We start from the raw sequence: 72089 nt of genomic DNA on the forward strand, positions 1-72089 counted from the left end.
TAAATGTTTATAATTTAACCCGTATACTTTAAATATACTCATGTTTAAGCTAACATTTAACACCTAGATTAATGGATAGGTCGATAGAATGATTTTATCAATATTTTATTAACTCAATTAAAATATTTTAAAATTAAAATTGGGGTTATATTATTTTTGGTGAAAAGAAAAATTACAAAACAAATGAACTAGACCCTCAAAGGAGGATCCTCAATCAATCTTAAATCTAGTCATTTACAATGAATTGACTTAGCCAGACTATCAACAATTGAGTTATCTTCCCAAGGTATCTTTTACTGCTTTACCATATCCAAAATTTTAAGAATTTTTCTCACTATAGCAGAAATAGAATTTCTTGAAGAACCATCTTAAATCATTTCAAAACGTCTATCCAAAATAAGATTTAAACCATTCAAAACCCCTCAAGCTCAGCCTCCAAAACCGCACAGTTATCCAAATATCTATAGAATCCGATGATCCATCCATCGTTATTTATATTTTATATCTATTATTGCATTATTTGATTACATCACCCTACTTAAACCAATACAATTCCTCCTTATCAATCTCCATATTCAATTCTAACTTTGTATTAATTAAATCATTCAAGGCATCATAGGTGGGGTTCATCTCCTTCAACCTTTCAATTCTCCTGTTTAATTGGGAACAACTACTGTTTAATTGGGAACAACTACGTTAACAGTCTGTCAATCCTTAAGGAAATGACGAACAATAGTAGCTTATAAAAGTTGAAGCGAAAATATATTCATTCATTTTCTTACCTATTTCTTTTTGGCGCAATTTGCAGAGGCGACTCTCCTTGGCCCCCAAAACATCAGTTCAGTCCTTTTAAAAATAATAAAGTTACAAATTAATCCATGGTAAAAAAAAATTTTGACCCCCTAAATTTGAAAAAAAAATCTACTTAATCCTTTAAAAAATAATGGAATTATAAATTAATACATAACAAAATTACATCTAGATCGTTCAAAAATTTTATAATTCAATTCTGGCATCTCTAAAAACTTTTTAATTTCGTTTCTACTAATTTGGTACCTAAAATATGTATTTGTTATGTTTTTTAATCCAGAATACTTCAAGGGCTATGTAGGTGAATCCCATTTTTGTTGAACCACATCGATAGCTTTCAAAGCTCTTCAAGTGCTTCAGCTATTGTTGGATTATGTGGCTACTTGGTTTTGGTTACTTCCCTTGGCAAAGCCCTTCAAGGTTGTATCTAAGCCGAATTGTATGCAGAATGCATGGTATAATTAAATGATTAAAAATTAATAACATTATTACTCGTCCCTTTCAACATAAGAAGGTGGCATCAAGAGTATTACGAGCTACTCATTCATTTGTACCACGCCAATACTAATTATATATTTCATTCTTTGGTTCTCTACCTCTTCTTCCTCCTTGTAATGAGTTTACTGTTCGTTGTTGTAATTATTGCTAATATTCTGTGAGTATTATGTAAAAATATTAATAAATTGATATGACATTACACTTTTAATAATATGTTTATAACATAAAATTTTAAAAATACAAAGATCTAACTTAATGAACTTAATGATTATTGTTTGATTAATATTAAAATTTAAAAATTTAAAAAATAAAAAGACTAAATTTGTAATTTATGCATAGTTAAAAACTAATAAAATTTTACCTTTATTTGGAGGGAAAAAGAACCTATCCAAGATAGATTGCCCAATTGTGGCCCTTAAAAGATAATTTAAAAAATAATAATAATTAATTTTAAGATAAAAGTTTTTTAATAATTAACTATGTAACTAATATTTAAGTAAATTCTGTTATTACTAAACTTAAGTAGGTAAATTTCCTCAAATCTATTGATATGAATTAAAATCAAAACCCTAAACTCAAGCTATTTTGCCCCTTGAATTTGGGTGCATACTGTAAATGACTGCTTGTTAGCTAATGTAGAATTAAGTATATTTCTGAATATGGATTTGAAATATCACCTTCCAAAAACTAAACATATCATTATCTGATCCTTGTACTCAAGTCTGGGTAAACATAGATGCACTTTGCATATGAGTGTTTGTTTTAAGAAGTAAAAAATAATTGCAGTTCCTGCATGTCTTCTGTTGATTGTCAGAAGTTCATTGATGCTTTTATTCGCTTGATTCTCTTTCAGACAAACAAGCAAAAATCAAGCTCGAAGACAAGCAGTCCGATTAAGAAGATTGAGTTTACTGATATAGATTCAGCAACGAAGCCTCTGTCACCCTTGCGATATAATAATACCCCCTGACTCCAGGATTGCTAACATTCTAACTTCTTTTTCAGCGATTATTCTTAGCATCAATGATGGTGTTAGAACTGGATTTACAGATAGCTTTTCTGAAGCAATAGTGCCCGTAGTTAGTGTACTGACTTGTGAGTAGCAATATCCTAGTTTCAAACAGCGAGTTGGATCCTATAATCAATTGGGCTAAACCATATGAACCACATAGGCTCAATCAACCGAACCCCATTAACCCAACCAGCGCCTAATCATACCAAATTTATTTGCGCTTTGGGTGATTTTGGCTGTTTTGTTGTTTTGGTAAATGATGAAATGACTCTTGTTTTGAGTTAAATCATGGCCATAGCCAAGTTAACTATAAATCATGCCCATGAAGACCATTAGTCTCAGGTTAGGTGGAATGTTTAGATCACTACATCTTTCTCTTAAGCCTTTTTTTTTAATCTTTTATCTCGTTTTTTCAAGAGTTATATGTATTTGATGAATCTTTGAAAAAATTATGTATATTGAATTCAAATATAAAATATACATATAAATATAAAATGAACAAATAAGAGCAAAATCCCATATCTTATTTTTAGACGAATGCAATAAAGATGGGGTTGTTGGATGATAGACTTAAAATTTCTGAAAGAGGGTTAGTCTCTTTTAAAATGGATGCCTAGGTTTTGTTTTGAGTAGGTTTCAAGTAAGACTTTAAATAATGTTTCTCCATTTTTTTTTTTTGCATTCCCTTGTTGCTTTCATGGTGATTGAAACCTTCCTTCATCTGTTTGACAATAACATCTTACAGAACACCCACAATATGATCACAACAACTGATGTCTTCACAAAAAGAATTAAAACAAAACATTCAAGCTTTTCTTCATTCACAATCTACCCTTTCAATTGGTCAAAACCTCACTTAAAATATACTAAAACATATATAAATAAATTGAGTTACTTTATATTGAATGAATAATTGATGACTTTTTGGACTACCTTTATTCTACAACTATCCGATTGGACACTATCTTTTGTAATCAGGACTAATTCAAAATATGAATTACTATTTGATAATAAAAATATAAAGGAAATGCAAAAAGAATTTGAGCGAAGGTTCGTCAGCATCTGGAGTTCATAAATTTCTAACGCATTTAAACGCGTGTTATCTTGTATTGACGATTTTGGAGATTAAGGATAATAGTAGAAATTGTATAAAAAATTAGTAGTTATAATTGTATTTTAATATCATATTTATTCTATTGTAGGGGCTTGATAACGGTATTTATTTTGAAGTTTTACAAGTACATATATATCTGAGTTATCAAACTATTACAGCACAAATAGATTAAGATCTCGCACAATCTAAATTAAAACCAACGAACTAAGTTAAAACTCACACATAACATGTATGACAGGCTTCAAAGTTAAATACTCAAGACCCAAAACCTTCGTATTAGCCAAGTAGTAGCAAGAAAAAGAATTGAATCCATAAAATAATGATTATAATCACTGCTATTTAAAATAAAAATTGCAGGAAAAAGAAAATCATAGTCACCATGAGGATTATGATTAGAGACCCACAATCCTTTGCATTAGGTATATGAACTGCCCTAAAGTCATATCCTTTGGGAATGAATTGCTTTTCCCAAATATTGGTCTTTATAGAAATTATTAGGTGGACCCAAGTTTACACCTTCCATTGGCATTATATAAAGGAACTCCATTTCAAAAAATTATTATCACAAAAAAAGCTTGTTTATTTTTTTTTATTTCTCTGTAATTTTTATAGTGAAATGGCAAGCTTAAGTGTGGGAGTGGCTTGTGTTTTGCTAGTTTTGTGCATGGTTGTGCCTAGTTTGGCCGCTGTTTACACTGTTGGTGACACCTCTGGGTGGACTACTGGTATTGATTATAGCACATGGACTCAAGGCAAGACCTTCAAAGTTGGTGATACCCTTGGTGAGGTTCTTAAATCCCCATCTCATGAATCTATTTTATCCATATAGATCTTTCTTCTTTTTTATTTATAAATGAGTTTGTAGTTCGAAAATAAGAAAGAAGTTGTAGATATCGAGATTTGATTATTAAAAATGTCAAATATCATATCTTAAAAGCTGATTGCATGAACCAACTGAACTAAACTCCGGTTCTATTTAAGTATTTTATATTCATGTTTGATTCATGAAACTTCAAATTTTCGGTTTTCAAAATCTAGTAGTTTCGTAAATTCTAATTTTATTAAGCCTATTTTATATATCTTTCTTTTTTTATATATAAAAAGATTGCAGATGTTAAAGTTCGAATAACAAATATGACAATTAAAATATTTTATGAATAACTACATGTAGTAATCTAATTAAACTCCGATTTCTATTAAAACCTTTCATGATATTTAAATTTTGATTCCATCAATTAACAAATTGGAAATTTTGGGTTGTGTAGTTTTCAAGTACCCAACATTTCATACAGTGGATGAAGTAAGTTCTAGTGATTACAGTACATGCACTGTGGGCAACGCAATAAGATCAGATAACAGTGGATCCACCACTGTCACTCTCAAAGCTGCCGGAACTCATTACTTCATTTGTGGTGTTGTCGGCCATTGCGGCAACGGCATGAAGCTCGCTGTCAAAGTCGTGTCCAGCAGCTCAACAACAGCAACAACAACAACGACAACAAATCCAGATTTTTCATATTCTTCATCGAATCGTTCCTCATTTGCTGCTTATTTCATAACTTGGGTTGCATTGATTGTGATTTTGGTCATAAATGTAAGCTTATGGCAAAAGTTCTAGCCATCGTTCAGGATAGAGGCAGTGCTGATTTTATTGAGGATCATATATATATATACACTTTGTTTTTATCGAGGATCATCATAATAGTTATCTTTATTATGAACGAGATGTTGCTTTTCTCATGGCTTTAAGTGCATTAAGTAAGTTACTTTGTTCGTTTTATCATGTTCAATGTGGACATCCATTGAAATTTTAATTACATGTATTAAGCAAGTTTGAAGCATCCGCAATCATACAAAAATAAATAGGTTTAAAAGTGTAAAAAGTCCTCAATTTTTTTCAAAAAAACCAATTAAGTCCATGTCTTTTTTTTCATTCAATTAGATACTTAAACTTTTAAAATGCATCAAAAAGGTTCTTAGATTTTTTCAAATAAAGCAATTAAGCCCTTTTTTTTTGCACCAAATTGGGTACTTGAACAAAGACCCTCCAACTTTTTCAAACAAAGTAATTAAATTGTTGCCTTTTTTTTGCACTCAATTGGGTACTTGAATTGACAAAATGCATCATGTAGCGACGTAAAATTTTTGCTTTGGTCGCTAGTTGAGGCGATTTATTGGAAATTTGAAAACTGACTTTCGATTTTGTTAAAAAAGGGAGTCGCCACCGATCCTTTTTCCTAGGTGTGATCGGACACCTAATAAATCCTCTTTTTTAAAAGAAAATTTATTTTTTTAAACAAAAAGAAGGCCGAATTTAGGTCTACGTCAAAAGCCAGAGAAAAAATAGAGTTCGGGAGTCGGTTACGCACGAGGAAGGTATTAGCACACTCACAACGCCCAAAATTGGTATCTCATTAAACATGTGTTGTCTTAATTTTCAAAAATGCGAGTTCAATTTAAATTTTAATCGTGATCCGATCAAAACACGAGAATTTTTAAAATTTCGGTTTCTTTTGAGAAGGGCGTTCCGTTTTTAACACGAGCCGATGATATTCACCCAACATAGCGATGAAATCGATAACTTAATGTTAAGTCAGTACGTTACCTTATTTATTGAAATTAAAAACATGAATGAAAATATTTTAAAATAAGAATAAAAAGAAAAGGAAAACTAATATCGATGTTGAAATAAGATGTGATCTAATATGCTAAATTCGGCACAGGCAAATAATAATGAAAAGTTAAGAATATACGAAGCAAATAATATATAAAACATTAACAATGTATATGTGATAATAATAGTCATAAAACAATAGTAGTGCATATGGTATTAAACATGATAATAATAGTAATAATGCAAATATGAAATAGTAGTGAACATATATATATATATATAAAAACATATAATACTAGATTAAAAATATATACAATATATATTGAAAAAAGTAATAATATAAAAAAAACTAATAATAACGATATATAAATATATACATATATGTATTAAAATATGTACGTAATAATAGGAATAAAAAGTATATACATAGTATTAAAAATATGTACATAATATAGTGTTCAAAATACATACATAATATAGTTATTAAAAAATATATACATGAGATAACATAAAAAGTATATGAATAGTATGATATTAAAAATATATACATAATATATATAAAAAACATATACATTATATATATATTAGAAATGATAATAATATGAAGAAAAGAAAAAAAAATATTAATACACTACATAAATACGTACATGTATATACATATATAAATATTAAGTGAAAATCAATACTAGTACTAATAATATTAATAATAAATATAATGATAATAATAATAATAATAATAATAATAATAATATATGCATATAATAATAGTTAGTAAAGTGACGGAAACATGATATTAAAAACACTAATAATGTTACCTATATACATACATATATATACTAAAATATAAATATAATAATAGTGTTAAAAATGTATACATATTATATACATATTAGAAATAATAATAATATTAAAAACAACTATTAATAATACTACATAAATATACACATATATATTAAAAATATATACATAAGATAATAAGATATATGAATAATATGATATAAAAAATATATATAATATATAAAAAATATTAAAAAAATAATATACGTAATATAATATTAATATATATATGCGTAATATGGAGTATAATATATATATTAAAAGAATACATATATGACATATGAATATATTAACAAAAACAATAATATTAAAAACTATTAATAATACTATATATATATAAAAGTATTAAGTAAAAATAATAATGAAATGCTAATAAATAAAAATATAATAATAACAGTAATAAAATATAATAGTATAAATAATATTAAAATTAAAATAAAATAATGAGAAAAAGTGAAAAAAAGGACGAAATTGAATTAAAAATAAAATTTTTGAGGCGAATTCGAAATAAAAACAAAAAAGGGCTTATTTGAACGCGCGCAAAATAGCAGAGGACCAAAAGCGCAATATTCCTTCATCCTAAAACGCAGCTCATGGCTGAGGACCAGATCACAAAGCGCAACAAATTTCGGGGCCAAATTAAAAAAATATTAAAAATTCAATTGCGAAGACATAAAAAGGCGGAAGGGCCATTTGTGCAATTAGACCCTTAAGTAAAAACACACGGATCCTTGGAGCGGGTCAGGTCAATATGCGGGTTAGCTCAAAACGACGTCGTTTTGGAGTTAAAAGGCAGCACCAAAACGACGTCGTTTTGGGAGGCTATAAAAGGGCCTTTTTTCAAAAAAAAAAAAACATTTGTGCTGCTGGAGAGAAAAAAAGAAGAGAGAGGGGAGGGGTGAGGCGATTTCCGACCACAGGGTCGGTCACCGTCCGGTCATAGGACCGTCGCCGGCCGCCGCCGCACGGTGGTCGGAAAAGGTAAAAATTTTCTTTTTTTTTTCTTTTTATTTTTTTTATTATTTTTTCTAGAAAAAAAACTTATATATATATGTGTATAGATTAGGATAAAAAAGAACAAAAATAAAAATGGATACTTGCTACCTTGATCGGATTTGCCTGCTGTTTTGCTTGTGTTTGGACTGATTTTTTAGTGTTTTGAATCTATTGTTTGTATTTAAAAAGTGACCCTCCTTTTACATTGGTTTTGATTCGGCTTTTATAGCCATTTTTATAAGCATTTTTCTATTACTATTTTATGTCTTTTCCTGTTTATTGTTTACATGTGCTGTGACAGTGTTTAGGCGGTGGATTTGACCCAAGTTGGTGGCCAGTGCTGCAGGGTCGTCAGAGGCAAGTGGGGAGGCTGATTCACCTAGGTGGTTAGGGTTAGGGTTTCGGGATTGGGCTAGCTTAGATGGGCTTTTGTTGGGTTTGTTGTTTGGGGTTAGTTTAGGTATTGGGCCTAAAGTATAAACGGGCCAAAATTGGCCTACAACACATCAAAAGACACTTTAAATGTTAAAATTAACCGCCCCTAATTTTTTTCAGTTAAAGCCACCATGTGTCACAATCACGATATGACATTAGGTAAAAAATGATAAAAAATAAAAATCAATAAAAGTTTCATTCAAACTCCTAACCGATCAGCAGCCTTATCCACCGCTTCATCATACTGCTAAGAAGAGTTTCGGTCTAACTCTACTACTCTCCTTTACGCATGCAGCAAAAAGAGAGTACTTCGCGCATACAGCAGCTTGAACTTGAGTCCTCCAGGCACACCCTCACGCTGCTGGCAAAGGGACGCAACCTTGTTTTTGATATAATACTGCCACAATAATTTATAACCCTTACTTGCTTCAGTTCTGGCCCGCTTTAAAAAAATTCGCCCGCGCAAAGACTCGAACCTGCGCCCTCTCCGCGTGCCCAACACGCTATTTCCACTGCGCCACAGGCACTCCTTGTGTTGGATTATGCTTGCAACTCCTTTTAACCCCTATTTTAACCGCAACCTGAATACTAAAAAAAAAAAACCATTTGCGAGCGCCATGCCTTGAACCCAAGCACCTCCCACGCCCTCCTAGCGTGCTTAACCACTGGGCCAGGTACTGTCAAGATTCCCTAAGGTAGCATAAAATTCAATTTTTTTTTGTTAGAGTCTTGAATCGAACCCAAGCCTTTTCCCACACTATAAATCTATCGTAATTCACTTAGATCCTACACAAAATAATTAATAACAATATTGATAATAATTTCCCGTAAAAAGTTAAAACATCAATAATTCTATCTCGGGCCATCTTCTACACGAACTCGGACTCCAAACCCAATATTTCTAGGCCCAATTTTTGGGGCGTTACAATAGAAAAGCAAATAAATTGTACCTAAGTCAAAAAGCGTACATTGAGAAAGTTCTTTGTAGGTTCAATATGCATAATCCTAAGCCTGTTAATACTCCTTTAGCAACCCATTTTAGACTTTCATCGTTTTTTGTCTCCACAATCAGATGATGAGAATGGGTACGTGTCACATGTTTCATATTCTAATGCAGCGGGATCCCTCATGTATGCTATGGTTTGTTCATGTCTAGATTTATGATATGTAGTCAGTACAGTTAGCAGATACATTGTAATAGCCTGAATTTTCAGTGGTGTCGGAATAGTGATTCGAGATCACTAAATCCGACAAATGAGTAGAAAATATTAATAATTTATTGAATATAAGTTAAGTGTGAAGTTAGAAAATTTTTTTGAAATAGCGAATAGTGTACTAGAAATAAAAAAATTAAATTAGAATCGGAAACGAGATATCGAGAGTTTGAAAATTCTTAAAACGAGCCATAAATATTTTTATAAATATTTATGGAGTGTTAATAAGTTAGTATTAAAGTTTCGTCAAGAAATTTTAAAGTTTCGATAGTTAATTGAATAAAAAGGAATAAATTGTAACAAATGTAAAATTATGGGAAATGATTACATAGCTTAAATGATAAAAGAAAGAGGGTTTAAAAGGCAAATAGACCCCAGGTCTATTTGGGCTGGACGGCAAGGTGCATGAAATCAGCAGGAAAATTGATGAATTAAGGGTAAAATTAGAATATTGCAAAAATTTACTTAATAAACTAGGACTAAAGTGGAATTATCTAGAATTCTCATTATTTTTCTGCATTCTCATCAGCAAAAACACCATAGAAGGGTTTTCTTAAGCTGGTTTTTCATATTTTTACTGCAAATCGAGAACCCGAAGCAAGTCGAGGAAAAGAAAAAGTAGCTGATTAGTCCCTAAATTTTCACAAATTTTACAAATCGACCCAGGTAAGTTCATATGGTTGAAGTTTAATGATTATATGTTAATTTTATGAATTATATAATGTATGATGAAATATATTTATTGATGAATAGAAAATAAAATAACAACCTGAAAATCGAATAAATGATCAAATTGAGTGGAATGTCGGATTTGAGTACTTCTGATCAGTGACAAGTGATAAGTGGTAGCCTCAGCTACACTTATCTGATCAGTGATAAGTGACAAATGATAAGTGGTAGCTTAGCTACTCTTATCTGATCAGTGACAAGTGATAAGTGATAAGTGGTAGCTTTAGCTACACTTATCTGATCAGTGACAAGTGATAAATGTGATCAGTGTAAGACCGTGGCAGGACTATGATTTTAAAAAGTGATAAGTGATCATATGCAAGACCATAGTTATACTATGGCAAAGTGAAAGTGAAGTACTCAATTTTCCTTTACCATTCCCTAATTTGGTTAAAGAATGATATATGACAAATGGGCCCAAAAGAATTAATGGAAATGGATAAGTGGTAGTGAGTTTGTATAGGGAACTCACTAATGACTGTGATTGACAGGTGAACTTAATAATTGTGTATATAGTATAAGTGTATAAATATTTGGTAAGATTTATGTTTTATGCCTATGAACTTACTAAGCTTTTATAAGCTTATTTGAGTGTATTCAATGTCTCTTGTAGATTGATGTGGAAGTATACGGAAGATCGGATCAACACAGAGGATCACACTATCCAGATTATCTCCGGTAGCTTTTGTAAATTTCCTTTTTGATTTATATGGCATGTATAAGGCTTGGTGATTATATAAATATTAAGACTTGTTTAATGAATATACATTAAAGTAAAGAATGATGAGTAAGTTAAATAGTATAATTATAATAGAAGTATAATTTTGTATTAAATTGATTGAAATGAATTGGTTGGTTGGATTGGTCTCGGTTTTAAAAATTGCAGGGAAAGTTAGATATTTATAAAGGGGTTATATTGAGCAAAAAAAAACACTTTGGGATTTTGCGAAAAATTCCCTATAGTTTCGATTTAATTCTAGTCTGGTCTCGAAGTATGTTTTGGGCTTTGGAGGCCTATCTAAAGGACACCATGACATGTTTTAGTAAATAAATAGTATTTAACTCGTATTAACAGAAAATTAATTCGGTAAACTCCGGTAATGCCTCCTACCCTATTCCGGCGATGAATACGGGTAAGGGGTGTTACATTTAGTGGTATCAGAGCTCGGTTTAGCCGGTTCTCGGAACATGTGTTATGTGTAAAGTGTTTAGAAATACATGCCATATAAATCTGTGATAGTGTGATGTGTATGATCCGATCTAATCTTTGTCATTTTTATAGATACTCTCCGATTATAAAGATGTCAGATAGACCTGAACGTACTGAACAGGAGGAAGCTAACAGTAGGGTGCAGACTCCAGAACAAGGAACAAGTTGTGATATTCCAATCTCTATGATGCGAGAGCGAGAACTTAAAAATATGATTTATGGAGTTATGAATCAGTGGTATAAGGAGATGATACAAGAAAGAAGTCAGTCTCAACCACCTCCTCCCCCTACTGCACCACCTATGGTACCTCCGGTTGCTCCTCCACCTCCTTCAATAATTGAAACTAGTAAACGTTCTCCGATCGAAAAGCTTAGGAAGTTTGGAGCTGAGGAATTTCGAGGGAGATCAGATGATGAACCTGTAAAAGCTGAGTATTGGCTACAAAGTTTGGTAAGAATTTTTAAACAGATGACTTGTTCTCCGGAAGATTATCTACGATGTGCCATTTCATTGTTAAAAGAAGAAGCATATAATTGGTGGGAAACTGTGGAAGTTGTAGTACCTGCAGAAAAGCTTACTTGGGAATTTTTCCAGAACGAGTTTAAAAAGAAATATGTGGGGAAAAGATATCTAGATAAGAAAAAGAGAGAATTTCTTGATCTACGGCAGGGAAATAAGTCAGTGGCCTAATACGAAAGAGAATTTGTCTACCTCAGCAAATATGCTCGAGACATTATACCTACCGAAGAAGAAATGTGTATCAGATTTGAAGAAGGGTTAAATGATGAGATTAGAATGATGATTGGGGCTAATGAAATACGAGAATTCGTTGTTCTGTCAGACCGTGCTCAAAAGCTTGAAGAAGTATATAACAGAAAAATGCAAAGAGATCGGAAAAATAAAGAGTCATTTAAAAGAGGTGCTTTTAAGTCATTTTCAGATTTGCCGGTGAAGAAATCTAAAGAAGAAATTAGTCGAACTACATCCGTGCTGGGAAGATTGGGTAGAGGTAGATCAAGACAATCTGATTTCAAGGTATTTGATAGACCTGCAGCAAGTGTGAACAGTGTTCAGAATACTCCCCGGCCTAAGTCTCAATATTGTGGAAGACATCATTTCGGTGAATGCAGGACTAAGATGGGGGCTTGTTATAAATGTGGGGCTACTGATCATCTTATTCGAGATTGCCCCCAGCTGCAAAAAGATGAAGTGGATCAGAAAGAGATACAGAGAACCACTCCCCAAAGAAGTAGACGTTCGGGCCAGAGCAGTGCTACAGGGGCTACCCGTTCGAGTATAAGAGAACCAATTAGTCAATCAGAGAATAGAGCACCAGCACGTACCTATGCCATTCGAGCAAGGGAAGAGGCTACGGCTCCTGATGTAATTGCTGGTATTTTCTATCTTTATGATGTTACTGTTTATGCATTAATAGACCCTGGGTCTACTCATTCATATATTTGCACTATGCTAGCATCTGAAAAGAAATTATCTGTTGAGTTCACTAATTATGATATACAAGTCACTAATCCATTAGGTCAAAATGTGATGGTTAATTTAATATGTCGTAATTGTTCACTGAAAGTGAAAGGCTGTGAATTCCCTGCTGATTTGATATTGTTACCCTTTCGAGAATTTGATATTATTCTGGGAATGGATTGGTTAACAAAACATGACGCTGTAGTGAACTGTCGAGAGAAACGGATTGATTTGAAAAATTAGACAGGAGAAATGATTTTGGCTGAGTTTGGAAATATGAAAGATAATGTCCGAATTATTTCAGCCTTTTCAGCTCAGAAGCTAATACGGAAGGGTAATGAAGCATATTTAGCTTATATTCTTGATATTCGGGATTCTGAATCAAAGTTGAAACAGTTGCCAGTTGTTAATGAATTTACTGATGTGTTTCCTGAGGAATTGCCGGGTTTACCACCAGATCGTGAAGTTGAGTTTGTGATTGATGTGATCCCGGGAACAGCTCCAATATCCGTAACACCATACAGAATGGCACCGACAGAATTAAAAGAGTTGAAGACTCAGTTACAAGAATTGTTAGATAAGGGGTTTATTAGACCGAGTACATCTCCTTGGGGTGCACCTGTTTTGTTTGTGAAAAAGAAAGATGGCTCATTGAGATTGTGTAACGCCCCAATTTTTGGGAATCCTGTGAATGTTGGCATAGGTTTAATTATGTTAGTGGGCCTCTAGAAAGCCCAAACTTAAGATAGAACCCAACAATTTTAGTTAATTTTTGTTTCATAACAAAAAGGGGATGAAATTATGAAATAGGACCTATGTGAAAATGTTTGAAAATGCTATAGGCTAAATTGAAGTGACCAAATAAATAGGAGTGCAAAATAGGAGGATTTGCATGACAAACCTCCCATTTTACATGAAGTGGCCAGCCATCATGTTGTTGTAGACAAAATGTACACTTGATATCCATAATTTATGGTACAAATTGATACAAATTGATAATAGGTTAGGTAAATATTCAATGATAATAGGGTAGGTAAATGTTCCATGATAATGGGTTAGGTAAATGTTTCATGATAATGGGTTAGGTAAATGTTTCATGATAAGAATTTCATGTCTTTTGTATTAAAGAATTAAATGGATGAAATATGAAGTTTTATTAAAAGAAAAAGGGGTGAAAAGAACAAAGTTTTGTCCATCTTTGTTCATCATAGCTGAAAGTCAGAGAAGAGAAAGGAGAGGAGAAAGCTCTTGAGTATTTGGTCATTAGGAGGAGGAAAATTGAAGGTAAGTTCTTGGTACCTTGCTTCTATTTTGAGGTTCATGAGTTCTTCTTGATTCTACCTTAACTCTTGAAGTATATTTTGATTTTTAGTTGTGTTGTGAGCATTTAGTCATGAATTAAAATGAAGGAAATGGTTGTTGTTTCATGTTCTTTTGATGAAAAATGGAAGATAGGTGAAGTTGAGCCAAACAAATGAACATGCATGTGCCTTAGATGCTAAAGGGAAAAATCGGCTAACATGTTGTGCTTTAAAATGATGAAATGGAGATTATACTTAAGTAAAATCATAGATATGTGATGATTGATTGGTGATATACATGTTTAAATAACATGCATGCAAGTTATGTGTGAAAGAGTGAATTTGGTAATAAATCTGCTTGGGACAGCAGCAGTAATGTGACTTTGGAAAATCACCATAAATTGTGGGAGATGAATTAGAAGCTGAATAAAAAAGCTTGTTGAGTCTAGTTTCAAATGAAATAAACGAGAACATATTTTGAATTCTGTACAATGAGAAATTTGATTCGTAATGAAGAGTGGTCAGATTAGTCAAACAGTGAAACATGCGAAACTTTGAGAAAAATCTGCTATTGATTGGCCAAACCAAAAATTCTGAAAATTTTATGGATAGAAGATATATGAGTATATTTTCAGGGAAAATTAACGGAACTTGATTTGGAGTTTCGTAGCTCCAGTTATAAATGATTTAGTGACTGTTGCTCAGGAAGACAGCTTGCAGTGAAATTATGATTATGTGGTAAACATTGACAAAAATTTGTTAATGAGTTGCTTATTGATTTCTTATAAGCTTACTATGATCTGTAGGTGTGGTTGGCCGAATATTGTAAGGGGTTAATACGTAGTTTGTATTTGAATAGTTAGAGTAACGTGTTAGTAATCCAATTGTAGGCGGTTCGTGTGTGGATCTCGTCAACATATCGTCGCAAACAGATGTGTAACTGACACCCTCTCATAGACTAGATTGGCAAAAGTCGAAAAGCCGAAATGCCGAAAAGTCAGAATTTTGGGAATTTGCGAGTGTGCGAATGCTCGTAAGATAGTTGGGTTTGTATATTTGGTAATCTAAAGTAATAAACTGCAGTATGCGCGATTTCGTACATTTTGATAATTTGGGCTTAATGGGCCAAAGATCGGGTTCATGGGCCAACGGGCCCAATTCAGTAAGTATGTGCGGTAAGTGTTCTGATAGTTCGTAAATAGTTAGGATATGCATGAAAACCCTAAAAGTAACTAAATTACTATAATACCCCTATGTATGAAAAATTACTGTTATACCCCTAGGTGTAAAATTACCGTTATACCTCTAGGGTTAATTTTGACTGAAAAGCATGACGATCTGATTCTGTATGATGTATGCCATGATTATATATCTGTTGCATGGGGACATGGGTTATATTATGGAGGAAGCGTTCTGGTGGCTATGCCACAAATATCTAATCTGGTGGCTCTGCCACAAATATCTGATCTGGTGGCTCTGCCACATATATCTGTTCTGGTGGCCCTGCCACGATTATCTGTATCTGGTGACTCTGTCACATTATCTGTTCTGGCAGCCATGCTGCAAATTCTGTGGTGTGTAGCGGTTGGGTGGGTCGAGTAGTCTCCCCACATGGTGTAACGCTGGTACGGGGGTGTTATGGATGAATCTGGGTTGGGTTTCTACATAAACATGTAATATTTGTTCTGTTCTGTTATGGGCCTATGGGCTTTATTCTGAATTCTATTCTGGGCTAAGGCCAACTTATTCTATTTTTGTGGTTTGAGCTGATATAGGCTATGGTTGGGTTATTTTACACACTGAGTTTCCCCAAACTCACCCCTTTTATTTTCATCCACGCAGGAAATCCCCAACCATAGTGGGCTTGGAGCTGTGAGGGAATTCGGAGTGGCCACCCGTTCTGAAAGTTTGATTTTCTTCTGGTGAACTGGACATCCTTTTATTTACGTTTGAAGTTTTAGGTTTTCAAATGTAATAAGGCCGCTTAATTATTTTTGATGGTTTTAATATGTATTACTAAGATAGGTATTACTTATTTTAACTATCGAAATTGGATAGCTTTAGGGCGCGTTTTCAAAAACAACAATTGATTTCAAAATAACACGACAACAAGCAAAGCTTCCACAATGAAAGTATTTTCTAAAATTAATCACTTTTCCTAAAAATGACTTAATCAAATCGGTTTCCTAGAAATATCCATGACGTTAAGGTGTGGCAATGGTGGTATGCATGTCTAGGATTGGATCTGAAGGGAGCTTGGTACTTAAGCAGTCCGATGGACCCACCACATCTTTTCCGGTTTCCTACCTGGTGCACAGCTTCCATTCACTTTAACCCTTAATGAATTAATCTTTTGAACATCAAGTACGATTTTCTGGACTTAGAATGGAAATTTTTTTTAACGTTTTTGATGTGGCATGCCGGATCCGGCCATAACTTCTGGGCCGGTTTGGGGTGCTACAGATTGTGTATAGATTACAGACAGTTAAATAAGGTTACAATCAAGAACAAATATCCTTTGCCCCGTATTGATGATTTGTTCGATCAGTTGAAAGGTACTGCTGTGTTTTCAAAAATAGATCTTCGATCTGGGTATTATCAGCTGAAAGTTAAAGAATGTGACGTGCCAAAAACTACCTTCAGAACTCGGTATGGTCATTACGAGTTTCTGGTAATGCCATTTGGTTTAACTAATACTCCTGCTGCATTTATGGACTTGATGAATCGAATTTTTCAACCTTATTTGGATAGATTCGTGGTTGTATTTATTGATGATATACTGATCTATTCGAAGACTGAGCCTGATCATGCACAACACTTGAGAAGTGTGTTGCAGACCTTGAGAGAGAAGCAGTTGTATGCAAAGTTCAGCAAGTGTGAATTTTGGCTACAGGAGGTTGGATTTCTGGGTCATATTGTTTCAGCTGAAGGAATTCGAGTAGATCCAAGTAAAGTGTCAGCAGTGGTGAATTGGAAAACACCAAAGAACGTAACAGAAGTGCAGAGTTTCTTGGGATTAGCGGGATACTACTGCCGATTTGTTAAAAATTTTTCAATGATTGCCTTGCCGATGACTCGACTACTTCAGAAGAATGTTGAATTTGTATGGTCCGAAAAGTGCCAACAAAGTTTTGACCAGTTGAAGAAAATGTTGACAGAAGCTCCCGTGTTAACTCAACCAGAATCAGGTATACCATATGTTGTGTATAGTGATGCATCTTTAAATGGTTTGGGTTGTGTTTTAATGCAGTCAGGGAAAGTAGTGGCATATGATTCTCAGCAATTAAAACCACACGAGAAAAATTACCCTACTCATGATTTGGAGTTGGCCGCGATTGTGTTTGCTTTAAAAATCTAGAGACATTATTTATATAGGGAAAAATGTTATGTGTATACCGATCACAAAAGTCTGAAATATTTGATGACACAGAAAGAGCTAAACTTGAGACAGAGACGGTGGCTCGAACTATTGAAAGATTATGATCTTGTTATTGATTATCACCCAGGGAAAGCTAATGTGGTCGCTGATGCACTTAGCCGAAAATCATCATTGTTTGCACTTCGAGCAATGAATGTTCATTTGTCTGTTAATGAAGATGGTTCAGTATTAGCAGAATTGATAGCAAAATCTACATTCCTTCAACAGATCCATGAATTACAGAGTGATGATCCGAAACTAGTGCTGAAATGACAAACGGTTCACGATAATTTGAGTTCAGAATATAGCATTGATGATGGTGGTATGTTGCGTTATCGTAATAGAATTTGTGTTCCGAATAATTCAGAATTGAAAAATGATATTCTTGCTGAAGCTCATAATAGTAAGTATTCTATTCATCCGGGTAGTACAAAAATGTATTGCGATTTAAAAAGAATATACTGGTGGCCTGGTATGAAACGAGAGATTTGTGAATTTGTTGCAAAATGTCTAATCTGTCAGCAAGTGAAAGCAGAGCATCAAGTACCAATGGGTTTATTACAACCTATTATGATTCCTGAATGGAAGTGAGAACACATTACGATGGATTTTGTATCAGGATTGCCTGTGACTCCGAAAAAGAAAGATTCAATCTGGGTTATCTTTGATAGATTGACAAAGTCGGCACATTTTATTCCAGTCAGATCAAATTTTTCATTGGAGAAGTTAGCAGAATTGTATATTTCTGAGATTGTGAGATTACATGGAGTTCCAGTATCTATTATTTCGAATCGGGATCCGAGATTTACTTCGAGATTTTGGAATAAATTACAGGAGGCTTTGGGCACTAAATTAAATTTCAGCACAGCTTTTCATCCTCAGACAGACGAGCAGTCAGAGCGAGTGATTCAGATTTTAGAAGATATGTTAAGGTGTTGTGTACTTGAGTTTGGCGGCAGCTGGGAAAGGTATTTACCTTTAGTCGAATTTGCTTATAGTAATAGTTATCAAACTAGTATTAAAATGGCACCATTTGAAGCTCTGTATGGAAGAAAGTGTAGAACTCCATTATATTGGTCTGAATTAAGTGAACGGAAACTAATGGGAGTGGACTTAATTCGGGAAACCGAAGAAAAAGTTCGTATTATTCGAGATTGTTTAAAAGCTGCTTCCGATCGACAAAAATCATATGCAGATTTAAAGAGAAGAGATATAGAGTTTAATGTGGGTGATCGTGTATTCTTGAAAGTGTCACCGTGGAAGAAAGTTTTGCGGTTCGGTAGAAAGGGAAAACTCAGCCCACGATTTATTGGGCCGTATGAAATCATTGAAATAATCAGTCCGGTAGCTTATAGATTGGTTTTGCCCCCGGAACTTGAAAAGATTCATAACGTGTTTCATGTATCTATGTTGAGACGGTACAGATCAGATCCATCACATGTAATTCCTCATACGGAAATAGAGGTCCAACCCGACATGACTTATTCAGAAGAACCGGTGAAAATTCTAGCTTGGGAAATTAAAGAGTTAAGGAACAAACAGGTACCGTTAGTAAAAGTGTTGTGGCATCGATATGGTGTGGAGGAGGCAACCTGGGAAACAGAGGAATCAATGAGATCACAATATCCGAACCTATTTTCAGGTAACAAATTTCGAGGATGAAATTTCTTAAGAGGGGGAGAATTGTAATAGCCTGAATTTTCAGTGGTGTCGGAATAGTGATTCGAGATCACTAAATCCGACAAATGAGTAGAAAATATTAATAATTTATTGAATATAAGTTAAGTGTGAAGTTAGGAAATTTTTTTGAAATAGCGAATAGTGTACTAGAAATAAAAAATTAAATTAGAATCGGAAACGAGATATCGAGAGTTTGAAAATTCTTAAAACGAGCCATAAATATTTTTATAAATATTTATGGAGTGTTAATAAGTTAGTATTAAAGTTTCGTCAAGAAATTTTAAAGTTTCGATAGTTAATTGAATAAAAAGGAATAAATTGTAACAAATGTAAAATTATGGGAAATGATTAAATAGCTTAAATGATAAAAGAAAGAGGGTTTAAAAGGCAAATAGACCCCAGGTCTATTTGGGCTGGACGGCAAGGTGCATGAAATCAGCAGGAAAATTGATGAATTAAGGGTAAAATTGGAATATTGCAAAAATTTACTTAATAAACTAGGATTAAAGTGGAATTATCTAGAATTCTCATTATTTTTCTACATTCTCATCAGCAAAAACACCATAGAAGGGTTTTCTTAAGCTGGTTTTTCATATTTTTACTGCAAATCGAGAACCCGAAGCAAGTCGAGGAAAAGAAAAAGTAGTTGATTAGTCCCTAAATTTTTACAAATTTTACAAATCGACCCAGGTAAGTTCATATGGTTGAAGTTTAATGATTATATGTTAATTTTATGAATTATATAATGTATGATGAAATATATTTATTGATGAATAGAAAATAAAATAACAACCTGAAAATCGAATAAATGATCAAATTGAGTGGAATGTCGGATTTGAGTACTTCTGATCAGTGACAAGTGATAAGTGGTAGCCTCAGCTACACTTATCTGATCAGTGATAAGTGACAAATGATAAGTGGTAGCTTAGCTACTCTTATCTGATCAGTGACAAGTGATAAGTGATAAGTGGTAGCTTTAGCTACACTTATCTGATCAGTGACAAGTGATAAATGTGATCAGTGTAAGACCGTGGCAGGACTATGATTTTAAAAAGTGATAAGTGATCATATGCAAGACCATAGTTATACTATGGCAAAGTAAAAGTGAAGTACTCAATTTTCCTTTATCATTCCCTAATTTGGTTAAAGAATGATATATGACAAATGGGCCCAAAAGAATTAATGGAAATGGATAAGTGGTAGTGAGTTTGTATAGGGAACTCACCAATGACTGTGATTGACAGGTGAACTTAATAATTGTGTATATAGTATAAGTGTATAAATATTTGGTAAGATTTATGTTTTATGCCTATGAACTTACTAAGCTTTTATAAGCTTATTTGAGTGTATTCAATGTCTCTTGTAGATTGACGTGGAAGTATACGGAGGATCGGATCAACACAGAGGATCACACTATCCAGATTATCTCCGGTAACTTTTGTAAATTTCCTTTTTGATTTATATGGCATGTATAAGGCTTGGTGATTATATAAATATTAAGACTTGTTTAATGAATATACATTAAAGTAAAGAATGATGAGTAAGTTAAATAGTATAATTATAATAGAAGTATAATTTTGTATTAAATTGATTGAAATGAATTGGTTGGTTGGATTGGTCTCGGTTTTAAAAATTGCAGGGAAGGTTAGATATTTATAAAGGGGTTATATTGAGCAAAAAAAAACACTTTGGGATTTTGCGAAAAATTCCCTATGGTTTCGATTTAATTCTAGTCTGGTCTCGAAGTATGTTTTGGGCTTTGGAGGCCCATCTAAAGGACACCATGACATGTTTTAGTAAATAAATAGTATTTAACTCGTATTAACGAAAAATTAATTCGGTAAACTCCGGTAATGCCTCCTACCCTATTCCGGCGATGAATACGGGTAAGGGGTGTTACATACATGGTGAATCCCGGTAAAGAACATTGGAAAACAGTTCAGTGGATTTTGAGATACTTACGAGGTATTACTGTTGTTTACTTATAATTTGGAAAAATTAGAGATGGAGTCATTGGGTATGTAGATGCTGATTTTTCTAAAGGCCTTGATAGAAGAAGATCTCTCATAGGTTATGTCTTTACAATTGGGGGTTGTGCAATTAGTTGAAAAGTCATTTTGCAAACTACTGTTGCTTTGTCTATCACTGAAGCTGAGCACATGGCGATTATTGAGGCTTGTAAAGAAGCTATTTGGTTAAAGGGGCTGTTTAGTAAACTTAATGAAGACCTTCAAATCAATACAATATTTTGTGACAGTCAGAGTGCCATCTTCCTTACAAAGGACCAAATGTATCATGAGAGAACAAAGCACATTGATGTTCAGTATAATTTTGTTCGTGATATTATTGCTCGTGGCGATATTGTTGTGAGCAAAATTAGTACCCATGATAATCCTGCAGATATGAATACTAAGTCACTTCCTATAATCAAGTTTGAGCATTACTTAGACTTGATTGGTGTTCATTGTTGAAGTTAAACTCTTAAGAGGTTTCATGGAAGAGGTGGAGAACTTGTTTGTTGAGAGTTCGTGATGAAGAACTTGTTCATTGAGAATTTGTGTCAAAGTGGAGATTGTTAGAATTGTGTGACCCAAATTCTTGTGAAAATAAAATATAAGTGGAAAGATAGGGGAATTTACAAGTGGCATCCGTTTAGAAGTATACTTTCTCTATTTGATGTTGATAAGAATACGATGTTTTAACCTTATTGTATTACTTCTATTTGACTTTGATTAGAATATTGTTTTACAAACCTATAAATAGACGTAGTCGTTTGAAAATTCTGTTTGATATTGTTCTATCAAGTTCGTTGCTAAACATCATATATGTGATAGTAAAAAAACTAAGCCTTTTTTTTTTCTATTTTGGCTATAGATTGAATGAGCTTTTGTTCAAGGAATTGGTTTCTTTATGCTTGAGGAATACACCACAAATTCAGATGTATTAGTGATTACAAGATCCTTAAAATGGACACCATTCCCAAACAATTGAATGTTGAAATCCTCAACAATGAGAATCATAAAAACCATCTTCTTTCTTCCAAAGGCAAGTTCCGATTCTTTTTCTCTATGTTCCAAAGTTAATCATAGTAAATATCCAACTGGACTGAATAGATTAATGATTATTTCTCTGAGAATGACCAAAAATGCATATCTAATTGCAAGACATCATGCTTAACTGTAATTCTGTACTGGTTTCCTTCTTTTCCCTTGCAGCTTCTACCAAAGCGCCATTAATGCTATCAATTTCATTTTTTTATTTACAAGCTTTGGCCCACTTCCCAACAGCAGGTGAAGAGATGGTATGGTGGCTAGAAGCAGGGAACCAAGAAAAAGAATGATGGAGGCAGCGGTGGTGTAGTGGGGAAGAAGATGATGAACAATAATGGTAGGGTAAAAAATGATTATATCGCATGAACGGTCAATTGCTTTAGAGATTTAATATTTTTCTGACTAAAATGAAAATAATTTTTTAACGATAATAATCGTATTTTTATTTAATGAACAAAATGAAAACATTTAAAAAAATGAGTAAATCCAATTAAGTGATCATACTGATTACAAATATCGAAAGTCAACACTAACTTATTTTTTAAAGTATTTAAAAAACCGATATAAAACCTTAAATATTTTATAAATTTGGGATATAAATGAAATTTACCCGAATAATAATAAATAGATAACTATAATAATAATCGAATCAACTCTCAGCCATCAAAATGACAACAAGTCATGAACACCATTAAAATATATGTGTATATATATATATATGAAAACCTGATAAAATTTCTACTAAAATTAATATTTTATTCAATTTAAAACACTTCTCTAAAGTCAAATCTCGGTCAACAAATGAAGAGCTGCCAAAATAACTGCAATGGCAAATCCAATGGTGACGTTCAAAAGAGGAGCTGCAGATAAATCTGGTGTCTGACTGATGGAGGAAGCGGGAGTAACAATGTTAGGAACAATAGTGGGAGCCAAAGGAGGAATTGAAAGAGAACTGGTAGGAGAGGAAGTCAGTGAAGATTCATGGGATGAAGGAGAAGGAGAAGGAGAATGAGTGGCAGTTGACGGCGAAGGAGCTGGTGGCGAAGCTGTGGGAGTGGTGGTTGGAGAGAGAAATGACGGTAACTTGGTTGGCGTATTGCTGTGAGCTTCGCCGAGAGCGCAGGTGGCTACTAGAGCCAAAAGAACGAAGCAAACGAAGGATTTCGACATTTTCAAGCTTAAAAAAAAAAATCAAAACAATCCAGAGGCAGACGAGAAGAGGAGATGAAAACTGATATATATGTAAGGTGGAATCTCTTTTGAACTAACTAAAATGGATTATTATCGTTTTAAATTTCAAAATCTAACCTTATTAAAAAACTTTGATTAAATAAATTTATTTATAAAATTATTTTGTCACATTTAAAAAATTTCATTAACTTAAAATTTATATTAATTAAATTTAAATTATGTATATAATAAATAATTATATATTCAAATGTATAAATTTTTTTATAATATACATTTTATTATATTATAATTAATAATTAGGAGGTTGAGGCGAGAAATGGCTTGATGAACTGTAGATTTATTTTACTTTGGTTTATGATTTTGTATCTAAATAAAATATTTAAGATAAATGTTTAGTAAGTTAATATTTGATACATTATCATAAAATATTTTAATTCCCTAAGCATACTTCAAATATTGTAGTATATTCATTTTTCTAATACTTTATTCTTTTTATAGTATTTTTTTACGAAGTGGTAAAAATTCTAAATTAAATAAGGGTAAACTATAAAAATAGTCACTTTTTGTCTCAGATTACGTTTTAGTCATTTATGTTTAAAATGTTACGTTTTATTCATTTATGTTATTGTTTTGTTACGAATTAGTCAATCTACCGTTAAGTTCCGTTACCTCCCTAACGGCAATCCTACGTGGCAGTCCAAATGGGTTTTAAATGCCAATTGGGATGCCCAACTGGGATGTGAATAGTTTTTTTTAGTCAAAATAGAAAAGAAAACTAAAAGAAAAAGGAGACGAATGATTTTTCTTTTCCAGTTCAAGGTATAATTAATCTAAAATTTTCAATTAATTAAATTTATTTAATTAAAAATCTATTCTCGTCCCAGTTGGTATTTAAAACTCATCTGGGCGGCCATGTAGGATTGTTGTTAGGGAGGTAACAGAACTTAACGACAGAGTGACCACTTCGTAACAAAACAACAATGTAAGTGACTAAAACGTAACATTTCAAACATAAATAACTAAAATGTAATCTAAGACAAACAAAAATAACTATTTTTATAGTTTACCCATTAAATAAATTTCTTTATTTGATAGATTGGTAGTATGATTTTTTAATTTTACAAACATTGTTAAAAACTACCACAACCTTAATTGTTGTTTAAAAAATAAGATATACGACAAATGATAGTTTTTTAACCTACTTATGGAGTTAATATGAGAAGGGTTTTATATAAAAATGATTTTATATGACAATAATCCCTATTATATTTTGTTTAAATTAATTATTATCTCATATTATTTTTTATTAAAATGGGTCTGAAAGTTACTACCTCATATTATCAAACATCAGCAAGAAATTATCATATTTTATATATAATATAAAGGGTCATATTTTTAATTTTTAATTTTTAATTTTTACAGTTTCAGTGAAATTATCATCTTTTCAGTTAAAATAGTAGTCATTGAAGGGAAAAAAAAAAGCAAACTCTTTAAATCAACTTGGATAGTTATTTTCCATCTTTAAATAAAATTGTTACTAATGCATAAAAAAAACCAAATTAATTCCCATGAAACCTTAAATTAATTAAAATTACATGTCCAAAATTAAAAAAAGTATCAAATTACAAAATCACCACATATATATTTTTTTGGTGAAAATAAAATACAACTATTACAAAATATTAGAAAATCTCAAGAGGAGAAGTTTCATATAACTGTAGACCCTCCTCCCTGCCAAAGGCCATCTTGGTAATACTATTAGCTTCTTTGTTCTTGTTTCTAGGAACATATTTGATCAACCAATTTTCCTCATTTTGTAAAAGCTATAAGATACTCATAAATGCAGAATTTGATCCCTTCAACAAGGACTCCTTAATAGTTCTAATAACTTCCAGATAGAGAATCTGTATCACAGTTCTATCATGTATTCTGCCTTGTATCAGTTGACACACTATCGAGAATGCTCTACAATTCAGCTTCAAAAATAGAACATTCACCCAATCTGTGATTGAACCTGAGTAACCATTTGCCAATGAAACACAACATAATATATTAAAATTATTAAAAAACATAATTTAATACAATTTCCTCATTCTTAATTGCGACAACAAAATATGTTACCGAAGATAAAAAAGAAAAACTCTTATAATTTACAAAATATAATGTAAAGAGCATAAATAGGGGATACATACCAAATTTAAATCAATTATAATTAATACAAGACCCATAATTAATTATAATTTTTATTTGACTTTTTTATTAGATACCATTTTATATAAAGCTCTTAGTTGTTGTTAAAATAAAAAAAATAAAGATTTAAGCTACTCAAATTCTTAGTATTATAATATCTTTCAAATTTGAAACACTCTTTCTTTATACCTGTAATATGTGTAGCACACTAATTCCTAGTGTTTTATTACTTTGTTTTACATTATCTACAAATGAAATGTAGGAAATACACATGAGCAACAAGAAAAAAAAAGTATTAGATTTTTTTTAAAAAAATTTCTTTTTAATACCACCATTTTTAACTTTTCAATAATTTTTATTAGATTTTGGTTTGATATCGGAAGGACCGTTATGAAATTGAAAAAGAGAAGCAAAGTTGATGTTGATCGAGGACATTGCTGGTCAAAAATGATGTTGGAGGTGATAATTCACAATAGTGATTATTCTTTTTTACGAGATGAATAGTTTTAGAGAAAATAAGAATTTTTTTCTAAAAAAAAAAATGAAAAGTGAAAATGAAAAAAAATAGAGTCAAAGTCATTAAAAGTTCGAGTAAGGATGAAACTTCCCAAGAGAGTAGATATCAAAATCTAGATTTTAAATTAATTTTATTGTAGGTCTGATTATATTTTTACACGGTTATATTTAATATTTCAATTCCTTATTTCATATAAGTAATTTTGCATTAATATTTTATTTCATTTACATCATATTTAAGTAATTTTTTATGATAATTATTTTTTATTTTAAATTTAAAGATAACCTCAGTTTTAAATTTAGTTTATGATTGTGATGCTATATCAATTTTTAATTATGATTATATTTTGCATAATATATAATATTTTATATATAAAATATAAAATGTAATATTTTGGTATAAGACCTCTTAGTAGCCATATATGTTTTAATTAAGCTCAAAATCGAGTTAAATCAGACTTAATTATGAAATGCAAATTCACTTAACATTTCTTAACATTATTTTCTTTATCTATAAGATTCAAGAAAATTAAATTTTTTATTGTTTAAATAAAATAAAATTTTTTATTTGAATGTAGGCACCACCGACGTACGAAATGTTGGGTCGACATGCATAAGAGTTTGCTAGCTTATTGTCAAATGTTTTATATAATGTATGTTATTTTTTGAAGTGAGTCAAATGTTATATTTAAATCAAAACTCAACCAGCTGGCCACGAAATTTGGGGAACCATGTCCTGTGTACAACATTACAGACTGCAAAATCATCTTAATCCCACTCCTTGCTTCCAAATATTTTATTTTTTTATATATTAATAAGTACATAAACGTATATTTGTGTCACTTATGGTATAATTGAGTAATTAATTAATTTAATTTTTACTAATTAAGTTTTAGTTCAATTGATATGGACATTGTTATTAATGTAAGAGAACGTGAAATATTCGAGTGCACTTCTCCTATTTATGGGTTAAGAAATATGGGTAGTTCTAAGTATTATGTCCAAAAAAAAAAAACAAATATGATCAGAATCTATAATAAGATTGTTAAAAAAACTTAATGTAACTTATTTAATTTGCCTTTTTTGTTGGTATATTTTGAGTTTCGTAGTTTTATTATTTACTTGTAATTTTTTTAGGGAACGAAATTAAATTGTAATTTTTATGATAATAAAAATGTAATTTCACCATTTTAATAGCCTATATCTTTATAATTTGTAAATGATTAAAATTTTATCAAAATTTAATAGCCTATATTTTAGTAGATTTGAAATATGGTTTATAGGACCTTTGTTGTTATAAAAATTTTTATATTTAGCATTAACTCAATATAGTCTAAAAAATAAGGTTAGATCGTGGTAGCGTGTTGCATACTTTATAACTTCATTCGTTGGTGAAATTGGGATGATCCATACTTTGAAGATTATATGGAACAAGAAGATACTAATTATCTTAATAATACAAATTTTGATTTTGATTTTGATTTAGATGATGAAGAAATTGGTTAAGGGCTAACAAATGATGATAAAAAATATATGTTAAATGTTAGAGAGGAAATACCCTAACAAAATACAGAATGTTAGTGTGATTAAATACAATTGCATATTATGTTCATTTTTCTTGTCATTTTTATTATCAAGCGTATTGTCGACTACTTTCTTGAACTATCATATTTTCATATGACGATTTTCTTGTAACTTTTGTTATTTGTTTAGAATTTTTTTCTCTTGCATTATTGATAATTTTTTATAATAATTAATATGTTTTAAAATTTTGAATTATGTAACCGTATAATTACAATTTGTATTACCAAACATATGACATAGAAAATTACGATATAATTACGCTTTGTCAACCAAATATGTCTAGGAAATTATAATTTATTATAACTACAACAGAATATAAATGTTATCTTAATAATTACACTTTAATCCAATTATTCTATCAGCTAAATAAACTGATATATTGATTTGTTTAATTTGTATTGAAATTCTACTAAGATAAAGATATGAATAATCATTATGATTCCATGTTATCGAAACTATTTTTTTGAAAAAGGTCGACTTTTATTTTAAGAATGAAAACGAAAAAAACGGGAGTCGCCACCAATTCTTTTTTATGATGTGTGATCGGGTCACCTCGAAAAGTGGTTATTTTCAATAAATGGTTTGATTTATTAAAACAATGATCTTAGCCTACGAAATTCAGAAAGATGGGTTCGGGAGTCGGTTACACACTAGGAAAGATTAGCACCCTCGATACGCCCAAAATTGGTACCTAGTTGATTAATTAATATCTTAATGTCGAAAATTGAGAACTTTGAAGAAATTTAAAATACGATCCTTTGTTAAAAAGTTATTTAACTGAAAATTTTTCGAGAAAAGGACACATCTCACATTAATCAAGAAAAAGAATTACGTCTCGTAAGTTAGGACGCAATGTCTTAAATCCTCGAAATGAGAATAAATCCCGAAAATTTTATTTATTTTGAAAGAAATTTGACTATCTCAGTTTTAGAAAGAAATCATATTCCGTAAGTTAGAACACGATTTTTTCTTAATTCTCGAGAATATTAAAAATTTTTAAAATGTTTGTTTGGTTCGGATTTATCGAGAGAATCGAAACCCCATAAGTTAGGGAACGACTTTTCGAATTTTAAAATACGAAATATTGCTTATTTAAAACAATATTTTTAATGTATCGGGTAAAATGTAACACGAATTTGTAGTAAAAAATGTAAAAAATAATAATGATAAATCACAGTACTAATATGCATAACAGAATGATAATAAACGCAATAATATAAATGAGTATGCTAAAAAAATTAAAATTAAAAAAAACCTAATAGTAAACAAAGAAATAAATAAATATTATGTAAAACAATTTTAAAAAAAACAATAATATTGATAATAACGATAATAATATTAATAATAATACTACAAATAATAAATAATTTGAAGTTTGAAATTGTATAAAAAGGATATAAAAAAATAAACAATAAAATGATAAAAAGTAATGATAAAATATAGTGTACTTAAAGAATAATAATAAGTAAATAAATAAAAAAAGAAATATAATAATAATAGTAATAATATTAAATTAATTAATAATAAAATAATAAGTAAACAAACACAAAAAGAAAATATAATTATAATAGTAATAATAATAAAAATAATAGCAATAATAATAGTGATAAAATAATAATAATAATAATAATAATAGTAATAATAATGTTAAATTAACTAATTTAATAATAAAATAGCAATAAATAAAAAAGGACTAAATTGAACTTTTAAATAGAAAGTTGGGGTAAATCAGAAATAAATAAAAAGAAAAAGGACCGAGTTGCATGCGTGAATAACAAAGAGAGACCAAAAGGGAAATTTTCTCTTCTCCTCCAAAACGCACAGAGTAAGGGAGGACCAAATTGAAATCGAAATAAATAATGAGGTAAAAATAAAAAATAAGAAAAACTTGATTGCAAAACCATAAAAAAAGTGGAAGGATAAAAAAGGTAAATAACCCCTTTATGAAAAACGCGCGGATCGTAGGCCAGAGCGGGTCGGGTTGCACGGGTTGAGCATGAAACGACGCCGTTTTGGGGTTTAATGACCCATGCCAAAACGACGTCGTTTTAGCCCTCTATTTAAGCAAACTTTCCAAAAAAAAAATATTTCAGCACCTGTTTTTTTTTTAAAAAAAACCTTCCTCCCTCTCTTTTTCTCTCTACAGGGCCTGAGGGTCTGGTGGGAATTTCAATCGCCGGACCGCCGTCGTCCGCCGCTGTAGACCACCGTGCACGGTGTCCAAAACTCAAAAAAAAGTAATTTTTTCTTTTTTTTTTTATTATTTTTGGTATATTTATATATTTATAAAAAACTATTTTTTAAAGAAAAATAAAAAAAAATATAGGCGTATGTATATATATTCGAAGGAGGAAAATAAAGAAGAGGAAATAAAATAAATTAATAAAACAAAAATAAAGACCTTAGCCCGTTTATATTTTTTTCCACTGCTTGCTGTCTTTTTTTTTCCTATTTGTTTGGTGTATTTGAATCTGTTTTTGTATTCGATAAAAATCCCCTAGAATATTACAATGGATTTTGATTGGCTTTTATAGCCATTTACAAACACTTTTAAACTTATTTTAATACTACTGTTGCTTGCAGGTGCAACTTGAGGGCGGTGGACGTGACAAGGCGTTGGCAGCAGGCGGTGCAGAGGCTAGGACGGCGAGCCTAGGGTTTCAAAGACCCTAGAATCAGTTTAGGTTTTGGGTTTCTATTGGGCCATTAAGGTTTGGGCCCATTTTAGTGGGTCTGTAATTGGGTTTTAATGTTTTGGGCTATTTGGGTTTTAGCTTAGGTGTGGATTTGAGGTTTGGGTTTGGGGTTTAGTAATTTGGGTCTGAGGTTTGGGTTGTAATGGGACTATGGACCTTTTGTTTTGATTTTGTTTTAATTTATGGGCCCCGGGCTAAATTGGGCTTGTACAGCTGCCCTTTTTGCTCGTTGTCGTGTAACGAGAACAGAGCAAAGACTTTTAAGAAAGACTAATTTTGCCCGGTCTCGCCAGTATTGACTTCTTTGGTGCTCATCTTCTTCAGGTAGCCTCGTTCCAGTCCACCACATCTTGTTGTTTCGATCCATTCCACCGCACCTTCAGAGAAATAAAACTTGTAGTTTTAATCTATTCCGCTGCAAATTCAAGGATAATAGATTTGTAACTTGTAGCTTCAATCTGCTCCACTGCAACTTCAGGGAGATAAGATCCTCTATCTTCAGTTTGCTCTTACTGCAACTTCAGGGAGATAAGGCTGGTGGCTTTAATATGCTCCATTGCAACTTCAAGAAGATAAGATTCGTCATATTTGTAGTTTTAATTTGTTCCATTGCAACGTCAGGGAAATAAGATTCGCTGTCTTCAGTCTGCTCCACTGCAACTTCAGGGAGATAAGACTGGTGGCATCAATCTGTTCCACTGCAACTTCAAGAAGATAAGATTCGCTATAATTTGTAGCTTTAATCTGTTCCACTATAACGTCAGCAAAATAAGATTCGCTGTCTTCAGTCTGCTCCGCAGCAACTTCAGATAGATAAGGCTGGTGGCTTTAATCTGCTCTACTGTGACTTTAGGAAGATAAGATCCTCCATAATTTGTAGTTTTAATCTGTTCTACTACGACGTCAGGGAAATAAGATTCGTTGTCTTCAGTCTACTCCTACTGCAACTTCAGGGAGATAAGGCTGGTGGCTTCAATCTGCTCCACTGCAACTTCGAGAAGATAATATCCTCTATAATTTGTAGCTTTAATCTGTTCCACTACAACGTCAGCTAAATAAGATTCGCTGTCTTCAGTTTGCTCCTACTGCAACTTCAGGGAGATAAGGTTGATGGCTTCAATCTATTCCACTGCAACTTTAGGAAGATAAGATTCGCCATTTTCGATCTACTCCACTGCAACTTCAAGGAGATAAGATCTACAACTTCAATCTGTTCCACCACTACTTCAGGGAGATAAGATTTGTGGATTCATCGATCTTGCTACACAGTCTTCTGGGGGACATGACCTGTAGAATTGATTTCATGGGCCTATGCTTATGCCAAATGATTAGGATGTAATGAACCAAATGCTCCTAACTAGATGTGTAGAATGATATTTGCATGGATGCAGAATGTAATGAGAATGATCCCTTTTAAAGGTTTAGGTTGTTATTACTCATTGTTCATCAAGGTTCTATCATTGATGCAATATCCTGTCTTCTTGTCCAGTTGATATCTTTGATAGAAAATTCGAAGAAATAGTCACAATTTAGACTCTTCTTTCTCAAATATTTTCAACCTTTAGGTTTGGTGAGTTCTAAATAATAGTCTTGTTTCAAGTTCTTGTACTATTTAGAAGCTTCTAGAGTAATATACAGAACTCCTTTTGTGAAAGTATTATTAGTCCATTACTTGTTATTTCAATGCAAAACGCTTGAAAAAGATCATAATAATGGACAAAACTAAAATTTATAAGGAATAATATCTAAAAAGAATGGATTAATGAAAGAAAGCAAACATTGCTGGAATACAAAATAGGTAAGAGGAAAAATAGATGCCCTAGATATCGCAGCCTGAGCTTTTCTGTACAAACTCCTTGAGAACCATTTTGAGCTCAACATGTGTTTAGGAGACCTAGAGTACTTTGTCAATGCTCCAAGATGTAGCATACCTCTTCTTTTTTAATTCAGGGATAGTAAGACTACCGTATACCCCACTTTTCATCAAAATTTGAATTGCTTTTTTATGGGTTTTCAATTCAAAACCCTTTTAGTCTCAAGGCGCCTTTTGCGGGTTTTCTCCTTGGCCTCTCCTTTTTTTTAAGTGAAGTACTTCTTGACTGAGTCTGAATTCATTGGATTAGGAAAAGTCTTTCCATTCATTTCATTTAATATCAACGCTCTTCCAGAAAAATGCCTTCTTTACCACATAAGGTCCTTCCCAGTTGGCATCCATTTTCCTCTAAAGTCCTTTTGTATGGGAATGATCTTCTTCAATACCAAGTCCCCTTCATGGACCTTTTCTCTTCAAACAAATTTAACTGATCATATCAGGCTTGGATCCATTTTGCTTCATCCAATTTTAGCTCTGACAAGACTCGAAGGGAAGGAATCTCAACTTCGATGGGTAAAACTACCTCCATTCCATAGAATAATGATAAAGAAGTTGCCCTGGTAGAGGTCCTGGTCGATGTATAATAAGCATAGAGAGCAAATGGTAACTTCTCATGCCAATCTCTATAAGGCTCATTCATCTTTCCCACAATCCTTTTGATATTCTTATTAGCTACCTCAACTGCACTATTCATTTTTGGGCAATATGGTGATGAGTTGTGGTGTTTAATTTTGAACTGATTGCAGACCTCTGTTATCGTGCTATTGTTCAAGTTTAATGCATTGTCCGATATGATCCTTTCTGGCATTCTATATCGGCATATGATCTCTTTCTTTAAGAACTTGCTGACTCTCGACTTTGTGACATTGGTATATGATGCAGCTTCTACCTACTTGGTGAAATAGTCGATGACCACAAAGATGAACCGATGCCCATTGGAAGCTTTTGGAGAAATCGGTCCAATGATATTCATGACCCACATAGAGAAATACCATGGAGAAGTCATAACATGAAGAGGTGAAGGATGCACATGAATCTTATCCCCATAAATTTGGCATTTATGGCATTTCTTAGCGTAACTGATGCAATTTCCTTCCATGGTAGACTAATAATACCTGAATTTCATGATTTTTCTGGCTATTGTAAAACCATTAGCATGTGTTCTGCAGACACCCTCATGGACTTCTTCCAAGATTTTCTTAGCCTCGACAGCTTCTACACATCTTAATAGCACCTAATCCTTTCTTCTTTTGTATAGGATCTCCCCGTCTAAGACATAGTCACTGGCCAGCCTTTTCAATGTTCTTTTGTCATTCTCAGTTACTTAGTCAAGGTATTCACGTTCTTCACATATCACAGTATATCGTGATATCAAGGATGATCATTTTTTTCTTCCTCTTCTTCAATATTGTGGTAATGAGCTGGATCCTCATAAATACTCATCTGAATAGGCTTTACATCCTCCTATTTGTTTACTTCGACCATAGAAGTCATAGTTGCCAAGGCATTAGCCATCTAATTTTCATCTCGCGGAAGGTAACAGAAAGTGATGTTATCGAATTCCTAGATCAACTCTAGGACCAGCCTTTTATAATTAATTAACTTGGGATCTTTTGGTCTCCCACTCACCCTTGAGTTGATAGATCACTAGCGCAGAATCCTCATACACCTCTAGTACCTTAATTTTGCGTTCTATTGCTGCACGTATACCCATGATGCATGCTTCGTATTCTACCATATTATTTGTGCAATCAAAATCCAATTTGCAAGTAAATGGATAATGACCTCCTTTTAGGGATACCAAGACTGTCCCAATTCTGTTGCCAACCAGGTTTGATGCTCCGTCGAAGTTTAGTTTCCAAGGACGATCTTTTGGAGCGTCTTCTTCAGTGGTTGCCACATACATTATATCTTCATTCGAAAAATCAAAGTTCAGAGGTTCGTAGTCTTCTAGAGCTCTACTGGCCAAAAAATCTGCTATTGTACTTCCTTTACTGCTTTCTGGTTCATATAGACTATGCCAAATTTTTGAAAGCAGAATTTGCCATCGGGCCATTCTTCCGTTCAAAGTAGTCGACTCCATCATTTACTTTAGAGGATCGAGTTTTGAGATGAGCAAAGTTGTGTGGTATAACATATACTGTCTCAATCTTCGGGTTGTCCATATTAAGGAACAACATAACTTCTCAATTTGTGAGTATCTCGTCTCAGTGAACTTCTTACTGAGGTAGTATATCACCCTTTCTTTCCTTCCTGAATCATCATGTTGGCCAAGCACACATCCCATAGAATTCTCAAATACTGCCAAGTACAGTATCAGTAGCTTATCTGGACTAGATGGTGTCAGCACTGGGGCATTGGACAAGTATTGTTTGACCTTATCAAAAGTTTTTTGGCACTAATCATCCTAAACACCTGGATTGTGTTTCTTAAGGAGACGAAATATAGGGTCACATTTCTTGGTCAATTGTGAAATGAACCAGACAATGTAATTTAGTCTTCCTAGGAATCCTCGAACTTCTTTTTGAGTGCGCGGTGGAGGTAACTTGTAATGACCCAAAATCCGTGGGCACCGAAAAAGTGCATTATCGGGCCTCCGTCTTAGTGAAACGGGTTCGTAAATAATTATTAGGAATAATTATGAGTCTAGTTACATGTCTAATTAGGTTTTATTTAGGTGAAACTAGTTTAATTTAGAATAATTAGTAAAAAGGACTAGATTGAGTAAAGGTTAAAAGTTTAATTCTAAAACAATAGAAAGAAAAAGGGATTAAAATGGCAATTAAGCCATTTGTAATAATTGACGCGGCAAAATGGATAGAAATTTTTTTCTAAGATTTTATAAATTATTATTGTTAATAATAATATTATTATTATTATTTGATTTAAAATTTTGTTATTAGATTATAAATAAATTAAAATTTGTGCCAAATGTATGATGATAAAAGTGTACATGTGTGATATGTGTATTTATACACATGTAAAAAATATATATATTTGTATATTTTCTTAAATAATAAGTAAATGATAATAATTAAATTATAAGAATTTTTTATAATAAACAAATTGAATAATGACAAGTGTAATAAAAATATTGGTACATTTGTTATAAAATAATTTGTTTACTTAATATTAAAGTAATACAAAATAACTAAAAGAAATAAGTAAATAGAATAAAAAGAAAGTAAAAGAAAGAAGAACAGAAAAGAAGCAGAGAGCAAAACGCAAACAGGAGAAGAAAAAGGGGAAGAAAAAAAAGGGGAAAAATTGGGATTTTAAAGCTTCAAGTTTAATTGCTAATAAGAAAAACGAGGCATCGGAATCCAAAGAAAAAGAAAAGATCGTTGAGGAGTAAACGCGTATTCCGGGTTTGTATTACTAGAACTCAAACTATTTATTAAATGTTATATTGAATTTGTAGTCATGGGACATCTAGGATAAGGTAAGTAATAATATTTGAAATTAAGTAAGAATATATGTGAATATTGAATTATATGTGAATTGAGATAATAGATGTTTTGAATTGATTGAATATTTGAAATTGTTGTGGAAATGAATTCGAAATTGAAAAAGTAAAATAATACCTTATTAACTTGTCGGACTAGATTGGAGACAAATGGCATGCCATAGGATTGTGATATGATGAGAAGATTTGTAGCTCGACCGAGAAGATGATTCCGTTATTATATGCTTCGGTTTAATCGAATAGGCATTTAATGCCTTATTGGTGCGTTTGGGAGGATATGATATACCGGTGTGTTTAGGAGGCTATATTATACTAGTGTGTTATGGAGGATTTATATTATTCCAGGTGTGTTTAGGTTGGATATTCTGGTGTGTTTGAGTGGAGTATGCCTATCTATCAAAGTCTGAGCCTTGTTAATAGGGTAAATAATTGAAATGAAAATTTGAAATTGATTTGACACTACTGAAAAGTACGAGAAAGAATGTATGAATTAAATTATGAATTGAATTAGTATATGAACAAAAAAAGAAATATTAATTTAAGATTTATGAAGTGATATATAATTATGTATAATTAGTTTAAATGATTTATAAAGCTTATGGTTGATACTGTAATTTATTAATGTTAAGTAGTTTGGTTTATAGTAATACCACTGAGTATGAAATACTCAGCGTACGGTTGTTTCGGTGCGCAGGTCATTAGAGTTCAAGATCCAGTTCAGCATCCAGAAAGATCTCGACTCAAACAAGAAAATTTTGGTGATGTATTTCTTCTTTTTGTTTAAGTGGCGTGTACTAGGTGGTTGTACATGAGTCATGTATATATATATACATAGGTTAAATGATCTTGTTGTAATTAGATAGTTATGAAATTTTGGATGATAAGTAAGTTTAAAGTTATAAATTAGTAAATTTGGTATTAAATTTTGAAATGAAATAAAAGATATGAATTAGTTCCTTATATGTTAACACTTTAAAATTTAAGTAATAAATCAATGGATTAAGCATGATTTAGTAGTTTTTAAGATGTAAATTTTTTTTGATTGAAACATAGGTATTGATTTGTTTTTGGTTTGAATTTTCAGGGGGTTTTAGGTAAAAATAAGCATAAATACTGTCGAAATTTTTGTAAAAAAAATTACGAATTTTTTTTTGAAATACTCAAACAAGTCCAGTTCTACTTTTAATACATGTTTTGGGCTTCAAGAGTCGAATATAGGGACTTAATTATTACATTATACTATGGATGTTATATTAATTGTGAATTATTCGTAAGTTGTCTGATATGTCCTGTAATGCCTCGTAACCCTTTTTCGGCGACGGTTTAGGGTTAGGGGGTGTTACATAACTCCTGTATAGCATTGACTTTAATTGGGTCAATCTCAATCCCTTTTTCGCTGACTACGAATCCTAGCAGTTTTCCTGACCTAACCTCGAAGGTACATTTTGCTGGATTGAGCTTTAACTGAAATTTCCTCAACCTCAAGAATAATTTCCTCAAGACTTGCGCATGCTCCTCTTCTGTTCGGGATGTGACGATCATATCATCGATATAAACTTTAAATTTTTTGTGCATCATATAATGGAACAAGGTTACCATGACTCTCTGATATGTCGCTCCCATATTTTTCAGTCCAAATAACATTACTTTATAGCAAAATGTTCCTCGCATAGTTACAAATATGGTCTTATCCATGTCTTCAGGAGGCATCTTTATTTGGTTGTATCCTGAGAAGCCATCATGAAGAAGAATAATGAATAATCTGCTGTTTTGTCCATTATGGTGTCGATATGGGGCAATGAGAAATTTTCTTTTGGGCTAGCTTTGTTTAGGTCCCTGTAATCTATACACATTCGTACTTTTCCATATTTTTTAGGGACGGGGATGATATTGGTTACCCATTCTAAGTATTTGACCACTTGTAAGAAACCAACATCGAATTGCTTATTAACTCTTCTTTTATTTTTAGCAAAACATCGGGCCTCATCCTTCGGATTTTCTGTTGAACTGGCTTGCACTCTTCTTTTATGGGGAGCCGGTGTACCATGATATCAGTACTTAGTCTAGGCATATCTTGATACGACCATGCGAAAACATCTTTGAATTCTTGGAGTAACTCAATGAGGTCTCGCTTTATCTCTGTGGCAATGTAAGCTCCAATTTTCACTTCTTTTCCTTCTTCCAAAACCATAATCTCTACTGACTCTTTGTGAGGTAGAATCTGTTTCTCCTCTTGTTCTACCATCTTTAACAAATCCACAGATAGGTTACAGTTTCTGTCATCTTCAAAGTCCTAAGATCTCTCTAGACACATGTCTCGCTCAAAATGAGATTTTGGGTCAATAGCAGCGTCGCTCATGTCATTAATATCTGGAGACCTGTTGTAGGTACGAAGGAATACTCAAAGAATAAATGAATCTAAGAACAGTTATTTATGTGGTATGAATATGAATGAAATGAAGGAATAAAAGAATATTTGCTCAAAGTGAGATAGAAAAATGTATTTTTCATTGAAATAAAGATGTTGGACATGAGCTTATTTCACAAAAGGATTCTTATTGCTTCTAGGCTTAAAGCAACAAGCGTGTATTGAACATTACTCTGAATCAGCTCTAAAAATTATAGAAATCTCTTCTGCAGTCCAATTGTTCAGAACACTTCCAGGCTCATAAGGGCAAATGCTCGATAAATTTTTTCTTCCAATTCCTTCTTCGGATATAGCATTGATGCTCCAATTTCTGAACATTCCTTTCTGGCCTTCAGTATATTCAAAGAATTCTAGTTCCTTATTATCCATCAGGCCTTGCACCAAGGCTCTGAATTCATTGCACTTTTGAATTTTGTAACACTCTTCATCATGGAACTCACAGTAGTTCCTTGCTTCTTCGGGTTTCTCCCCTAAATCCTGTGTGATTAATCCTCCTTCTACCATTTTCTTCCAAACCTCCCTCAATGGGGTTTTCACTTCTGTTGCATATGTCTTAATTCTCTTCCCTACACTCTCGATTATCGCATTTACCCCTTTTTCAGAATGGTTGGGTAACGAATTTTCTACACCAGATGGATCATCGAATTTCACAATACTCATTTTGATGAGTCTTTTGATTATTTTTTAAAAGCAGTACAGTTCTCGATCGAGTGTCCTGTGATTCCCGCGTGGTATTCACATTGGGCGTTCGCGTCGTACCATTTGGGGTATGGGGGCTGCTTAGGTTTTAGGTAGAAAGGAGATACTGCATGTGCATCAAACAAACTTTGGTACAACTCCCTATATGTGATTAGGATGGGCGTGAACTGAAGTTTTTTCTGAGTTTGGTCTTGGATTGGGTTATTGCCTTGGGGGGATCTGATGGCTAGTAGTTACTGTCCTTGGCTAGCTTACGGTAATCGGCTTTGAATAGCCCTTGTTATACATACTCGCATTATTCACCTAATTTTCCCTCTTCCTCAGTGCCTTTAAAGTATTGATTTGGGAGCTCCACTCTCGCATTTTCCGCTTGTAACAATCTTCAAATTGTTTTGGGAACTCCACTCTCACCTTTTTTTGTTTTCGCTAGATCATCCAGATTAATGACAATAGGATTGGTTAGATTATCCCCCAGGTTAGAACCTGAACCTGTTGGGAAGTTCACCAGTGTCAAGGTACCAGTCTGGTATTGGGGTCTGATGTTAACGGACACCTTTTGTGGATACGCGTTTGGTTGTGCTTGGGTGTTTGTTGGGGTAAAGGGTGGAGGATAAGCAGGGTCCACGTTATCGTCCCCGGAATTGACCATATAGCTTTTTCCTTTTTCTAACCCTCCAGCCAGTGACTAAGTTAACTGGCTTATCATATTTCTTTAGAATTCTAGTATCTGATCCCTCATATCTTGTTGAATTTTGGTCAATTGCTCTTGCATCCGTATTTGCATTTGCTCTATTTCCAACCTTTGGTCCATTTTTTTAGTTTTTACTCGTGTATCGATATTCTAGGGTAACTGCCAAGATTTTAGGGTCCTTTTGTGAGATTTAATGCATATGATGCAATACAATGCTAATGCATGAAATGAATGCAAAAAAGAGGCGTTGATTCTGATTTAATTCTGTTAGAACAATTTTACTAGAAAACAAATCTCTTTAGATAAAACGGACACATATACGGCCTTGCCATCATACTCTAGGCGAAGACATCGATCCTTTTCTTCATGTCCGGGTGTTAAGATCAAATCCCGTGAATTTTCGAAGAGACACCTCTATTATCTCCTTTTTTCTTGATCCAAGTTGCGACCCATTGCTCACTCATCTCCGTAATGCTTGTCAGCTTCTTTAAGAAAGTCAGGACGTTGATGGCTCTCGAATAATCTTTGTCGGCTTGAATCCTCGGCCAAAGAAGTAAGGCTGTGTACTCTTCTATATACTTTCTCGAAAGTAAAGCAACTATAAGGAGGGTTCTAATACTGGGCGAGAGCTCGGAATAGGCGTTCGTCTACCTTGATATCGAGTAGATAGGGTAAATTACCATAATATAGTAGAATAGTTGTTTGATCTCGTCATCCCACTAACCCCATATTTCTTTCATCTCTTGAAGATTATTTTGGGTTACGCTGATACGAATGAAGTCCCAAAACTCCGATACGTACCCCTCTGTAAGACTATCACCTTTCTCTTGCTGCGTTGTCTCGGCCTATATCTGGACGGCTGCATTATCCTCCACTTTATCAAGAAACCCCTTTTCCATGATAAGTTATCTATTTAGCAACCCCTTTTCCATGGTGTAACTCTACCAAGGCAAGCTCCTACGGCTCACTATATGTGGTTCGGTTCTAAAGTAAAGGTTCCTGAACCAATAGATTCCTTGTTCACCCATTATAGGCTCATATAGACCGAGTTCAGTTCAGGGGAATACATTTCGCTATGGCTACACGGAGATGAAAATCTCATGAAGACATAGGTACGGATGTATCCTGAAAGTGATCCACTATCCTACACAGAGGTGAAAACCTCACGAAGGAGTAGTTTCTCACTCTCATTTAAAAGGGTAAAATTGACCGATCATGTGATGCAAATGTGCAGAAATATATCAAGAACTCAAACCAGTAAAGCATACCAAAATGATGAAGATCGTAACAAAAACGAATGAAATACAACGAGAGGGTTGTAAATTTAAACCAAAATTTCAACTTTCGACAAAAAGACAAAAAGTAATCAACTTGTGGCTTGACTTTCTTATTTTGTGTCCCTGACGGAGTTGCTAAGCTATCGAAACCATTTTTTTGAAAAACGAGGTCGACTTTTATTTTAAGAATGAAAATGGAAAAAACGGGAGTCGCCACCAATCCTTTTTGATGATGTGTGATCGGGTCACCTCGAAAAGTGGTTGTTTTCAATAAACGGTTTGATTTATTAAAACAACGATTTTGGCCCACGAAATTTAAAAAGAGGGTTCGGGATTCGGTTATGCACGAGGAAGGATTAGCACCCTCGATACGCCCAAAATTGGTACCTAGTTGATTAATTAATATCTTAGTGTCGAAAATTGAGAACTTTGAAGAAATTTAAAATACAATCCTTTGTTAAAAAGTTATTTAACTGAAAATTTTTCGAGAAAAGGGCATATCTCACGTTAATCGAGAAAAAGAATTACGTCCCGTAGGTTAGGACGCAATGTCTTAAATCTTCGAAATGAGAATAAACCCCAAAAATTTTATTTATTTTGAAAAAAATGACTATCTCGGTTTTAGAAAGAAATCATATTCCGTAAGTTAGAACACAATCTTTTCTTAATTTCCGAGAACATTAAAAATTTTTAAAACGTTTGTTTGGTTCGAATTTATCGAGAGAATCGAAACCTTGTAAGTTAGGGAACGACTTTTAGAATTTCAAAATACGAAATATTGCTTATTTAAAACAACATTTTTAATGTATCAAGTAAAATGTAACACGAATTTGTAGTAAAAAATGTAAAAATAGTAACGATAAATCACAGTACTAATATGCATAACAGAATGGTAATAAACGCGATAATATAAATGAGTATGCTAAAAAATTTAAAATTTTAAAAAAACCTAATAGTAAACAAAGAAATAAATAAATATTATGTAAAACAATTTTAAAAAACAATAATATTGATAATAACGATAATAATATTAATAATAATACTACAAATAATAAATAATTTGAAGTTTGAAATTATATAAAAATGATATAAATAAATAAAAAATAAAATGATAAAAAGTAATGATAAAATATAGTGTATTTAAAGAATAATAATAAGTAAATAAATTCAAAAAAGGAAGACAATAATAATAGTAATAATAATTAAATTAATTAATAATAAAATAATAAGTAAATAAACACAAAAAGAAAATATAATTATAATAGTAATAATAATAAAAATAATAACAATAATAATAGTGATAAAATTATAATAATAGTAGTAATAATAATAATGATAGTAATAATAGCAATAATAATAATGTTAAATTAACTAATTTAATAATAAAATAGCAATAAATAAAAAAAGGACTAAATTGAACTTTTAAACAAAAAGTTGGGGTAAATCAGAAATAAATAAAAATGAAAAGGACCAAGTTACATGAGCGAATAACAAAGAGGAACCAAAAGGGAAATTTTCCTTTCTCTTCCAAAACGCACAGCATAAGGGAGGACCAAATTGAAATCGAAATAAATAATAGGGTAAAAAAAGAAAAATTTGATTGCAAAACCATAAAAAAGCGAAAGGATCAAAAGGGTAAATAACCCCTTTACGAAAAACGCGGATATCCCAGGCCAGAGCGGGTCGGGTCGCGCAGGTTGAGCATGAAACGATGTCGTTTTGGGGTTTAAGGACTCAGGCCGAAACAATGTCGTTATAGCCCTCTATTTAAGCAAATTTTCTAAAAAAAAATCATTTCAGCTCTTGTTTTTTAAAAAAAGACCTTCCTCCCTCTCTTTTTCTCTCTACAGGGCCTGCTGTCTGCTACCGTCAACCGCCGTGCATGGTGGCCGAAACTCGAAAAAAGGTAATTTTTTCTTTTTTATTATTTTTTTGATATATTTATATATATAAGCTATTTTTAAAGGAAAATAAAGAAAATATAGGCGTATGTATATATATTCGAATGAGGAAAATAAAGAAGAGGAAATAAAATAAATAAATAAAATGAAAATAAAGACCTTAGCCCGTTTTTATTTTCTTCCACTGCTTGCTGTTTTTTTTCTTTCTATTTGTTTGGTGTGTTCGGATCTGTTTTTGTATTCGATAAAATCTCCCAGAATATTACAATGGATTTTGATTGGCTTTTATAGCCATTACAAACACTTTTAAACTTATTTTAATACTATTGTTGCTTGCAGGTTCAACTTGAGGGCGATGGACGTGACAAGGCGGTGGCAACAGGCGGTGCAGAGGTTAGGACGATGCGCCTAGGGTTCCAGAGACCCTAGAATCAGTTTAGGTTCTGGGTTTCTATTGGGCCATTAAGGTTTGGGCCTGTTTTAGTGGGTCTATAATTGGGTTTTAATGTTTTGGGCTATTTGGGTTTTAGCTTAGGTGTGGATTTGAGGTTTGGGTTTAGGGTTTAGTAATTTGGGTAGGAGGTTTGGGTTGTAATGGGACTGTGGACCTTTTGTTTTGATTTTGTTTTAATTTATGGGCCCCGAGCTAAATTGGGTTTGTACACATATAATATAAAATATTATTCAAGTTTTTAAGAATAATGAATATATGTTGTATTTTAAAGGTTGAGCTTGATTATGAAGATCGAATTTAATTATATTTAGATGTAATTTAAAGAATGAAATTTTGGGAAAAAAAATATTAACGAGATAATAAAAAAATTAAATAATTTTGTTAGTAAGATTTTAACTTTTTTGGTAAAATTTTAAACTCTTAGGTGCTGAAATTTAAGTTATTACTTATTAGTAGACTGGTTTTTTTCATTTTATTTTACAAAAATTAAATTGCTTATATAATTCATTAGTATTGTTATATAAAGTGGACTAATTTTAAATTAATTCATATTTTTTCACTTGAATTAAAATTGCTATTTTCTTATAATTAAAGTACCTTCAATATCTACTTTACCATCCATTAAAACTAATTCAATTCATTATCAAATCAACCAATTATGAATTAACCTAATCCCATTTTTTATACATTTCAATACAAAAGATGGCAATTAAATATGTGTTCTTGTTTTTCTCCCTCAAAAATGTTTATTGGCATATTTGGGAAAAGTTTTGAAAACCAAAGAATGTGCAGTGAAATATACTATGGAAATTTCAGGGACCTCAAAGGGACAAATTCTTTACATGGCTTGTTCTTAAATAGAGGCTGATGACTGATGTGGAGCGTGTTAAGAGGGGAATAGGGTATAATAGCTCGTGTGGTATATGTGGTTATCATTCTGAAGATATTTTGCATGTTTTCCGAGACCGTTCGACAACTAAAGAAATTTGGAGGCAGTTATCCTAGATGAAACCAATGGGAGCTTTTTTACAGGGGACCTTTTTCAGGGGTTAAAGTCTAATTTGCAAAGCCTTGCAAAACCAGTCGTCGGTGAGGTAAATTGGTCATGTTTATTTGGCTTACTAACCTGGTGAATTTGGAAGAATTAGAACCTTTTTATTTTTCAAGGCGTCTCTTGGAACACACGTGAGATTGTTAAGATTTCATATATATGAGGACGTATCTAAACGGAATGAATAAATTTCAATAGTCAAGATGTCAAGAAGTTGGATCAATCTCTGCACTAATATGGTGGTCCAGATAGTTTCGAGTGATGCTGCAATGAGGGAAGTCATAAGGAATGGAAATTGGGAGTGAATTATGGGATAAAATATATATTTGGGCAAATGCTCACTCTTTGACGCTGAATTGTGGGGTATTCTTGACGGTTTAGCTCTAATTCAGAACATGTACTATGATGGTGTGTTGATACAAATAGATAGCTTGGAGATGGTTAAGGCTATTCAAGATTCCTCTTTGTCAAATTCGAACTCTATTCTCATTATAGGTATTTATCAGCTACGGTTGAATGCAAGCTCGTGGGATATTCAACATTTTCCAAGGGATCACAATAAAACTGTTGACTACTTGGCCAAGATGGCCTTTGATACAAATCAATGACTAAAGATTTTTTTATGAGATTTTGAGAGAGGTACTCGTACTTTCTCCTATGACTCAAACAAGTGATAGTTCTATTTAGAGAATTATTATATAATTAAAATATTTTATTTCTTTTACTTTACCAAAAAAAATATGTGTTATTGTTTAATTTCAAATGTTTTAAAATTTATTATTATAGTAGGAGGATAGGATAGATATACTTTGATAAAAGCTTTTACATATTTTAATAATTAAACCATTAAACTTTATCAATTTATAAATATAGTTATTATTATCATATGAGTAAAGTTTCGAATCGATTCAACAAATTTTTTTATTGTTTTTGTCAATAAATATTTAATTTTATATCAAATAATAAACATATTTAATTTATTAAAACTCAAATGTGCATAATATAAATATTAAAATATTAATCATAAAAAAATAAGAAAAAAGAACCCTCATTATCGAGGATGGAGCCCTATTTATTAATTTGTGTGATTTTCTACGCCGACTTCACAGAAAGCTTGTTCCATTCCACACTCCACCGGTTTATACATAAACCATCTCAACCACCGACTCAACAATCATGTGGACCCCTTCCACCTATCTATCAATCACAGCCGTTCATTTGTTCTATATCAAACTTTTTCCATCACCCACTTAAAGTAACACACAAATAAAACATAAATACTCGTATATAATAAAATATGTATACACACACAACAGTCAAACCTCCCCAATATCCTTCACCCATGATGAAACCTCTGGGAAACCTCCCCCAAACCGAAGTTTTGGTTCCATAAATACATAGTTTAGGCATCCATTGCCAAGAAGACCCTAAGAAAAATGAAGTTATTGAGAAGATCATCATCAAAGGGTGGGCGATCCAAGCCCAATGAAGTTTGCAAAAGACACCCAAAGCATCGCCAATCTCCGGGGGTTTGTTCACTTTGTTTAGTCGACAAACTCTCTAAGTTACCATCACCACCTCATTGCACTTCCACTAGTCGTAGTGCTACTAAACTTGCAGATTCCAATTGTTCTCCATTATCATCATCTTCTTCTTTGTCATCTCCCTGTTCTTCAGCTTCAGATTCAGCTTTATATTCTTCTTCTTCATCTCCTATGCATCGTTATCGTTTTGGTAAAGATCGGGGTGCGGGCTCTTCGTTTTCTTTGTTATGGTTCAGTGGGAAGAATTTACTCACTAAAAGCAGATCAGTAGCTTTTGTTTCGAGAATCGAAAACAATGGTTATGATGATAAGAAGAAGAAGATCAATGGTGGGTTCTTGTCAAAGTTAATACATTAATGGTGGTGGGTTTTTTTATTTGTTTTCATGCACCAGTTTTCTTGATAAATTACAGTAGAAAGAAGAGATTATATTAAAGCAGAAGATCAATTACAATATATTAGATATATTTTTGCATAAATTGATTCTCGTATTTTGATTCATCTTAGCATATTATACGTAAGGTATTCTACTTTCCCAAACATTTATTTCACTAATGTTTTATTATTCCCATTTGTTGTTCTTTTCATGTGAAGGGAAACGTTGTTTTATTCTATAGGTTTCGAGTTTTTCTTTTAGGTTTTCTCTATATAACTCACCCATTAACTTATAAATTAATTTTAAAACTCGTGACTAACATATATTTATAAATTTAATTCAAATATAAAATAATTTTAAAATTCATGTCTAACATATATTTCTTAATTAACCTATATAATACGGAAATTAGATAACATTATAGTATCTTGCATGTCTAGTTGAAAATTAAGAAAGAATGGAAAAAAGCTTATAAAAACCAAAGAATATAAATACAGGCAAGGAATTACATGAGGTTTGCTAAAATTCAAAAGATGGAATGCAGCATGGTTTGATGTAATCAAATATAAAAATCAAATAAAATAGGAAAGCCTATATTGACAGCTTGGTAAAATTAATACCACATGCATGTCTCCAGCTTCGTAGCAACTTCCTCCATATGATGATCATCAGCCAGTTCAACCTTTTTGAATCTGCCTCTCTCTTTACAAAATTATTAACAGCTGGCCATAAACCCTAAAATTCAGATCAAATACATGTAAATTCAATATTTTTATTTAAAATGAGTAACTCAACTCATAGATAGAATATATTTCTACTAATAAAACAAGAAGAAGAAGAAGATGTCAAAGATAGATTAGCTAATGTTATCTTAACTGACCATAGAATTTAAAATTAGCTTAAACTAATATCTTGGAACCAAACTTTTATTCTATTAACCTACCACTCTATTAACATGACACCTGTTCATTGCCTATTTTTTCTTTTAACATGATAAGGTAGTAGTTAATTTTTACTTTTAATTTTTTTAATTATATAAAAATAGTTTTAGATTTAATTTTTATTTTTATAGTTTAATTTTGACATGATTTGACATTTCAATTTTTATAATGTCAATTAACATAAATATTTTATTCTGATAAAAATGTTGATGTGAATTTTTAAAAATTGTTAACATACGATTAATAACTATATCTAAATTTTTATATTTGAAAAGTAAAAGCTCTTAAATTCTTGAAAATAAAAATTTAAAACTTAAAATATTTGTGGTTAGATATTGTTGGAGATCGACCTGTATAAATAACGGAATAGAAAAGTAGAGGAGATCGATCACAGAAATTTTACGTGAAAAATGATAAAAAATCACGGACAAATAGAGGCTTCAGCTTTTCACTCAAGAAGCAAACAAATAAGAGTACAAGATGGAGAAAATAATCCCAAAAAAGCAAAACCAAAACCCGAATACAAAACTCTCAAAAAGACTCTTCATCAATTCTCATATAAGAGATATTCTATAAACTCTCTAAAACAGGGTTACAAAACCCCTTTAAATAGGCTAATATTAAAGTTCTAATATGACTAAAATATTTCTAGAGTAATCAGGGTGTAATTGGAAAAAATAAATCCTATTGAACTGTCAAAACATGACTACATAAGTTGGGAAAACATCGTGACGTTTATGCTCTCCTCGCCATGACATCGATGCCACGTTCATCTTGGGGTTTCATTGCGTCGGGTCTATCTTGGGCCTTTTTCAAGTGCTCGTCGATCGTCTTTTTAATAGTTTACAAAAAATTCAATAAATATTGCGAGACACACCTCACACATATTAATATAATTTAATTTAAAAAAAAATTAACCTTTGAAAACTAAAATATTTGTGATTACATATTAGTGAAGTTTACTTTAAAAAATTCAAACGTGATTATGAATTAATTGAAGCCGAACAATTTCAATTATTGAAGGAACCGAGCTTGAACCGCAAAATATAAATTCCAGCTTCAATATAAATAATGGAGTTTGTAGTTGGTGAATGAGATTAATCTATAATTACAATTAATATGATTTTTAAATGGAACCAAATTTTGCAAAACCATATTATTGGGAAAATGGTGATAAGTAAACACATCGGGAAGATTACGTAAGATATTAAATTCATAATTTGTGACAGATTCATTTCATCATGTGATCATCAGAGGTGACACCAAAGCATCAGATTTTTGAACTCCATGGACCATGGTTTTGATCATTGCAAATCACTGTCTTTCCTTGGTTGTTGTCTGGTTTTTCTTTTTTTTCTTGTTTTTTTCTCTGAAGTATCTGAACAATAATAGATACTCAGAATCAGACATTGATTTAATTGGAATGGAAATGAATTTCATATATATGATGGTTACGTTTTAATTTAATCATCGAATTAAAGCTTTTCCAAACACATTTTTTAATTAAGCCAGATTTTTAATTTTTTTTTGAATATTATGAAAAAGTACGGTGAAAAATTATAATTTATTAATTTTAAGTGTTCAGTATTATTGTCAAAAATTGAGATTAAAAGTAAAAACGTTTATTTTGGACATTACATTGAAAAGTAACAAATCAATTACACAAACAATACTTTAAGTTAGTTAACTGAAATAATATTTGAAGTAATTTAAATTAAATATATAAGCCATATATTAGATATTAGTAATATAATAACAATTACTATTAATTTGATAATAACAATTAATATTACAAAGATAATACAATATAGTGTATCCAAGTTGAAATGAATTCATTAAACTACAAGCAATGGCATCCCTTGTAGCTTCCATTTCAAAACCATATATACAATCAAATTCACCGTCATTGTCAGTTCCTCCATCATGCATATCTTCTGGCTCAGTAATGTTTTTATATGTTCTATCATTAGTTTCAAATTCCATAAAACCCACTTCATCTAAATTTTCATGTTTTTGGATAAAATTGTTATCCCCATTGTAGCAACAATAATCAACCTTTGTTTTTCAAAACTATAACTTAGCATATCCTTTAAATTGGTCCATTTCTTTGAGGTACACCAAAAGTTCTCTCAATCACTACCTAATAATGAATGTGCATGATTGAATACTTCTTTTTTATTAGATAAAAGTCTACCTTTACGAAGATCAGGTAAACAATACTACTCTCCTCTATACAGTCTACGGAACCCTTTCATTTTGGGATATCCAGAATCATCAACATAATATTTTCATACATGTCATAAGATGATAACCATTCAATTAAAGAACTTATACTTTTTATAAATGAATGAATGAAATAATTTACATTCGGTGGGTGTGGATTTTGAGTTTTGGGTCTCGAATTGCATCAAGAAATATTCTAGTGTCATGTGTTGATTTTTTCCATCTAGCCACTACAAATGTGAAGCATGTATTAAAATCACATACAACCATAACATTTTGAGTTGGAACACATTTTCTTCAGATGTAAGGAATTTGTTCATTTGGTGGAAGAATCGCCACAACATATGTACCATCAATTGCACCTATGCAATCCTAAATAAATAATCATATTTAGTACACATGTATATTCAATAATAATAGGTATATTAAAATAAAATATGATACTTTGAACATGTTACCTTAAAATGCGACCTGTATCTTGAATCATTACGTATTTGTTCAGGTATTGTACTAAAAGTTTAATCATTTGGTGTAATTATATCAATAGTCAACTATGAAACTTTATCAACAATTGTGAAGTATTGACTTATAGTTGATTCAGATATTTGAAATCTCTCTCGAGATTCAAAAACTTTTGCACCAACACCCTACATATGCAAACAGATACCTAACATTTCATGAGAAGAAATATTTCTTGAAATTTACAAATCATGTCGTGTTTTTAAAACTTTCAACAAGCTTTTAAATACTATTATGGACATCCTAAAATTAATCACGCAACGAGATTCATGACCATTAAGGACCTCTCAAACCCATGCATCAATTTATTGCTTTGAATTCATGCATGGTTGTTTCAATAAATTTTTTTCATAATATAATTGAACAACATATGTTGCAACAATGAATAACCTATTAAAACTTTTCACACGTTGTAAAATCTCTCTCCTTTTATCATCACTTCTATCACCATTGGAATTGTTGTCACTACTATTCATACTCATTCTTTGCGAAAATACATTCACCGTGGTCGCAAAATTTAAAAAATAGAGAAATAATAAACATGAACCATTGTCAAACAAAAGTGAACAAAGTAAGCAAACATACAACCATTGTCGAACAAAAGTAAGCAAACATACAACCATTGTCAAACATCATGAAACATAGGTGGCACTTAAAGTGTCCAATGCAAACTAATATTTAAACATACCAATTAAATATAAAAGAAACATATACAAATTTGATAATGCAAATCTTATGGCCCAAGAAGACTAGCAAATTTAGAATTCTCGAATTCTCCTCCATTTCTGTTTAAGTCACCAAACTCCAATCTTAGGAGATATGGATAGAAACACAATTCGCTTATCCTTGTTGAGTAATAACTTCAGTAAGAAAAATTACATGGACTAGCTTTTTGAACTTCATCTAACAAGCTATCAAGCACTTTGATAGTTTTTGAATTTGATAGTTTTTGAAATTCCATATGGATCCATAGCAAAAGTCAAACTAGATGTAGCTTGACCCATGCTGTCAACAACATTGCGTAGTTTATCAATTTGGCTAGATAACTTTGCAGCTCCTGCCTTGAAGGATTTTTTTACTAGTCTTAAAACGAGAAGATCTTGCCTCGATGAATTTTCTTTCTTGTTGTAGCTCTTTAACATGTTGAGGCTCAAGTGGCCTATCAAGAGTTTGGGTGTCGCCATTTATGTCAAGTCTTACTGGAGTTGACATATGAACATCATTCATTGGATTTCCTTCATTTTCTTTACGAGTCTCATTGCCCATGCTTTGTCATTGGTTGCAACTGTTCACATGAACATTTGATCCGACTTTCCTTTTAATTCTGGATCAATGTCTGCAACTCTAAATTCCTGAGCTTTGAGCACAGCTTTCATATAAAATAATCGTTAAGTCAAAATTAAGAACCTTATAAATAAGCAAAATAAAAATGATAAAAAAAGCTATGTACCTTTAGCCTACTCTCCCACCAATCTTCCAAGACATCAACTATTCCTTCCATAGGAGTCTACTCTAAGCTAGTATCTTTCCCTTTAAGGTTTTGTCATTCCTTTCATTTTTTTTCAATAAGTCTCACCTATTTTTTAAATGTTTTTGTGTGTAAGCCTTGCCCATTTCATTCTCAAGTTTAGCAACTATTTTTAGCCATCTTTCTCTTTTGAAATAAGTATCAAGTCTATTGTCATTACTTATCTCTTTAACAAAGATAACAAAATATTGTTGTCAACCTCCTATCCCATATTACTTTTGACTTTTCACCTTTAGAAATTTCACTTGTTTCAAAAAGCATAACACTTTTCATCTATCATATAAAACACTTTCGTTTAAATACTTTAATAGCATACAACATTTAACAAATGAAAAAAATATTTAATTAAACTCAGATTGTGCATTGACACTTTACTATCATCTCAATTTGCGCATTAACACTACCAAATCATGCTTCCAGAATCCACTTTATAAACCCCATCAAAGCCCAAAAATAATAACCCAACAATATAACAAAACCAATAACATAAAAAAATGCATTAAAAAAATATATGTAGCCCACATCAAAGCCACAGTATATGCATGCAATTTTATTTTTTTCCTTCAAAATTATAAAAAATCAAAATTAAATAAAATTAATAAAAAAAATAATTCTAAATGACTTATCCTTTTCTAACCAAAAATAAAAAATAAAAAATTCTCATCCTACTAATGAGAAATTTTATGGTGAGCTCCAAGCTCACACCAAAATTTCTAAGATTTAGCAAAATTTTCAAGCTCACACCAAAATATCTAACTTCTAGAATTTTTGGTAAATCTTAGAAATTTTGGTGTGCTATTGGAGCTCACTGTAAAATTTCTTTTTTTATATATATTCAGATAACATTACATAATTTATCAGTATTAAATAAAAGAAAGCAAGCACACTTATTTAAAAACAAAAGACACTAAAACCTTCAACAATACCATCAGAACAAAACTTCGTTTGTTTCAATGTAAAAGCTTTTATAGAAAAAAAATTTTATTCTTTTTTAATTTTTTTTGAAGTAAAATAGGATGGTCAACGTAAAAAATTTTCCAGTCAACGTAAATTTATCCCATTATTCCCGTAAAATGGCTTACCAAACATTTTTCAAACTAATAAGGCTCTGTTCACTATAACACCCCCATACCCGACACGAACATCAGATGAAAACTCTAGGATGTTACATTCTCTACTACATTCTTCACTTATCAAAGATTTTGTTATAAACTTTAATACTTTTTCAGTTTAATCCCTTTTTGTCATAAAAATTCAGTATTCACTAATTAATCATATTAAATCAATTTTATTTCTTGTTACCCTTTAATCACATAATTTATCTCAATATCTTATTTCACATATTAAATTTCTATGTTTTTCACTTCTATTATTTCATCCACATATTTTCTCAAGTTTAACAATTTAGTCATTGTCATCATAAAAATTCCACATTTTCCCACAATTTCACTTTTACAATACTTTATGCATATGTTATCATCTCATAACACAATCATTAAACTTTTATCACAATTTCCTATCACAATTTCCTTATTCAGATATTAAATTGTTTCACACTTAAACTTTTGTAAATTTTTCAATTTAGTCTTTATTGTCATGTAATTTATTTTCACCATATAAGCACTTTAATCAAACAATTCATTATAATATGTTATTTCACATAACAAAATTTCATGCATATCAATTCGCTTGTTTCAATTATAAATTTCAAAAAGGTTACAATTTAATCCTTAACATCGTGAAGACTTACATTTTCCAAAAATCATTTTCTGGAAGCCATTTTCAATGAAACAAATAGAGCCTTACATGTGCATAATTAAAAAAAAAGTAGATGACAAATTATAACTTACTTTATTAATATGATTAAAAATAAAAAAGAAACTAGAATTAATTCATTAAGGAACTGGGCATGCCTTCAACAACTTGCTCTGCATTTTTTTTATTGAAATAGAGGTTTGAAAAATGGCTTAACAACAATTGATATTTTTCAAATACACCCCAAAGCTATGCTTGAGTAAAGGCTTGCATTACTTCATTTTCTACTTAGTAAATAAGAGTAAAGTAACAAAGGTAAAATTGTATTTTTTCACCCCGAAATAGCCAAAGCCAACAACCACTACACTTGATACCAGCTTCTCCGTTTGGGTTAATAACCACTTCTTAAAACTGCTTTTAGTTGAAAAAGCAATCTGTTTGGGATTGCTTCAGTGGTTTAAAAGTGCTTTTAGACTTCTAAAAGCATTTTCGAGCAAGCCCTTAGTCACGTTTCATAATAATTCTTTCCAACAGAAGAATGATGAATTTATTGGTACCGAATTATCACAACTTTAATAAATATAATAGCGTGACGAAAATTGAGATACAAACCAGAAAGTTCTTTTGAAACAATATGTCTTCTAAGTGATAATGTAAAGAGGTTTTATTGCTTGTCATCCCCTAAGATACAACAAATCAATCACCCATTGTACAACTTGTTAATTTGCACAAGTTAAAAGATAAAAAAAATCCATTACAATGAAAGTTTCTTCACCCAATTTATTAGCTTGTTTGAAAAATCTAGGAGTATCTTTTAAAAGAAACTTTAAAGATGATATTGTAGATAAGGATAACCACGAATCCTGAAAGACTCAGTTACTGTAGAACGTAATACAGACATAAATGATACATTAATTATACCAAAAAAAAAGAAACCTCATAAAACTTAGAACAATAAATTAAATTAAACAACTATTATAAGTTATAAAAAAATGTGGACTTCACTTCTTTTATTAAACTACACTAAGAATCTCCCACTTATTTTAATAAAGAGATTTAAATACGAATTTTTCAAGATAAAAAATTATGTGTAATGTAGGTGTTAATGGCTTGAGCCTAACACTTGCTCCACAATCTCTACTCTAAAGTCAACAATGAACTAAGTCTTGCAATGATCTTGATAAGCCAACACGTTATGGCCATATGAGTTCTTTCAGTTATCATGAACATTCTAGAGGATAAACTCTAATTCTCATAAGAAGCAGCCTTTATCTAATTCTCATAAGAAGCAGCCTCACTTTTACACTCATATAGGTGAGACTATCAAGGATGCTCTTATAACTCTACATCTCGCTCAAATGAGCTATAGCCCTCATTAAGAGTATAAATATACCCAACCTCTGTAACACCCTTAACCTGTATCCGTCACCGGAATAGAGTTACGAGGTATTATCGGACTTATACACTAGCATTTATACAAAACCGAGTCATAAATTTGCATTCCAAATCAAAACTTTTCAAATTTCTCCACAAAGTCCCTAATATGGCCTTACGGGGCCCAATACATGCTTTAGAAGTGATTTGGAACTAAACCAGTAGCTTCGGAAAACTTTGAAAAAATTTTCTTGAAGTTAAGGGCACATGCCCGTGTCGCCAGCCCGTGGGCAATTTTGACTTGCAATTTCTTAAGCATCAAAGGGGCACACGGCCTGAGCACACACCCATGTGGCTAGGCCTTGTGGTAAACTAATTTTTCACCATTTTTACGCCATTTTCACACAATTTTGACACACGACCATGCTTGAAACCCGTGTCTTTCACACGACCAAAACACACGGTAGTGTCTTTTGCCCATGTACTATTCTAACTTCATATTTAAGGATGCAGGGGACACACGGTCATTTCACACGCCCGTGGGCTTACCATGTGTCACGCACGGCCTAGACACACGCCTGTGTGTCAAACCATGTGGACGAAAATAGGTCGTTTTATGCCACTTTTCTCACCCCAAACTTTATCATTCAAAACAACATGTTTTTATATTAATCCACAACATACCAATATCAAACATACTCCACTAGTCACTCTAATGACTTGATTACAAACTGAAATATTAAGTTGTTATTTGACCACAAAAGCTTATACATGCCATTATAACAAAATAGATTTGTCATTTTTACCAAAATGAAAGGATTGATAGTGTGATAATAGCTTCGACCCAATTCCAACCTTCACGAGCTTTAAGCACTATAAAATAGGAAAAAATATAAACCTAGTAAGCATTAATGCTTAGTAAGTTCATATAACCAAACTACAGTTACCATTAATGTTCATTAAGTAATTCATACATTAAGTAATATGTCCATTAACTTAGTCAATTAGCAATTAAGACCTATACACAATCATTCAACCAATTGATTAGTTTCCAAAAATACTAAAATGCATAGATGAGCTCATTATGCCATTTCTTTTTATATCAGTACGTATGTCATTACTGCTGAATTATTGAATTTCCGATGGACCTTTCCTTTTCCAGTTGTACACTTGAGGTGTACACTCCTTTCCAAGTGGTACACACAAAGTATACCTTTTTCTTTTCATATGGTATACACAAAGTATACCTAACCTTTCCAAGTGTACACACAAAGTGTACATAACCTTTTCAAGTTGTACCATTTGGGTATACAAATCATTTTCAAGTATTACCCTTTTGGTTTACATTCCTTTTCATAATGAGATCAAAAGATTATCCTTTCGGAATAACCTTTACTGCAACATATGCAGGATCTCATATACATGGTAATCACCTGTCCAATCGGAAATCAATATTCAAACGGATTCATGTAATGTTTCATCATTTACATGTAAACCACAAATCAACATGAGTTTATTACATGTACATACCAATTACAAATCATGATGCACATAATTCAACAATCAATTCAACACATTTACATGCTTAATTTAGTTATACGAACTTACCTTGACAATTGATCGTATTTACTTATCCGAAACTTTTTCTTTCCCTCGATCTTTTTGTTTGACATTTTTGGATCTATATAAATAAATTTAATCATCAATTCTATGATTTTTACATTCAATCAAGCCCATTTCACATTTTAGGAAAAAGTACTATTTTGCCCCTAAACTTTTAATTAATTCCAATTTCGTCCCTAGGCTCGGAAATTGAAATTCATGCAATTTACTTCTTATTCCAAGCTTATTAAAAATTCCAACATAACTTTTACAGCACATGTATTTCATAAAATTTAAAATTTTCCAAGAATTTCACTACTTTGCAATTTAGCCCCTACAAATGTTTTCACTAAAAATAACTTTGTAAAAGTAGTTTATCTATCAATAATCTTTCATTTTCTATCAAAAACTTTCAATTTACAGCATATTCATCCATGGGTAATTTTCTAAACTTTAATTTCTTTTAAATTTAATCCCCCAAATAAATAGATTAATCTTTCCTGATTTCAAAAATATAAAAATCACTAAAAACGGGACATAGAACTTACCAATTCAATCTTGAGAAATTCCCTTTCTCTATCCTAGGGTTTCCATATATTTTATGGAGAAGATGATGGTATAAAATAAGTTTTATTCTATTTAATCTTTTATCATATATTAATTTATTCACTTTCCAATTTTGTCCTTGCATCTTTTCAATTTTCCATGGATGAGTCACTAAAAATATCTACATGTTTTTCATCAATGGCCTAATTTCCATATAAGGACCTCACATTTTGAATTCTCTAGCAATATAATCCCTATAGCTATTAGAATACAACTTTAACATTTTATTCAATTTAGTCCTTTTTGCAATTAGACACATAATTGATAAAATTTTTCTATAAAAATTTTCATGCAATATTCCTATCATAATACCTATCATTTTATAAAATTTAAATAATTTCATTTTTTCGACTCGGATTTGTTGTCTCAAAACTACTATTCCGATTTCATTGAAATTAGACTGTTACAACTCTCCCTCCCTAAGGGATTTTTGTCCTCGAAAATCTTACCAGTGAAGAGATTCGGGTACTGCCTTTTCATGATATCTTCAGGTTCCTAAGTAGCTTCTTCAATTCCATGTTTCTACCAAAGAACCTTTACCAATGCTATCTTTTTATTTCTTAACTCTTTTGTTTCCTATGATAAGATATTAGTTAATTCCTCACTATATGTCATGTCGGGCTGAATTTCCACTTTTCTTGGAGAGATAACATATGATGGATCCGATTGATACCGTCTTAACATTGACACATAAAAAACATTGTGAATTCTTTCAAGTTCTGGCAGCAATGCTAACTGGTAAGCTACCGGTCCAATTCTTTCAATGACCTCATATGGTCCAATAAACTGAGGACTTAATTTTCCTGTACGGCCAAACCGGAGAACTTTCTTCCAGGGTAACACTTTCAAGAATATCTTATTACCAATCTAAAACTCAATTTCTTTTCTTTTAAGATCCGCATAAGACTTTTGTCTGTCTGAAGCTGTTTTCAGGCTGTCTTGTATCACCTTTACCTTTTCTTCAGTTTCCCAAATTAAGTCAATGCCATGAATATTCTTTTCACTAAGCTCTGTCCAATACAATAGAATTCTACATTTCCGACTATACAGAGCTTCATACGGTTCCATTTTGATGCTGGATTGGTAACTATTATTATAAGCAAACTCAACCAAAGGCAAATACTTTTCCCAGTTACCTTTAAACTCAAGTACACAACACCGTAACATGTTTTCTAAAATCTATATCACTCGTTCTGATTGGCCAGAAGTTTGGGGATGAAATGCAGTAATAAAATGTAACTGTTTCCCCAGTGCTTCTTGCAATTTATACCAAAATCGGGATGTAAACCTAGGATCTCTATCAGAGATAATAGAAACCGATACACCATGCAATCTAACAATTTCAGAGACATACAATTTAGCCAACTTATCTAATGAATAGTCCATACATACTGGTATACAATGCGCCGATTTTGTTAACCGATCCATAATTACCCATATAAAATCTCTCTTTCTCGGAGACATAGGTAATCTCATTACAAAATCCATGGTAATTCTTTCCCATTCCCCCTCCGGTTTATTGATTGACTGTAATAACCCTGAAGGCACTTGATGCTCAGCTTTAACTTGTTGACATATTAAACATTTGACTACGAATTCAAAAATATCTCTTTTCATTCCCAGCCACCAATACATCTTTTTCAAATCATTATACATTTTATTACTACCAGAATGAACTGACATTGTACCATTATGAGCTTCATACAAAATCTTTTGTACCAGTTCTGAGTTCTTCGGAACACATATTCTGTTTTTAAACAACAAGCAATCATCAGACCCAATTTGAAACTCTGAATCAGAATTCTTTTGACATTGCTCCCATTTAACTTGCAACTCATTGTCTGTAATGACCCAAATTTTAAGGTCATTGGAAAAATTGAAATTTTCGGGTCATTATTTTTGCAAAATGAATTCGTAAATATTTATTAGAAATATTTACAAAGTTAGTAGTGTAGTTGATTAGACTTTGATTAAGTGAATTAGCTTGAATTAAGGCTAATTTAGTGAAAGGACAAGATTGAATAAAGTGTGAAGGTTTAATTATAAACTGTAGGAAAGCCAAGGGACTAAATTAGCAATTAGGCCATAAGGTGACAAATGTATGGTAAAAATAAATAAAATGTGTAAAATTATAAATGGTACACATGTAATAAACATGTGTATTTACTTATTTTATAAGAAAATAATAATAATGATTAAAGTATATTATAATAATATAATATACTATAATAAAGTAATTAAACAAAACAAATAAAATAAAAGAAAGAATGAAAACGAAACAGATTAGGGAAAGAAAGAAAGAAAAAGGGAAAGAAAAAGAAAAGGAAAATTTAGGGTTTTGGAGTTCCAAGCTTGATTGGTAAGTCAATTTGATATATTTTCTTGTAATTTTAATGTCTATGGAATCCTAGGAAAGAATACTACTTTTGTTATGTTGAAATTTAGAAAGTTATTGAATTTTTATATGTTGATTAAGTTGAATAAATGGAAGAATTAAGTGTTAATTTGATGGAAATTCAAGTTAGAAGTGGGAGAATGATTAAATTTTGAAAGAAAATATATGTCTTGCAATAATAGGGATTGATTTGAGAAGATGTTATAATTAGTGTTTCATGCTGTAAATTTAAGAGCTGGAATAGTTTAAAATGATAATTGGATGAAAATATAGGATTTGTTTTGAAGAAAAAGAATGGTTATGGTGGAAGGACTAAATTGGAATTTAAGTAAAAGATACATGGAAATACAAGAGTGTGTTATTAAATAATATATATTGATAATTTTAAATTTTAAATTTTATGTAGCCAACGTAGCACGGGGAACATCATCGAAAAAGGGAAAGGAGAAAGTGAACGAGGATATCGAGTAAACTCGAGAAATTCGGTTTGTATTTCTATAAACTATGCTTAATGATTTAATACAATGTAATTTCTATTCTTAGTAGTTACAATGTATAATGAATGATATGATAGAAATTATTACTGCTTTTGTATTGAAATGTAACGATTTGTACACCCTATCAACAAGTGTCGGACTAGTCGGATATAATTGGCATGCCATAAGATTAGAAGTGTTTAGGGATATTCTGACTGTGTGTCGATGAGACACTATATGTGTCGACTATTGTGACTGTTCCGGATTCGTTCCGAAGGGGTACTCTGTACCTAACTATGACTGTTACTACTACTATTACTATTACCCTACGGTGTATTCCGGTTTCGGCCGATGAAACACTGTACACTATCCCCGGTGTGTGGGTTAGATCCGTGTATCCGTCTAATTCCGATTTATGTTAATAGGGGTAATTGAAAGTACTAAGGACAAAGACTGACTGCTATTGATTATGTGACTGTGACTGTTATACAAGTATTGAATGATATTGAATGATATGAAAAGTATAAAAAGAATTGTTTAAATACATTTAAGAGCTATAAGTTACAGGTAAGTGATGAAGCTAATAAGATTATGAAATAAAAAGTTATCTTACAATGTATATACATGGCTTATTATTGTTTTAAGTATTAGTTTATAGAAATGCCACTGAGTGTATACTCATGGTACGGTATGTTTCCGTGCGCAGTTCTAGGTAAGACTCAGCATCCAAGCCAATCCCAGACTCAAAGTGGTGAATACTTTTCTTTTGGTAAAATGGCATGTACCAAGGTTGTTAAGGTGTTATTTTGTATATGATAGTGTATAAACATGAAAGTTGTTGAAGCATGGTATGAAATATGCATTTTTTGGAAGCTAAACTTACATGAGTTTGACTAGTATGATAATGTTGTATAATTTTGATATGAATTGTGGTACATAATTCTTCAGAGGTATTGAAGTGAATGAATGAATATTTTCTAAGTTTGAATGGCATAATGAATGATATTTCATTTAAAAACTATTAGTAAATATTTGAGCATGAAATAGATGTGTTTAGCATGTGAAAATAGCTTAAAAATGGTCAGGTCAAAAATCATGTTTTCACACGGCCAAGTCACATGAGCGTGTGCCCAGGCCATGTGAATAAGTCAGAATCTGCCCATGGCCTAGCCCCACGGCCATATCCCAGGCCACACGGCCATGTCCCAGGCCACACGAACGTTGCCTCTATCTTCAAGGAGAAATTTCTAAAGTTGCCAATTTAGTTCTGAATCACTTCTAAAACATATATTGGGCCCCGTAGGCCTATATTAGAGACTTTAAGATGAAATTTGAAAGGTTTTGATTTGTAATGAAAATTTATGACTCGATTTTGTATAAATTCTAATGTATAAGTCCAGTAATGCCTCGTAACCCTATTCTGGTGACGGTTTGGGGTTAGGGGGTGTTACATTGTCACTCTTCTATGCTTCATAGATTTGTTGTATAAATATCAGTCTAGCTTTCAATTCAGCTACAACTGAACCATCATCTAAACAAGATAACCGGGTGTTCTTGCTCTTAAAGTAAATAAAGATTTCCTACTCAGTGTATCTGCCACAACATTAGCCTTTCCCGGATGATAGTCAATAATCAAATCGTTATCTTTTATTAACTCAAGCCACCTGCGTTGCCTCACATCAAGTTTTTCTATATCATTAAATACTTCAGACTTTTATGGTAAGTGTAAATATGACATTTTTCACCATATAAATAATACCGCCATATTTTCAATGCAAGCACTATGGCTGCCAATTCAAGATCATGCATCGGGTAATTTCTTTCATGTGGTTTAAGTTGACTTGAAGCATAGGCAACCACTTTACCTTCTTGATTCAAAACACAACCTAAACCATTTAAATATGCATCACTGTAAATTACAACTTCCTTACCCGATTCAGGTTGTACTAATACAGGTGCTTCAGTCAACACAGTCTTCAATTTATCAAAGCTCTGCTGACATTTGTCATTCCACTCGAACTTTACACATTTTTGTAACAGACGAGTTATTGGAAAAGAAACCATTGAAAATCCTTTAACAAACCTCCGATAATACCCGGCTAAACCTAGAAAACTTCTGACCTCTGATACGCTCTTTGGTGAATTCTAATTAATAATTGCTAAAATTTTGCTCATGTTAACCTTGATGCCTTTAGCAGATACGATGTGACCAAGAAAAATGACTTCATCCTCAAATGTTCAGCATGCTCATCTTCACTTCGGGAATAAACTAAAATATCATCTATGAATACCACGACAAACCTATCTAGGTAAGGTCTAAAAATCCAGTTCATTAAATCCATAAACACTGCTGGTGCATTTGTTAATCCAAACGGCACCACCAAGAATTCGTAATGACCATATCTAGTTCTGAAAGCTGTCTTTGGAACATCTGAATCCTTCACCCAGAGCTGGTAATAACCCGAACGAAGATCAATCTTTGAAAATACAGTAGCTTCCTTCAACTGATCAAATAAGACATCAATTCGAGGCAGTGGATATTTATTCTTTATAGTGACTTTGTTGAGTTGCCGGTAATCAATACATAACCTCAATGATCCATCTTTCTTCTTTACAAATAACACCGGAGCAGCCTATGGTGAGAAACTAGGTCGAGCAAAACCCCTCTCAATTAATTCTTGTAACTGCACCTTCAACTCTTTCAACTTGGCGGGAGCCATTCGATAAGGTGCTATCGATATTGGTGTTGTTCCCAAAATTACATCTATAGAGAATTGCACTTCTCTGACAGGTGGTAAGCCAGAAAATTCTTCCGGAAACACATCTAGAAACTCACATACAACTGGCACAGATTGAATCTTTGACTCAGTTACCTTAATATCCAACATATAAGCAAGATAAGCATCATATCCCTTCCTCATACATTTCTGTGCTGCTATTGCTAAAATCATATTAAATAATCCATCTAGCTTGTCAGATTCAACATTAAGTAACTCACGGTCTTAACATTTCAACACAATATACTTCTGCTTATAATTAACCACTGCATCATGTTGGGTTAACCAATCCATTCTCAATATCATATCGAATTCATCAAAAGGCAGTAGCATTAAATCAACTAAGAAACATTTACCCTTTACCATAAGTGGACAGTTTTTACAAACTTTATCTACTTTTGTACATTGGCCCAAAGGATTTTAAAGTTCCACCATAAATTCAGTGAATTCAACAGGTAAATTTTTAACATTTACTAAATTTATGCATATAAACTGTGGAACCTGGATCAATCAATGCAATAATATTAGTATCTAGTAAAGAAAAAGTACCAGTAATGACATCTGGCACTAGAACATCTTCTCGGGCCCGTATGACATATGTTCTTGCAGGAGCTCGAGCATCAAATTTAGCAGTTGAATCTTTTGTAGCGCTTCGGGTACCACTAAAATTTTTAGGGTGTCTAGGTGGTCTGCCCCTTAAAGTAGTGTTGCCTGGTTTTAAAGTCTGTTCAGCATCTCTTTCTACTATTTTTGGACAACTTTCAAGAGATGATCAAATAAACCACATTTGTAACATACAGCGGTGTTCATTCAGCATTCACCATAATGAAATTTGTTACAGTGTTTACATTTTGGCTTCGTGTTTCCCACATTTCCAAACTAGTTACTGATGGTGAAGAAGACTTGGGATTAAAGCGTTGAAAACAACACTCGTTGCCGAAATACCCAGCTTTGAAGAAAATAATTGAGACCTACCAATAGGTCTTTTCCCAGAGGATTGGGCTTCTTTGTTTGCCTTCTTCTTTTCTTTACTTAGCTCATCAGCTTTCTTTGCATGATCAATAAGTGCTGCAAACTCTCTTATTTCTAAAATGCCAATCAGTAATTTTATATTTTCATTTAATCCTTCCTCGAAATGTTTACACATTTCTGCCTCTGTTTGTACCCATTTACTAGCATATTGGCTTAACAGTGCAAACTCCCTTTCATATTCCACAACGGTCCTATTCCCCTGTTTTAATTCTAGAAATTCTTTCCTTTTCTGATCTAGGAATCTTTGACTAATATATTTCTTTCTGAATTCAGATTGAAAGCATTCCCAAGTAATCTTTTCTTTTGGAACTACTGAAGTTACAGTTTTCCACCAGTGATAAGCCGTGTCCTTTAACAGAGATACAGAACATTTCAAGCATTCAGCTAGAGTACATAATAATTCGTCCAACACTCGAGTAGTATTTTCCAGCCAGAATTCAGCTTTTTTCAGATCATCATCGATTGTAGCTCTAAATTCCTCAGCCCCATATTTTCTGAGTTTATCCACTAGAACCTTACTAATTCTAATAGTTTCAGTACCCGATAGTCTCTCAAGAATAGTTTGAGTATTTGGTGGGGAGGTTGTGATTGAAAAGCAGCAGAATTTCTTTTCAAATATTCAGGAAACCATTTATCCAACATTTCAAAGAAAACCTCTTTAGCATATTCACTTCGACCTTCTGATTCAGACCTTCTACTACTACTACCATCTGTAGCTCGTCGAACGAAAGCTTGAGAAGTACTCTCAGCTTCTTTAGATTCTGCTCTTGCTCGGTTGGAAAACATTTACTATATGAAAACACATTTAAAATGGTCAGGAGATATCACACTATCATCAATTATATAATGACATGTATAGTTAAATTCACACTTGCTACGTTAGTCTGAGAATTGGCTAAACCATAGCTCTGATACCACTAAATGTAACACTCTTAACTAGTATCCGTCACTAAAATAGGGTTACGAGGAATTACCGGACTTATACACTAGCATTTATACAAAACTGAGCCATAAATTTGTATTCCAAATCAAAATTTTTCAAATTTCACCATAAAGTCCCTAATATGGGCCTACAGGACCCAATACATACTTTAGAAGTGATTTGGAACTAAACCGGTAACTTTGGAAAACTTTGAAAAAAATTTCTTGAAGTTAGGGGCACATGCCCATGTGGCCAGCCTGTGTGGCTACCATAGCCGTGTGGCCAGCCTGTGGGCAATTTTGACTTGCAATTTCTTAAGCATCAAAGGGGCACACGGCCTGGGCACACGCCCATGTGGCTAGGCCTTGTGGTAAACTAATTTTCACTATTTTTACGCCATTTTCACACGATTTTGACACACGACCATGCTTGAAACTCGTGTATTTCACACAATAAAAACACACGGTCGTGTCTTTTGCTCGTGTACTATCCTAACTTCATATTTAAGGATGTAGGGGACACACAGTCATTTCACACGCCTGTGGGCTTACAGTGTGTCACACACGGCCTAGACACACGTCCGTGTGTCTAACCATGTGGACGAAAATAAGTCATTTTAGGCCACTTTTCTCACCCCAAACTTAATCATTCAAAACAACATGTTTTTATATTAATCCACAACATACCAATATCAAACATGCTCCGCTAATCACTCTAATGACTTGATTACAAACCGAAATATTAAGTTGTTATTTGACCACAAAAGCTTATACATGCTATTATAACAAAATAGATTTATCATTTTTAGCAAAATGAAGGGATTGATAGTGTGATGATAGCTCCGACTTAATTCCAACCTTCACGAGCTTTGAGTACTATAAAACAGGAAAAAATATAAACCTAGTAAGCATTAATGCTTAGTAAGTTCATATAACCAAACTACACTTACCTTTCATGTTCATCAAGTAATTCATACATTAAGTAATATTTCCATTAACTTAGTTAATTAGCAATTAAATCCTACACACAATCAATCAACCAATTGATTAGTTTCCAAAAATACTAAAATGCATAGATGAGCTCATTATGCCATTTCTTTTTATATCACTACGTATGTCATTACCGCTGAATTATTGAATTTCCGATGGACCTTTCCTTTTCTAGTTATACACTTAAGGTGCACATTCCTTTCCAAATGGTACACACAAAGTATACATTTCCTTTTTATATGGTATACACAAAGTATACCTAACCTTTCCAAGTGTACACACAAAGTGTACATAACCTTTTCAAGTTGTACCATTTGGGTACACAAATCCTTTTCAAGTATTACCCTTTTGGTTTACATTCCTTTTCATAATGAGATCAAAAGATTATCCTTTCGGAATAACCTTTACTGCAACATATGCAGGATCTCATATACATGATAATCACTTGTCCAATCGGAAATCAATATTCAAACGGATTCATGTAATATTTCATCATTTACATGTAAATCACAAATCAACATTAGTTTATTACATGTACATACCAATTAAAAATCATGATACACATAATTCAACAATCAATTCAACACATTCACATGCTTAATTTAGTTATACGAACTTACCTTGACAATTGATCGTATCTATTTATCCGAAACTTTTTCTTTCCCTCATTCTTTTTCTTTGTTCGACACTTCTGGATCTATATAAATAAATTTAATCATCAATTCTATGATTTTTACATTCAATCAAGCCCATTTCATATTTTAGACAAAAGTACCCCTAAACTTTTAATTAATTCCAATTTCATCCCTAGGCTCAGAAATTGAAATTCATGCAATTTACTCATTATTCCAAGCTTATTCAAAATTCCAACATAACTTTTACAGCACATGTATTTCATAAATTTCAGAATTTTTTCAAGAATTTCACTACTTTGCAATTTAGTCCCTACACATGTTTTCACTAAAAATCACTTTGTAAAAGTGGTTTATCTATCAATAATCTTTCATTTTCTATCAAACACTTTCAATTTACAGCATATTCATAAATAGGTAATTTTCTGAACTTTAATTTCTTTTAAATTTAATCCCCAAATAAAGAGATTAATCTTTCATAATCTCAAAAATATAAAAATCACTATAAACGGGACATAGAACTTACCAATTCAAGCTTAAGAAATTCCCTTCCTCTCTCCTAGGGTTTCCATGTATTATATGGAGAAGATGATGATATAAAAAAAGTTTTATTCTATTTAATCGTTTATCGTATATTAATTTATTCACTTTCTAATTTTGTCCTTGCATCTTTTCAATTTTCCATGGATGAGTCACTAAATATATCTACATGTTTTTCATTAATGGCCTAATTACAATATAAGGACCTCACATTTTGAATTCTCTAGCTATATAATCCCTATAGCTATTAGTATACAACTTTAACATTTTACTCAATTCAGTCCTTTTTGCAATTAGACACATAATTGATAAAATTTTTCTATAAAAATTTTCATACAATATTCCAATCATAATACCTATCATTTTATGAAAGTTAAATAATTTCATTTTTCGGGCTCGGATTTGTGATCCCAAAACCACTATTTCGATTTCACTGAAATTAGACTGTTACAACCTCTATTATTGTTATAGGATCCATGAACCGCATCATATGGAGAGGTTTACATATATATTATTTATATGTGCATGTAATCAAACCACTCCATCATTTTTTTTTTCATTTAAACCTAATTCTTAGGGATCTCCAATTATTAGGTAGGGTATACTTATAGTTTATATTTATTTTTGTTTGAGCTTTGTTAGGATAATTACCACCATCGGTCCAAAATCCCTTTGGGTTTGGGCCAGCATCAACCCAAACCCACGAGGTCGTTGACCGAGCTCATATGATAGGATCGCAGGCTGAGCTCGTAGCTCGTTTGCTGAGCTTACTCCCCTGCGATATTATACATGCATGAAAACGCGTAACACGTATTCAACCTAGAGTAGGGTACGTGTCTGTATGCATGGAGCCTACTTAACCTGTCATCTCAATGAATAATACCCATATCATATAAATAGACAAACATCACCAGGAAAAAATGATAGAGAAAAATACCTCAACAAGCTTTAATCCCATCCACCTTGATGTTATCCAAACATTTTTTCTAGTTAAAATTTTGCCAAATTATCTATAATATTATCACCATTTTGAATATAGTTAACATTAATGGTACTATTAGTTATATGGTATCTCTTAATATTTGTTATCCCTTCCACTATGTTTTCTTCTTATAGATCTAAATAATTTATTATAATATTTGTTATCCCTTCCAATAGTTGTAATACCATCACAATGGTTTAATATAGGTGATATTGGATTTTTTCAAATTAGAATATCAAATAAGATATCTGATACGAACCCACCCTGCGAACTACTTTGGTCAAGCATACTAAGCCGAGCATTGCACTGTTGGCAAGCTGATTCTAGGTCATTTCCAGCTTCCCGAACTCCGTCCAGTTTAATTCAGCTTGTTACCGATTTAATTTTGGTTAGACACAGCTCATTAAAGCTCAACTCGGTTTGATGCAAGCTCATTGAGCTTGACTCAAAAACATTTAATTCCATGCATTCAACTTTTGGGGAGTAAATTCGAAAAAAATTTTGAGATAACCTTTGTCCTATTTGACAGAGGAAAGCCGCGCGGGAGAAAATATTTTCTAGGGAACAAACGGCTCGACCTGAGGAGAAGTCGTCCTCAAGAGGGGGGAATGATACGAACCCGCCCCACGAACTACTTTGGTCAAGCTTACCAAGCCAATCATTACACTGTTGGCAAGCTGATCCTAGCTCATTTCTAGCTCCCCAAGCTCCGTCCAGTTCAATTCAGCTTGTTACTAGTTTAATTTTGGTTTGACACAGCTCATTAAAGCTCAACTCGGTTTGACGCAAGCTCATTGAGCTTGATTCAAAAATATTTAATTTCATGCATTCTAATTTGCTGAAATAAATAAGTTAGTTTATTTAGTTAGCTTAAAATAATTAGCTCATTTTAATTTGTCAAATCGGTACATACTTAAATAAAGTTTTAATGTGTTTTAGTTCAGGACATGAATTTAATATGTCAAGTTTAGGACAAATTAATTAGCTGCTGCTATTTATTTGTCTAAGCTGAATTTAATGGTTGTCCTAGCATTAAACGTGAGTCATAAATATGTCCTAAACTTAGACAAATTAAATAAGCTATTTATGTCTTAACCGAATTTAATTCATGTTGCTACTTTGTCCAACCGAATTTATGGTGCATGTTAATTGCTGTCCAAATTAAAGAGATGTTAGAGCAAGCATGGGACGAATTTAAGGAGTTGTTCAGCATGCAAGGGGCGTCCATTAAAGAGGCTACTGGTTGATGAATTTAATGTCCTAACTCATTTAAGTGCTGCTTTATTTTGCTATAATACATGCATGGATTGGCCTAGGGAAGAACTGAATCAACATCATCTTTTAGCTAACTTTTTCGTGCATAGCAACAGCCATGAAGAATTAATTTCCAGCTACAGCCTTTAATTCCCTCTAAGTGACGCCTTGGGCATTACAATGAACACTTTTTTCTTTACCTAATAATCAACTGAATTAGGCTGACATTTGAAGTTCTCTAAGTTATTTTAATACCTCCCATGATCGTTCAGCTCAATGAAGCACCACTAGCTTCTGTCGAACCTTCAAATAGGATATTTTGAGCTCATTAATTCAGCAGCTATTGAGGAAGATTTAAGGAAATTTCCATGGCCTATTCTAGCATGTTCTAGCCGATTCTAAATGTTTAATGAGCTGCCAAGAGTGACCATTCAACTAACTTTTCATTTAGCTTATAAATAGTTGTTTGTTGTTATTTGAAAAGAAGGTTGTTGAACTTTGATTATTGTTTCTTTGTTAATGAAACTATTTGGTGAGATTCTTTTCTCCCTAATTTTGTTGAAGACTTGTTGGCTTATCTAGGAAGCCTAGTGGCGTCAACCTATTTTTCTTCTATCCTGAACTTATCACTATTCATAGTGTGGCATTCGAAACTATACCAAGGTTCCTACTTTGCTAAGTAGTGGGTCGAGGTTTACCTTCTACCATTTGAACACCTTAAAAGCCTATAAGCAATTGGGTCAATACTCTCTAGTATTGGTTCGTGCTTGCTTTTGAGTTCCTTTCTTTCCATACTTACATTTCATCTTATCCAAACCAAACTATCACCTTTTCTTCATTCTTTTTCCTTTAAACCAAACCTTTAATATTCATATTTTAAACCCTATCTTTGAACCCCTTGAATAGCTTTCATATTACTTATTTATAAACATCATTTTGAACAAACCGAACGATACTTCTTCGTAGACGATTAGGCATCTTACATACGACTCGACTCATCCCAAGGCAGATCGTATCATCTGGTATCAAAGCTTGCAAAATGAGAAGTACCGCATTCGCACCATTATCGGGAATAGGTTCGTAAAGTGAAAAAAATCAAAAAATAGAAAAAAATATAAAAAAATTGACTTTTTTTCTTATTGTATTCATCTTAAAGTAGTAAAAAAAAAGAAGAAGGGAAATTTGAAGTTGAAAAAAAAAAGAATATATATTTGAAAGTGCAAGTTTTGAAATCTTCGGAAAAAAAGTGCTCAAAGAGGTTTGTGTTCATCTACTTGTGTTTCTGATCATTAGGTCCCAATTCTATCATCTTCATATACCCCAACGCCACACTCAAAACCATTTTAATTTTTTTCAGCCTACCATAAACCCCCTCATCTTTATCCTTTGTTAAACAACTTGCAACCGACCCCTAAGCCTAGATAAGGCCTTGGAAAGTCCGAATACGAAGTTACGATAGAAAATTTTGAGAGGTGAAAGGCACGATAGTGTGAGCACAATCGAGTGGAGGTAAAAGCCAAAATTACGAGTGCAAATACGAGTGAGAGCATAATCAAACTTTTTCTTTCCGAGTGAAATCGTGAGGTTTTTGTTGTGAAGAATTTATTTATGTTCTTATTTAACAATCTTTTCTTTCAGTAATAAATTATGTCTTGTGAAAAATTTACCGAATCGGAGTTCCAATATTTGGTGGAAGAAATAAGAAGAATGGTGAATACTAAGTTTGACAAACTACACGAAAGACTAGATCGTGCGGAGAAAAGAGACCAAAGTGAACGAGTGTCATCAAGTTGGAAAGTGGAACCAAGAATATCACGGAGATATACATTCGATGACTACTCGAGAGAAGATTCTTATTATGATTCTTATTCGCCAACGACTTCGAGACAAAGGGACGTATACTATGACTCCTACTCATCGAAGAATTCAAGAAGAGATTTCGATCGAGACTCCTTTTCATCAAGGAATTCGAGATGAAGGGAAGCTGATTTTGATTTTGAATCCTTCCGAGAAAATGTGTGAGATGAAAGATACACCTCTTCAAGAACTCCAAAGAAAATATCCACGGATAGATCTTCACGAAGGATTGTTCGTAAACCATATGTAAATGATTTTTCCTCTTTTGATAAATGATTTTTCCTCTTTTGAACAAAATGATTGTTCTCCTTAGTCTTTTGTAACCTCTTGTAAAAAGAAAACGAGAAAAAAAAAGATGAAAAGCAAAAAGAAATCAAAAGACAAGAGAGGCAAGAAAAGATTATGAGAGAAAATGAGAGGATCTTGAATGAAATCGAGAAAAGAAACAAAGAAATGAAAGAAAAAGAGGAAGAGAGGAAACAAAATGAGATTGAAAAAGAGAATGAAAAAGAAAAAGAGTTTTTTCAAAAGAAAAGAATGGAAAAAGAGATTGAGATAAAAGAAAAAGTGGAAGAAGTAAGTGATCTTAAAGAAAGAGATTCGAGTGGAAAAGATGTTAGTGAGCAAGCGAGGATTGTTTCCACTAACCCACTTGTTAGTTTTGCTTGTGATATCTCTTCCCATGTTTTTAAAAATCCGTGTGACCAATTCCAGCTTCAATACCTTCCCAACGAGCAGTGATTTCGGTTGTACAAGAAAGGTAAGAACGAGAATGACAACTGCCCACTTGTGTCTGAAGGTAAGCGAGGTAAGGACTCTATGATTATCAAGTCACGATCATTTGATTTAAAAACTGGTAGGTTTTGATGACTTAATTTCTGAAAGGTCTCCATATTTTGATTTGGTTAGTCGTTGTCCACCTATTGATGTTAATGACCTTGTTTCAAAAAGATCCATGAAAAGTTTGTCTTATGACATATCTTATCCTTCTGTTGGATTGGTTCAACCTACGCAAATCTTGTATGTGTGTGATAAAATTTTTCCACATAAAAATTTTGATGTGTTGGCTGTGATGGATTTGAATATTTGAATAGTCGTATGCTCACAACTCCTTTGTTTGACATACATGTTAAAAGGTTTTCACCCAAAATGCTTACTTTGTTGGATTGTGTCCATCAAAAAAAAACTTTAAATTTTTGTGCGAAGTTTCCATGTTTTGATCTACCTATTCGATTGAGTTTTGTGAAGTATAAATGTTTGCATGTTCGTCTGCCTAAACTTTCTTTGATCTACTTTTGTGATTTATTTGAGAAAACGAAATTCTGGCTGTATTTTGGGATGAGTAATCAAA

At 32.3% G+C, this 72089-nt stretch overlaps 3 protein-coding genes across 3 annotated transcripts; 2 read left to right on the forward strand and 1 right to left on the reverse strand.

Annotated features, from left to right (window-relative positions):
* Positions 1-3988: 3988 nt before the first annotated feature.
* On the forward strand, positions 3989-5174 carry LOC107896034 (blue copper protein). The gene is made up of 2 exons (XM_016821189.2): positions 3989-4216; positions 4700-5174. Exons 1-2 carry the CDS (start codon positions 4051-4053, stop codon positions 5050-5052), a joined length of 519 nt encoding a protein of 172 aa, XP_016676678.2. The 5' UTR covers positions 3989-4050; the 3' UTR covers positions 5053-5174.
* Positions 5175-23181: 18007 nt separating this feature from the next.
* Positions 23182-23568, reverse strand: LOC107895612 (classical arabinogalactan protein 5-like). Its single transcript, XM_016820867.1, has one exon. It carries the CDS (start codon positions 23566-23568, stop codon positions 23182-23184), a length of 387 nt encoding a protein of 128 aa, XP_016676356.1.
* Positions 23569-45604: 22036 nt separating this feature from the next.
* Positions 45605-46594, forward strand: LOC107896033 (uncharacterized). The gene has a single exon (XM_016821188.2). The coding sequence runs from the start codon at positions 45852-45854 to the stop codon at positions 46314-46316; it is 465 nt and encodes a 154-aa protein (XP_016676677.1). The 5' UTR covers positions 45605-45851; the 3' UTR covers positions 46317-46594.
* Positions 46595-72089: the final 25495 nt, after the last annotated feature.

The sequence above is a fragment of the Gossypium hirsutum genome, chromosome A05 (genome assembly GCF_007990345.1).
Source record: "Gossypium hirsutum isolate 1008001.06 chromosome A05, Gossypium_hirsutum_v2.1, whole genome shotgun sequence".
NCBI lineage: Eukaryota > Viridiplantae > Streptophyta > Magnoliopsida > Malvales > Malvaceae > Gossypium > Gossypium hirsutum.

Coding starts and splice junctions, on each gene's coding strand:
- LOC107896033 (XM_016821188.2), top strand. CDS start 45,852: ATGAAGTTATTGAGAAGATCATCATCAAAGGGTGGGCGATCCAAGCCC.
- LOC107895612 (XM_016820867.1), bottom strand. CDS start 23,568: ATGTCGAAATCCTTCGTTTGCTTCGTTCTTTTGGCTCTAGTAGCCACC.
- LOC107896034 (XM_016821189.2), top strand. CDS start 4,051: ATGGCAAGCTTAAGTGTGGGAGTGGCTTGTGTTTTGCTAGTTTTGTGC. Junction 4,217..4,699: donor CAAAGTTGGTGATACCCTTG/GTGAGGTTCTTA, acceptor TGGGTTGTGTAG/TTTTCAAGTACCCAACATTT.